At 36.2% G+C, this 72089-nt stretch overlaps 1 protein-coding gene across 4 annotated transcripts; it reads left to right on the top strand.

The window, feature by feature from the left end:
* The first annotated feature begins 22378 nt into the window (after positions 1-22378).
* Positions 22379-61767, top strand: ITGB1 (integrin subunit beta 1). Of its 4 annotated transcripts, none has more exons than XM_045820150.1 (17): positions 22379-22542; positions 31329-31395; positions 35188-35273; positions 39879-40101; positions 41862-42032; positions 42793-43031; positions 45681-45836; positions 47428-47523; positions 47824-47913; positions 48680-48820; positions 48975-49174; positions 51065-51303; positions 51541-51763; positions 52401-52633; positions 54272-54438; positions 55356-55435; positions 60536-61767. In XM_045820150.1, exons 2-16 carry the CDS (start codon positions 31329-31331, stop codon positions 55428-55430), a joined length of 2406 nt encoding a protein of 801 aa, XP_045676106.1. In that variant the 5' UTR covers positions 22379-22542; the 3' UTR covers positions 55431-55435; positions 60536-61767. The 4 variants fall into 4 exon arrangements, with proteins under 4 accessions (XP_045676106.1, XP_045676109.1, XP_045676107.1 ...); XM_045820151.1 differs by lacking the exon at positions 22379-22542 and adding an exon at positions 22734-22754; XM_045820152.1 differs by lacking the exon at positions 22379-22542 and adding an exon at positions 29263-29316.
* The last annotated feature ends 10322 nt before the right edge of the window (positions 61768-72089 follow it).

Below are 72089 nucleotides of genomic sequence, written 5' to 3'. Positions count from 1 at the left end.
GTTCCTGCCAGCCTGTCTGGTCAGATATGGCAGGGAGACACTCTCTACAGTGGGTAAAACTGTGACTTGCTTGGGGATGGGCAACCCAAGCTGTAGAGGCAGCAAAATCCGTTGTCTGAGGATCCAAATAAGGTAAATCTATACTCTGCTGAGCTCTTTGGCCACAATGTGCCAACATGGTTCTGCAGATTAGTGAAGATGCTGGTTAGGAATACTACTTGGGCACTGCAGATATGAACTCTGTCTGCCAAGGTCTCTGTGTTGGTTGCTGCAAGCCCTTAGCCTCTTTTCTACCACGGTCAGATTCTCAGCAGTTGAGTTCTGAAGATTCCCCTGCTATCCCTGTGGGCTCCCACAAAGTGATCCATAATACTGCGGGGAGGTGGTGATTGTCTCCCTTGGGTTTTTTCCCCTCACTGGAGAAACTGTGGACTCAGGAGAAATCTTTCTATGTGGTGTCACGTTGGCCTGGAGGAGAAGCAATGTGATAAATGTGTGGAAACTTCTCTTACCCTTCTAATGCAGGCGGTCTTGGTTACTGTGGTGGTGTGCATGTGAATGGGGGGAGGAGGTATTGCTTCACTTTCTGGGATATTCTCAGTGGTGTCTAATTCTTGAATATTTTTTAGTTGTGAAGGGGAAAAAAGTAAGGAACAACCTATGTCACTGTTTTGGTGATGTCCCTCTCCATTTAATATTTTTTATAAATGTGTAATTGTAACAAATTTAAAAGCATCTAAATTGCCTTCTTAATTACTTTTATTAATATTTATTTACTCTGATTATGGTTGAATTATAGCATTTATTTAGCATATCCATCAATTAAAAAATAAGAGAAAAGATTAAGTGCAGTAAACAAATCTACTCAAGGCATAAATTTAGAGCAAGAGTAGAGGAAAATTCTGAAATATGAAGGAAATCTGTTGAAATGGTGGAACTGTGGAGTATGTTTTAGTTTGTACACACTTTACAATGTAGCATTTGTAATACATAATTTTAACTCTATTTTATAAAAACTTACAAACACATATGAAAGTACAGACAATATAATGAACCATGGTATGTCTATTACTTACATTCAGCAGTTATTAATGTTTTTCACATGCTTACTTTATCCTTTTTCTCTTGTAGTATTTTAAAGCAAATCCCTGAATTTCACAATTTTTAATGTCACCATTTTTATACCATACCACCCTTACATATTTCTCAAAAAATAAGAATGTTTTCTTAAATAATCACAATACCAATATCATACCAAAAAAAGTAATGCTTTCTTAATATGATGTAGGTATCTGTCCATATAAAAAGCTCCTCCAATTCTCTCATAAATGTCTTTTTATATATGATTTATTCAAGCCAGAATCCAAATAAGTTCCACTCATTGCAAGTGATAGTTATATCTCTTAAATTCCTTCTTCTCTTCAGATTTTCTTTTCAAAACTTTTGCTTGTAAAAATCATTTCAGTGGGCCTGCAGAGTAACCCACATTCTGGATTTTTCTGGTGCCTTGTTGTGGCATTGTTTAAATTATTCCTCTATCCCCTGTATCTTTTATTAACTTAAAGTAAGATCTAAATGCTTGATTATATTCTGCTTTAAAATTTGCATAAATATTTTACAGGTGGTGTTTTGTACTTCACAATGCATCATGTCAAGAAGTGCATGTCTAGTTGAAAGACTTTCAGTGATGCTAAGATAGATTGTAAGTTCAGATGGGAGCAGTCCAATCCTCTCCATCAAACTTTACCCTAAAGGTTTATAGAATAATCAATTATTTCAACAGATTTCTAAATAATAATTTTCTACTTTTATCATTTCTTCTACAATTCTTCTATAAAGAAGAGTTTTCCTTAATCAAATACATCTAGTTAGATACTTTGCCAAAAAATTTGTACAGAAAAGACAAGACATTTTTTCCCCCTCTAATTACTAGTTTCAAGAATAAGAAATTTAGAGCCCTGGCCACCTCCAATGATTACCAAAAAGGATTTTTTAATTAAAAATACAGTTTGTTCACCTTTTAAAAATAGTTATTTTTCCCTTCTTAAAATTGATGAACTCATACAATTTCTATAAATCTGGGATAGCAATACTTATATCTGACAAAATAGACTTCAAAACAAAAGTCATAAAAAGAGACACAGAAGGACACTTCATAATATTCAAGGGAAGAATCCATCAAGAAGACATAAACATTGTAAATATATATGCCTCGGACATAGGAGCACCCAAATATATAAGGAAATTCTTGGAGAACTTCAAGAAAGATATAGACAGCAACACAATTGTAGTAGGGGATTTTAACACCCCATTGTAAAAATGGATAGATCTTCCAAATAAAATATCAACAAGGATATTGTGGTACTGAATGACTCATTAGATCCAATGGACTTAACTGATATACATAGGACCTTTCATTCCAAACAAGCAAAATATACATTCTTTTCGAATGCATGTGGAGCATTTTCAAAGATAGATCACATGATAGGTCACAAAGCAAGCCTCAACAAATTTAAGAAAATCAAAATCATATCAAGCATTTTCTCAGACAACAAGGGACTGAAACTAGGAATCAACCTTAAAGAAAATACTCAAATTCATGGAGATTGAATAGCATGCCATTAAACAACAAGTGTGGTTAATAATGAGATCAAGGAAAAAATTAAAAAGTTTCTGGAAACAAATGAAAATTAACTCATAACAATCCAAAACCTATGGGACACAGCAAAGACAGCCATGAGAGGAAAGGTCATAGCAATACAGGCATATCTAAAAAATATAGAAACATTTCAAGTAATTTTGAATATTTTTGATAAAATAAAAATTCAAATAATTCAAATAATTTCAAGTAAGTGGAATTTAATGAACAAAACAAAAAAAGCAAGCAAAATATAACCAGAGACATTGCAATTAAGATTAAATTGACAGTAACCAGAGGGGAGGGGGAAGGGAGATAATGGGCGAAAGAAGGGAAAGGATTATCAAAGAACTTGTATAAAGGACTCATGGACAAAGCCAAAGGAGGGTAGGATTGAGGGTGGGGTGGAGAAAAGTGGTGGTGGGAAAATGGAGACAACTGTATTTGAACAACAATAAAAAAGATAAAAAATTTTTTAAATTCAATGTGTTTGAATCAATTGCAGTCATCTTTCCTGTTAATGTTCAAATTGTCCCTCTTGGACAGTTTTTTCAAGATTGATCCTCTGTCTTTTTGATATAATCCAGTTAATTTTTTTTTAAGATTTTATTTATTTATTTTTAGAGAGGGAAGGGAGGGAGGGAGAGAGAGAGAGAGAGAGAGAGAAACATCAATGTGTGGTTGCTGGGGGTCATGGCCTGCAACCCAGGAATGTATCCTGACTGAGAATAGAACCTGTGACACTTTGGTTCGCAGCCCACGCTCAATCCACTGAGCTACGCTAGCCAGGGCAAATCCAGTTAATTTTTGATAGTTTCCTTAGTTTCTGGCATATACACACACACAATCATAATTCAATTTTTTACATTTTCTATTTCAGGTTTGGGATCAATAATTTTTCAAGCACATAACTGGGGGAGATTTCTAGTAGCATGCATAAAACCTGGGGTGAACACTGGGGTGCTTATTGCCTCTAGGTTTTTATTATTTTTAAGTTTTTTACTGTGTAGAAGTAGGAACTACGTATTTTTTTAAAATTGTGGTAAAATACACATAACATTTACCATCTCAGCTATTTTTTTAATCGTCACCTGAGGATATTTTTTTTATTGATTTTAGAAAAAGAGGAAGAGAGAGAGAGACAGAAAGACAGAGAGATTGAACCAGTTGTCTCGCACACATGCCCCAATGAGAGATGGAACCTGCAGCCTAGTTGTGTGCCTTAACTGGCGATTGAACCCACAGCTTTTTGATGCATGGGATGACACTCTAACCAACTGAATTACCCAGCCAGGGTACCATCTTAGCCATTTTTAAGTGTACAGTTCAGTAGTATTAACTATATTCACATCGTTGTACCACCAATCTGTACAACACTCTTCACAAAGCAAAACTGAAATTCTATGCCCATTTATTGTCAGAAGTCCCCACTTTCCCAGCCCCCTAGCTTCTGGGAACCACACTTCCACTTTCTGTCTATGAATTTGACCATTCTATGTACCCCACATAAGTAAAATCATATAATACTTGTCTTTTTTGTGACAGCCTTATTTCACTTAGTAAAATGTCCTCAGGTTCATCCATATTGTAACATGTCAGGATTTTATTTTTATTTTATTTTTTAAAAGAGTTTATTTATTTATTTTTAGAGAGGGTAGGGAGGGAGAAAGAGAGAGAGAGAGAGAAACATCAATGTGTGGTTGCTGGGGGCCATGGCCTGCAACCCAGGCATGTGCCCTGACTGGGAATCGAACCTGTGATGCTTTGGTTCGCAGCCTGCGCTCAATCCACTGAGCTACACCAGCCAGGGCAGGATTTTACTTTTAAGATGAAGTAATATTCCCACTGTATGTATATATCATATTTTCTTTATCCAATCATCCACCAGTGGACACTTGGATTTTTCCACCATTTGGTTTTTGTAAATAATACTACTATGTGTATGGTTATACAAATATCTTTTGGAGACCCAATTTTCAATATACCTAGAAGTAGAAATATGTATGCTATTGTAATTCTATTATCAATATTTTTGAGGAACCACCATAGTTTTTCCATGTAAATGATTGTACCATTTTTACAATTCTATAAATAGCCACGGTTTCCAATTTTTATACATCTTCTTCAATACTTGTGGGTATAAGGTGGTACCCCACTGTGAGTTTGATTTGCATTTCCCTAATGATTAGTGAGGTTGAGCATTTTTTCACATGCTTGGTGGCTATTTGTATATATTTTGTTGAAAAAATTTGTTTTCGAGTCCTTGTCTATTTTCTAAAATTGAGCTGTTCTTTTGTTGCTGAATTGTTGAATTGGTTTTTTTTTTAAAGACTTTATTTATTTATTTTTAGGGAGGGAAGGGAGGGAGAGAGAGAGAGAGAGAGAGAGAGAGAGAGAGAGAGAGAGAGAGAGAGAGAGAGAGAGAGAGAGAGAGAAACATCAATGTGCGGTTGCTGGGGGTTATGGCCTGCAACCCAGGAATGTACCCTGGCTGGGAATCAAACCTGGGACACTTTGGTTCCCAGCCCGCACTCAATCCACTGAGCTACACCACCCAGGGCTGAATTGTTTTTTATATAATCTGGATATTACCTCCTTATCAGTATATGATTTACAAATATTTTCTTCTATTTCAGTTTGCTTTTCCACTCTGTTGATTATGTCCTTTCAAGCACTCAAACTTAAATTTTGATGAAGTCCAATTTGTTTGTATTTACTTTTGTTGCCTGTGATTTTTTGTCACATCCTTAAAATCCTTGCATCTCCAATACTGTGAAAATTATACCCTATGTTTTGTTCCAAAGGTTTTATAGTTTGGGGTATTATGATTATTAGGGCCTTGATCCATTTTGAGTTAATTTTTTATGTCGTGTAAGGTAAAGATTCAACTTTATTCTTTTGCTTGTAAATAATCCAGTTTCCCAATACTATACGTTAACGAGATTGTGCTTTTGCTATTGAATAGTCTTGCCACCCCTGTCAAAAATTGTTTGACCATATATGTAAGGATTTATGGGCTCTCTAATTGATTTCATTGTTCTATATGTCTGTTTTAATGATCATAGCTTTGTAATACATTTTAAAATCACAAAGAGTGAGATCTCTAATTTTATTTTTCTTGTTTCAAGTTTGTTTTTTTTCTATTCATTGTCTTTTGAGATTCAATATAAATTTTAGGGTGAACTTTTCTATACCTGCAAAAAATGATGTTGAGATTTGGATATGGATTGCATTAATCAGTAGAAAAGTTTGGGTAATATTTTAAGTCTTAACAATATAAGTCTTTCAATATAAAGTTTTAAAATTCATGAACATGTGATTGTTTTCCATTCATTTTTGTGTTCTTTAATTTCTTTTGGCAATGTTTTGTACTTTTCAGTGTGCAAGTCTTTCACCTCCTTGGTTAAATTTATTCCTAAATATTTTATTCTTTATGACACTATTACAAATAAAATTGAGTTTCTTAATTTCCTTTTTGAATTGTTCATTAGTAGTGTATAGAAACACAACAAATTTATGTGTATCCTTTTGTGTCCTACAAATGGCTGAATATGTTTATTAGTCCTAACAGTGTGTGTGTGCATGTGCATGCGAAATCTAGGTTTTTCTACAAAAAAGATTGTGTCCTCTACAACAGACATAATTTTATGTTATCCTTTCCAATTTGAATGCCTTTGCTTGATTAATTGCTCTAAGACTTGCAGTACTATGTTGAATAGAAGTGGTAAAAATGGGCATCCTTTTCTTATTTGTGATCTTTGAGGAAATGCGATCATTTTTTTCTATTGAGTGTGATGTTAGTTGTGGGTTTTTAACATATGGTCTTTATCATTTTGAGGTAGTTTCATTCTCTACCTAGTTTAACTGAATGCTTTATCATAAATTAAGTGGAATATTTTAAGAGCAAGATTAAGAGTAAAAGCTGCACTGACAATTGCTTTCTAAAATGTTTTATTTTTATTTTTTAAATTACAGTGACATTCAGTATTATTTTATATCAGCTCCAGAAATACAGTGGTTAGACAATTATATAATATATGAAGTGATCCCCTTGATAATTCTATTACCCTGACACCATATGTACTGTTACAATATTATTGACTATAATCCCTATATTATATTATACATCCCTATCCTATGACTATTTTGTAACTACATTTTTTACTTCTTAATCCTTTTATCTTTTTCACCCCCCCACCCCTCCTATCTGGCCACCTTCAGTTTGTTCTCTGTATCTATGAGTCTGTTTCTGTTTTGTTTGTTTGTTTATTTTGATTTTTAAAAATTTTATTTATTTATTTTTAGACAGGGAAGGGAGGGAGAAAGAGAGAGAGAGAGAAACATCAATGTGCAGTTGCTGGGGGCCATGGCCTGCAACCCAGGCATGTGCCCTGACTGGGAATTGAAACTGTGATGCTTTGGTTCGCAGCCCACGCTCAATATTTTGATCTTTAGATTCCACCTACAAGTGAAATCATGGGGTATTTGTCTGTCTCTGACTAACTTATTTCACTTAGCATAATGCCCTTTAGGTCTATGCATGTTTTCAAAAATGGTAACTTATGATTCCATTCCCTTTTATAACCAATTAATATTCCATTCTCTATATGTGCTCTTCTTTATTGAATTATTTGTTGATGGACACTTGGGTTACTTTCATATCTTGGCTATTGTAAATAATGCTGCAATGAATATAGGCATAGTTGTATTATTTTTAATTAGTGTTTTGGATTTATTTAGGTATATGTCCAGAAGCAGAATTGCTGTGTCATAAGGTAGTTCCACTTTTAATTGTTTAATGGCTGCAATGATTTGCAATCCCATCGACAATGCACAAGGGCTTCCTTTCTTCCACATTATTGCCACACTTGTTTGTTGATTTGCTTAAGAAATACATTCTGACAGATTTGAGGAGATATCTCCTTGTGGTTTTAATATGCATTACTCTGACAATTAGTGATGTTGAGCATCTTTTCATATGTCTATTGGCCATCTGTATGTCCTCTTCAAACAAATGTCCATTCAGGTCCTCTGCTTATTGTTAATTAGATTGTGTATTTGGTGGTAAGTTATACTAGTTCTTATAAATTTTGGATATTAAGCCCACATTGGAATATATCACTGATGAATATCTTCTCTTATAGTCATTTTTTTCCTTTTGTTGATGGTTTTCTTCTCTGTACAAAAACTTTTTAGTTTAATATAGTCCCATTTGTTTATTTTTTCTTTGGTTACCCTTGCATGCTGAAATATATCAAAACAAAAATAAGGAAGAAAAAGGGCAGACAGCATATTGTCTATGTTTCTTTTCTATGATTTTTTATTTTTTTGTGACTTACATTTAATTCTTTAATCCATGTCATCTTTATTCTTGTGTATGGTATAAGTTAGTGGTCTAGTTTCATTTTTATACCTTTATCTGTACAATTTTTCTAACACCATTCATTGAATAAACTATCTTTACACCGTGTATGTTCTTGCCTCCTTTGTCATATATTAACTAACTATATAAGAATGAGGGTTTTTTTAGCTTTGTATTCTGTTCCATTGATCTATGTGTCTGTTTTTATGTCAGTATCATGCTATTTTGATTACTATAGCCTTGTAGTATGATTTGATATCAGGTAGTGTGATACTTCCAACTTTGTTCTCATTTCTCAAGATTCATGTGGATATTTGGGGTCTTTTGAGTGTCCATATAAATTTTAGGATTCTTTCTTCTAGTTCTATGAAAAATGTCATTGGCATTGATACAGATTGCATTGAATCTATAGATTGCTTTGGGTAGTATAGACATTTTAACACAGTTAATACTTCCTATATTTTCATTTATTTGTATCTTCTTCAATTTCTTTTTTCAGTGTCATAATTTTCCAAGTTCAGGTCTCTCAGTTACCTGCTTAAATTTATAACCATGTAACAAATTTCTGAATATTTCTTTTGTATTTTGCTACTTTACTGAGTTCATTTACCAGTTCTAGTAGTTTATTGGTGGAATCTTTAGGGTTCCAGATGGCATTACTATACCAGATGGCATTATTTGCAGATGGCATGATACTATAATAGATGACATTATTTGCAGATGGCATGATACTATACATAGAGAACCCCCTATGGTATAGTATCATGCCATCTGCAAATAATGACAGTTTTATTTCTCCCTTTCCATTCTGGATTCCTTTTATTTCTTCATGTAGTGTGATTGTTAAAACTTCCAAAACTATCTTGAACAAAAGTGGTAAAAGTGGTCCTAGCTGGTGTGGCTCAGTAGATTGAGTGCCGGCCTGTGAACCAAAGGTTCATTGGTTCAATCCTCAGTCAGGGCACATGCCTAGGTTATAGGCCAGGTCCCCAGGAGGGGGTGCTCAAGAGGCAACCGTACATTGATGTTTCTCTCCCTTTCTGTCTCCCTTCCCCTCTCCTCAAAAAATAGAATAAAAATAAAATCTTTTTAAAAACAATAAAAGTGGTGAAAGTGGACAACCTTGTTTCTCATCTTACAGAAAACACTGTTAGCTTTTCTCTGTTGAGTATGATGTTATCATATGTGGCCTTTATTATGATGAGGTATGTTCCCTTTCTTGCCACTTTGCTGAGAGTTTTTATTGTAAATGGACAGTGGATTTTGGCTAATGTTTTTCTGCATCTATTGATTGTATGATATTTACCCTTCATTGTGTTTATGTGATGGAACATGTTAAATAATTTGTGGATATTGAACCAATCTTGCATCTCATAATAAATCCCATTTGATCATGGTATATGATTTTTTTAATGTACTGCTAAATTCAGTTTGTGAATATCTTGTTGAGGATTTTTGCATCCATGTTAATCAGAAATATTGGCATATAATTTATTTTTTGTAAAGCCATGAAGCTCCTTCTTTCTTTCTGCTGCATAGTATTTCATTGTATAAATGTATCACAGTTTTTTGATTCACTCATTTACTGATGACCACTTAGGCTGTTTTCAGCACTTGTCATTGTAAATAATGCTGCCATGAACATTGGGGTGCATGGGTTCTTTTGATTGGTGATTCAAGATTCTTAGGTTATATTCCCAGCAGTGGGATTGCTGGGTCAAAAGGCAGATCTATTTTCAGTTTTTTGAGGAAATTCCATACTGTTTTCCACAGTGGCTGCACCAGTCTGTATTTCAATCAACAGTGCGCTCAGGATACCTTTTCTTGGTATCCTCACCAGCACTTGTTATTTGTTGATAAATTAATGATGGCCATTGTGAGAGGCATGGAGTGATATCTCATTGTGGTTTTAATTAGCATCTCTCTGATAGCTAATGATGTTGGGCATCATTTCATATATCTCTGGGCTCTCTGTATGTCCTTGTTGGAGAGTGTCAATTCAGATACTTTGCTCATTTTTTACTTGGATTGTTTGCCTTTCTGGTGTTGAGTCATACATTTGACAAGGGGTTGATAATCAAAATATATAAACACCTTATACTTACTACTTCTTTTGAAGTTCTCAGTTCATTCATTCTCCCCCTAAGTTCCTTATAATCAATGTTTTAAATTCTATGTCTGGTAGATAGCTTGCTTCCATTTCATTTAGCTCTTTTTTCTGGAGATTTCTCCTGTTGTTTCATTTGGGACATGTTTTTTTTATATCTCTATTTTGGCTGCTTCTCTGTTTCTACATATTAGATCTGCTACTTCTCCCAGTCTTAGAAGGATGACCTTATGTAGTAAGTGTCCAGTGGGGCCCAGTGGCACCATCTCCTTGATTTCCTTAGCTGTGTCCTCCAAGAGTGGTCCATGTGTTATTTATTTGTGCCCTCCTATAGTAACTGATTGCTTGATTGCTGTTGGCACATCAGTGGGTGGCAGTGACCCTCAGGTTGAATTGTTGTGAGGATTGGCCACAACCACAACATACGAGCTGCTCTGTGGGGTCTGATCCCACAGAGTGGGATTTGCTCATGCAGGTTCTGGTGCTAGCCAAGACCTTCCTTGGATATGCTGCTTGTGGAACTAACTGGGTGGTACTCTGTTGTGGTCTGAAGCTCGTCACCAGGTGTACTGGTTCAGGGACCTCTTGAAGTGGACTCTGGTGCAGGATCTTATCAGACAATGCCTGTGTCCAACCGAGGGCTTCCTGTTACGAGTTATATAGTAATCTACGGCCAGTAGCTGATATTGCTGGGTGCCGGGGTCCAGCCTCAGCGGGGTCTCAGGGTCCCCGAAGGATGCACGGCTAAGGCGAAGAGACTGAATCAAGACACTGGGTGGGGTGCTGGAGGTCAGCCAGGCTTTTTGAGCCTGACTGACTCACAGAAAAAAATCCATCTTTATTTTTATAGGGTAGGTTATACAACATTCAATGCATAGTGTGATTATTAAAACAGAAATGGTTACCACAGAAATAATTTCTAAAAACACAGAAGGTTTTACAGATTAATCATGTTAAACAAAGAAATAACCAAAAAGTACAGGAAGTCCCACAGATCAACCATATTAAACAAAGGTTATTTTGACCAAGAGGGTCATTAATCAGTTAGCCAACAAAGCTATACAGGCACAAACTTTCAGGTGCCAATTAATAACTGGGTATCTATTAAAATTCTAGGAATTGGTCTAAATTAAAAGGGTGCAAGGGGTGATTTGTAGTTATATAAAAATCAACTACTAGCTGTTGAGATTAAATTTATCTCAATTACATAACTGGATTTTTGCGTAGGTTTTTTGATTTATACTTCTTGGGGGGCATATTTTGTGTTCGTTTCCATGTATTGAGATTATTATTCTCAACTAAAACTCCTTGTTTCTATACACTCCTGTCCAGGGTATGGGAGGGATAGTGGCTCTAATGAATCTTAAGCTCTCAGGTGGTGACTCCCTAAGAAACATTCCTAGCAACAGCTTCCTTCAGCATTCTGGCAGTTGGTCTGCCCATAGTTTAATTTTGTCCTTAACTCCCCAGGTGAGGGAAACAGGCAACATTAGGGTTGCTAGGGGTCTCTATTCTGTGGTCAACAAGTCATTTCATGCAGAATCAGAGGTATCGTGCAGAGTTTTTTGTTATAAAGCACAGGTGTCCAAAAACCTCACCACCTGATGCTAATAGGGACAGGTGTACAGAAAGAGACAGACAGGAGATCCGACCACAATCGCCTCTGCTGTGCAGATGCGTCTCACCTGACCCTACTGTATCAAAGGTCAGCTGTTGGTCGGCTCCCGACAGCTGGGCTTGTGTTTTGGGGGTGGGGGTGGGGAACAATCTGGGTACTGATACTAGCTGCTACCATTATTGAACCTGGTGCAGGTCATTAAATGATCCATGGCTCCCCAAACCAGCCACTATCTGCCAGCTGCCCATAAAGCTCAGAAGCTGAAAGAGTCTTGGGCAGTATGCAAGTTGGATGAGGAAGGGTTTCAGGGAGTCACAAAGATGGAGCAAACAGTGTTTACTAGGTTAATACAGATTCACATTTGGCACTAGTGCTGGGGCTGAGGCCACTCAGCAACAGTGTCAGGGTACACTGAGGTCAGATGCTCCCTACTTGGGGCCTGCAGAACTTTGTTGGGGGTGTCTCAGGGAGTCAACATGGTAATGCTAATTCACATTTGGTCATGGGAGGAGGTAGACTCAGTACAGGGACAATGGCAGCTATCCTTCTAGTCCTCACCTTGAAGCCACACAACTTAGTATCTCCCTGTGTCTCTGCTACCCCTGAACTTGATGGAATTCCTTGAAAATTGTTTTTCTTTTAAGACAGACTAAAATGTATGCCCATGCCGATTGTTACTGACAGAGCCTTGAACCATGCACAAGTTGGGTAGTATGGGATCTCAGGGAGATATCAGAGTGGAGCTAGTGGAGTTCATCAGGCTAGGACAGATTCAAATTTGCCCATGGGGATGGAGGACTCAACATTGCGACAATGGTGGCCATTCTTCCAGCCTTCACCCTGAAGCCACACAATTTAGTTTCTCTCTGTATGTCTCTGGCACCCCCTTGAGCTTGACTGAAATTCCTGGAGAGTTTCCTAAGAAAGACTGCAATGCAGGCCTGGGCTTTTTGGTAGTGAGAGAGCCTTAGGTTGTGCATGAGTTGGATACAGTGGGGGTCTCAGGTAGTTGTCAGGGTGGAGCTAGTGGAGCTCACCTGGCTAATGTAGATTCGGATTGGGCCCTTTTGGGATAAGCCTCAACCCATGAAAGTTGCCATGTATTGCCATGTGGGAGAACAGCTCAACACAGGAACAATGGTGGCCATCCTTCTAGACCTTGCCCTGAAGCTATATGACTCAGTTTTTCCCTGTATGTTTCTGGTGTCCTTGAGCTACTGTCTGTCCCTGAACCAGAGCCCAAGGTGAGTGTCTTAAAACAAGTGTTTGTATGCTGGCCCTTTAAGAGGATGCCTTGGCTTTCAGCAGCCTTAAGTCTCATCTGGATGGATGGAATCCCCCTAATTTTCATAGCCAGGTGTTATATGGGCAGCTCTTCCCAACATTGTTATTGCTCACTGGGGAGCTTGGCACGGGGCTGAGACCCTTTACTTTTAAGGCAGGACCTGTGAACTGAGATTTCTCTCTGGATTCTCAACCATATACATGGATGTGCGACTAGCTTGCTTCATATCTCCAACCCTCTTACCAGTCTCAACATGGCTTCTTCTTTATATCCTTAGTTACAGATCTTCTGTTTATCTAGTCTTCAGATGGTTATCCAGACTGATTGTTCTATAATTTAGTTGTAAGCTTGATGTAGTCATGGGAGGAGGTGAATGCAGTATCCATCTACTCAACCATCTTGACCAGATCCCTCCTCTAAGATCTTATTTTAGTGTTACTTTGTAATCTTCACAAGGTATTGAAATAACCATAATAACTGTTATAAAATAAATAGTGAATAAGTAATTATTAATTCATTCAATAACTATTTCTCTGCTCTTTACATGTGCCAGGCACCTCTAGGTGCTGAGCTAGGCAAACAAGCAGCTTCTCTCATGGAATTTGCCCTTTAGTGGGGGAAGATAGTAAGTAATCAAAGGAAAAATATAGAGAAAAATATCAGACAGTGACTGGTGTCATGCAGTGAATTAAAATATGGCAATGTGATACAGACTGTCTGAGGGAATACTATAGGTTGGGAGTAGGGAAGACTTCCTAAAGAGTTGATAATTAAACTGAGATCTGATTGACAAGAAGGAGGCAGACATGTGAAAATATCAGGCAAAGGGAATGACAAGGACAAAACCCCCAAGTTAGGAACATATTTGATAAAGTAATGGAATATAGAGAAGGTCAATGTCACTGAAATATAGTGGGCCAGGGGAAGATGGTTTAAGATGAGGTCAAAGAAAAGGGGTGGTTATTTTACTTTAAGTGTTGAGAGCAATATAATCATATATATGTGTCAACATAAGAAACATCCAAACCTGTAAGACTCTTTCTGAGTTGATTTGAGCCAACCTAACAATTGCTAGGAAGCAAAACCTCCATAGATTGAGAAAATGCTCCACAAACTGGCAGTTTGCACCTTAATTTACATATTATAATCAAAAGAGAAGATGTAAGTGGGTTACATGAAATCCACTAGTGATAGATTAGGAAAGCAGGAGAAAGCAAAGTGGGGAAACTTCTGGGATTGGGTAAAAAGTAAAATAATAGATACATACTTCTTTTACATAGGTGGGTACTAGAGAGTCAACAATCCACAGTTAACTCAAAAACAGTGAGAGAATTTGTGGTCTTCACTTTGGTGCTCTGGTGCGGTATCTGTGCTTGGAGGGGTCCAGAAAAAGGAAATTACTTTGACATTCCAAAGGTATGTTATCATAGATGGAAAAAGACAATATACAGGCTCAATTAAGGTAAAAATTGACTTTTGTCAGGGAAGATTTGAGCTTAGAACATGACTACCTGCCATGAACTGCTTTTGGTTAATGTTTTAATTTCAGACCACCCTTTGTGGTTACTTTACATCTCTGAGTTTTTAAGGCTGCCATGTAGGCCTCCCTTGAGCTTGTCAGGTTTAGTATGTGGCTCTTTTTTTGTCCATATATGTAAAGCATGTTGGATATACAGACACATACGACATGATCACTATCCTTAAGAAACTTAAACTGACCAACTTTGGAATGATCGGACTCAATAATCACAGCCATGCCTATATGCTTGTTCACACTGATAATGTAACAATTATAACAACATGTCATTCTTTCCTTTTGATATATAGATAGAGGATAGATACATCAATTAAGAGGTAGGAGTAACACAGATGGAGGTTAAAATGTCACCTTATTATTATTGAAAATGCTGGTATTGGAGAATATGACTTTATATTTGCAGACAGATTGATTTCTTATTCTTGAATATCAGACTTGTCTATCTAGTCACAGTGGAAGTGAAAAGGGCAGACAATGTCTCTGTAAAATTTCAAACGGGTCAGAGGCAATAAAGTGCAATAAGTAAACATCTGGACTCTGGAGCCAGACTGCTTAGGTTCAAATCTTGGTTCTGTTAGTGTAACCTCTGATCTCAGTTTCCTTACCTATAAAGTGTTGATCATGGTAATAGTATTTCATACAATAGTACTTAACCATAATGTGTTCTGTATCTTGTTCTCCACACACACATAATACACAAAGTCTGTCCAGAAGGTATCCACCCATATAATCTGAAAAATAGAGACATTTATTGAAGAAGATACAAGATACAAGAAACATTGTACATAGCACAATGATGCCTCAGTCCCCTTCAAAGTACATACCTTGGGCTATCACACAGTTCTCCCAATTGCCATCAGCTGCCCCATTATATATTTCCTGAATCTCATCAACAATCTGAAATCTCTTCCCTTTCAAAGGTGATTTTAGTTTTGGGAAAATCCAGAACTCACAGGGCACTAAATCTGGGCTCTAGGGAAGCTGAGTCACCTGGGTGATTTGATGTTTCACCAAGTAACTCTGAATGAGATGTGATGCATGAGCAAGCATGTTGTTGTATGAAGCTGCCAATCACCAGTTGTCCATAGCTGTGGACTTCTGAATCATCTGAATAGTTTCCACAGAGGAAGTTCAAACTTAATACATTTGATTCAGATTCATTGCTCTATACTCAGTCATTTTGAATGTGACAGCCACACAGCACACATGCTCACTCAATGTATCTACTGCTCCCACTGACTAGTACAGTGAAATCACTATTATTCACACATGTGCATTTCAGTTCATCCTTCTTGGCGGTCAGGTTTTATTGATGTCTCACAAATGGTTCTCACTTTATTAACAATGGCTGGACCTTGTATAAAAAAAGGTTTTTCTATGTCATTGCATTTAGGTCTAACACATTCTTTTCTTTTTTTTTTAATGCACTGAAGGCATATACTAGCTTTATGAAGGGCCCATGCCACAATGTCAACATTAAAACAGAGAAAGTCCCATCAGTTTAATAACTCACTTTAAAAAACAAGTTGGTTATTCTATTCAATGGATGTATTTATTTCATCAATTTTGCTTTTTCCTGAATATCATCTGGTTGGGATCATACAGTATGTAACCTTTTTGACTGGCGTCTTTCACTTAGTAATATACATTTAAGTTTTTTCCACTCCTTTTCATGGCTTGATAGCTTATTTCTATTTAGTACTAAATAATATTCCACTGTCTGGATGTATCAGAGTTTATCCATTCACCTGCTGAAGGAAATTTTGGGCATTTCTAGGTTTTGGCAATTATGTAAAAAGCTACTATGAACATCTGTGTGCAGGTTTTTGTATGGACATATGTTTCCTTTGAGTAGATACAAGGAGAGTAATTACTAGATCATATAGTAAAAGTATCTTTAGTTTTATAAGCAACTGCCAAACTGTTTACCAAAGTGGCTGGACCATTTTTCATTCCCACCAACAGTTAATGAGAGTTTCTATTGCTCCACATCCTCACCATGATTTGTTGTTGTGAGTGTTCTGGATTTTGGCCATTCTTAAGGTATGTAGTGATATCTCACTGTTGTTTTAATTTGAAATCCCCTAATAACATATGATGTGGAGCATCTTTTCATATGCTTATTTGCCTTCTGTATATACTCTTTGGTGAAGTATCTGTGAAGGTCTTTGGTCCATTTTTTAATCAGGTTGTTTGTTTTCTCATTGTTAAGTTTTAAGAGTTCTTCGTGCATTTTGAATAATAGTCCTTTATCAGCTATATCTTGCAAGTATTTCCTCCCTACTGGGGAAGTTAGAATTGAAGTGCCTCATTTGTCATTAGGCAATGTTCTGACTGTAAGAGAAAACAGTTTAGTTGATATTTTATGCATGTTTTAAATAGGGAATTCTTGTGATCATAGAGTAAAAAGCCTATGACATTAGCCAAGAACAATGCAGAAATCCTAAATTAGCAGAGCTACAGGCCTTGTTCTTCTGAATGCTACATGGAAAATATTCTTAGGAAATACCATTAAAATATATTCACAATTGCTCTCAATCTAATTAAAATTTTACAACAGTTTTTAAACACGGTGATTTTTAGATGTGATTTGAAGGCATTTATGGTCTGGTATGTAAATTTGAAATTTGAAATAAAAAGCTCTAGTTTCCTTCTGAAGTTTATTTTACCTCAAAAAGCAAACACAAATAGCACACTCTTCAATTTTGTGGTTTGATCACAAAACATTTACTTTTTCTGTTCTACCTCCTACAGTTAAATAACACTGCAGTGAAAATTTCGTTATAACAAAATATTTGGAAGTTTATCTGATGTTTAAAAATTGTTTTGGATAAAACTAATTAATACATACCTCGAAATTCCAGAACAACAATAACAAGAATTTGTGTAGGCTCTTGGTCTATAAATAAATGTGTATGGTGATGGAAGGCATTTTGACTTGGGGTGGTGGGCACACAATGGAATACACAGATTATGTATCATAGAATTGTACACTTGAAACTTATGTAACTTTATTAACTATTATCAGCCCAATAAATTTAATTAAAAAATGAAATAGTGATTCTTAATGTTTTGGGGCTAAGATCCCATTAAAACCAGAAATAGCTGCCAAAACGCAGATCTATATGTATAAATGAAACTTTGCCTACAATTTTAGGGTATCTATGGACTCATAGTTTCCCATGCATAGGTTCATATCAAAAACTCTATCTTAGCCCTGGCTGGCGTAGCTCAGTAGATTGAGCGCAGGTTGCAAACCAGGCATCGCAGATTCGATTCCCAGTCAGGGCACATGCCTAGGTTGCAGGCCATGGCCCCCAGCAACCGCACAATGATGTTTCTTTCTCTCTCTCTCTCTCTCTGTCCCCCCCTTCTCTCTCCCTTCCCTCTCTAAAAAAAATAAACAAAATTTAAAAAAACAAAAACTCTATCTTAGATGATATGTTATAAGGATTAATTTGAAGGAGGATGGTCTTACTTACCAACCATACCTCTTAACCACCGTAGCTTTCCCATTCCTTGATGAATTTGTCCTAAAATCAATCTTCTCTTAACTCAAACTGCTACATTTTCTCAACATACTCAGAAGTAGTTAAATGAGTAAAGAAATAATGTTGTTTTATAGTCACTAGCCATAACCCATTGGTAGCACCATCATTTCCTGTACTGAATGACCCTGGTTTCTAAAAATAATTCCAGTGCTATTCAACTGCTTATATTTGGCATATTCTTCATTCTTATTTGGGAAGGCACATTCCCTTCTCCAGCTGAAGAAACTCAGTGTCTGAAGAGAACTGCCTAAAAACATTTTTCTTCTGGGCTCTAAAGAATGTGCAGCATCTGAATGCTGGCAGGGAGTCCTCACACTCCCACGGACTGGACAGGAGACAAAGAAGCCACTATATATGGAGAATAGAAAGCAGAACCAGTTCAGGAAGCCTTACTCATATGACCCACATTCAAAGTCATAATCCAGCAACTACTAACCATCTAGAAAAGGAAAAGACTTAATAGCTAGCCTAAGCTATAAGGGATACATGGCAAATCAGTCCAGACTATTCGACACTTTCCACTTTACTTTAAAAAAGCGAAGGTATAATGTACTGTCCGAAGCCTCAGGACAGGGTAGTCAAATTCCCTGAGACATCCCACACATACAGAGCTGGTGGTTGCCCTGTAGCAAACTGAATTTTTCATGGGTCCTCTGGCGATTATAAAAGAGTATTGAGAAGTGTTCACTAAATCGGAGCTCCTAAGCCAAAAACTGAAAGTTGCAAAATAAACAAACTTCCAGTTTCTCTGTATTATGATTATTTGCATGTTATTTGTATATTTGGAGACAGAAGAAGGAGGAACTGGAAGGACTGATCATTTCACCCTTTCACGTTCTTCAAAAATGTCAATGATTTCCAGGGCTGCTTTTTTTTTTTCCCCCCTACCAAGGCATACAGATTCACATTTAATAGATGGATTTTAGTTTCTTAAAAAAAAAAAAAAAGGAATGGGGTTATTTATGATCTAGAGGCATTTCCATATCAGTGGAAGACATTACCAGAGACTTCTATTCCTTTCATCCCCATCCACTCACTGTTTCTTTTCTTTTCTTTTTTTTTTTTTTAATGTTTAAAAGAACTGTGTTCTAAGTAGCTGGAGGTGGCAGTTGAGAAAAATACTTCTGGTCACTCTGTAGAAACAGTTCTTAGAAAAGTAGCTAAAAACTTATGTAGCCATTGTCAATCAGTTTGCTCTGGAAGCCACAACATATATTTACAATGGTATATAAAACCAAGTCTTATTAGTCAGCCAGGCTATTTTCAAGGATTTTCCCTAATTAAATCTCTTAGTAAGGAATTTTTATCATATAGGAACTGTCTAATTCAGCACACCAATCCTTACACAGTTTTTTTCCTTATCAATGTTGGAATTGGTCTTTAACTGTAAACCTGGAACTTGATTTGCAGCGTACCTATGCAACCCCGTTGAATTTCTAAAACTACTCTTCTTATTCCTCATTGTCTGTGGCTTCTTATTTATAGGATGAACATATAATCTATCATCAAACATCAGGATATACTTTTGAGAATGAAAAGAAGTGCTATTAATAATTATTCTTGGACAATAGGCAAAACTGGGGCTATCTTGGGGATAGTGTGACACAAAGTCAGCCTGTTTATTTAAAAATGATCTGGTATGGATTGTATAGGTCAATGGCCAACACCAAGAAAAAACTGGTCTTGGGAATACACTTCTATTCTCACAATGCAGGCAGGCATTCATCTTTTGTTCTAATGCCATGGGGTCTTACCGCTGGTGATTATTGCGCTTAAAATGATTTATAAATCCATACATACTAAAATATTTACCCATACAAGTTTATACTGGTTAGGGTTGTTTCCATTCTCAAAACCTGAAAAGCCTTCAAGTTATCATGGGATGATACGTGGCTAATTGAATGGAGTAATATTTCAAAGGCTAAGTGCCAAGAAAGGTAAAACCATAAGAGGAAGACAGCTATCCACTCATGAAGCCAACACTGACTCACTTTCACTCCCAATCCTGTATCCTATAGTCTTGAGAGTAAATACAACCTGCTAGATTCTAAAGGTCAGTGATCAAACTGTGACCCCGCTGTTCAAAAGAAAAAATCAGGTTTCTAGAGAAGATTTTAGCTGTTTTGTACCTGAGTAAATATTAGTAGCTACTTTCATTTATGTAAGCATATCCTTTAACTAAAAAATGAACTAGGAATTAAATACTTATTGAAATGAAACCGGGCATCCAACAAAGTCTTTGCTGGTGAGCAACTTTGAAACTTTATCTTGGAAAATGGTAAGTGAAGAAAGATATTGAAGAGCACATAATGGTATGGTGCCTAATCTAATGGAAAAGCCAACTTTTAAATATCTGACATAATGACTTATGAAATGGCAGAAGAAACTTTATAATAATTGGGACACAGTGTAGGTAAAATATGATTTGTCTTAAATCAAGGTACTAACAAATATTCTATTATAATCTAACAATGAGACTTGCACTTTTCATTCTTACTAGGATTTCTTCTTTAGCCTCGTAAGTCTGACTAATCCTTTCTTAGACTGTTCATAAATCTTATAGTTAGCTGTCTGTCAACTAATATTTCTATGAAATCACAAGTAGAGTCATATTCCTGACCAATCACTGCTTTTCTTAGAGAATATATTTCTGTAATTTGTCTTTTCCCAAAAGGTCATGACTTCTGTACATAAATTGCTAATTACACTTCAGTTTAGCCAAATGTTCTGGCCTGGTCCCTGAAGAGCAAAAGGACCCATTTATTCATTTATCAGATATTGGCTGAGACCATATTATGTGTCCTGGAATGGAGTTAGACTCTGGGATTACAAAGATGATAAAACTGTCCTTGAACTAATTTTGTTTAGGGTTGTGAAAATGTAAACTTCATAATGTTCTTCTGACTGACTCCTTGAATCACATACAGGGAAGAAAATTCTGGGAAATGTAGTGCAAATCAACAATGGATCACTTGTGCTTTATTTTTTGAACTGGTTTCCTATGTTGACACCAGGTCATCCTGATTAATTTTGAACAGGGGTATAGTCAATACCTTTAGATTCAAGAATGCTGAAGTCTCGTGGCGACTTTATCTTTGGGATATTAATACAGATAAGTAACATTTACTTAGCCTCTTAAGCTTAGTCATCCATGAAGAAAGTGGCAAAAATCATGCTCATTTCTTAGAGGTCTTGAGAGATTATCTAACGGACAGATTTAGCTAGTAATGAGCAATGTGCAAATATCCCACAGGTGGGATTACTTTATTTTCTCGTACCGAAGAGTGGCAGCCAAAGGAGCATTCCAGCTTCTAAGCTCCAGCAGGTGAGCCACTACTCAGTGTCACAGATTTCATAGTGTGAGCTCTGGTCCCAGAGGGTGTTGCAGCTCACACTTTCAGCTTGTCCGTAGCATTTTCGGAATTACTGGGTTTCAGTATGACATTGGTTGGTATAGGTTTCACTCCTCTTATCAAAATGTGCCCAGCATTCTCATAATGAATGTTACCCTTCTCTTTTAAATGTTCCATCTCCACCTAATTTTTTAAAAATGAGGATAAATGGAAACTGTATACTTAAGGATGAAATTTTTCCTTCTCATTCGTTTCCCCTAAGTGGACCGCCAGGTTAGCCAGGGCAGCCCCCACGCTCAGTATTCTCTAAAACCTTCCTTCTTTCCATCTTACTTGTACCGATCTCCTTCCTAAGTCTTCACCTTTCTCAGACACAAGTAAAGAGAACTATCATTCCGGAGCCACAATATTGGTTTTAGCTAATTCCCTTCCAAAAGGAAAACGTTTGGGGGCCCATGGAGCACTGCAGGGTAGGGAACTATCTCGATGTGCCCAGGACTGAAGGGAGTCACTCAACAGCCTTGGGCAAAAGAGAGGGTTGGTTAGACAGAACAGTGGCTCCGGGGAGGCAGAACCTAATACCGGTGGGAAAGCAGAGTCTGGTCTCCTCTCCTGAGAGGGCAGTAAGGCTGTCCGGAGCTTCGGTGCACATCCAATACCTCTGCCCCTAGAGAAGAGGAAACTGAGGCACCGCGCTGGTCTCCGCAGAGTCCCAGCCCCACCCCAGAGCCCGGGCCGCTCCCGACCAGGCCAGCTCCTTTGTCCTGGCCTCCGGCTTCCCGCCCATTCTCCTCCCGCCCCAGCCTGCCAGAGGCGCGGCTGACTCTGCCTGGGAGGAATGCGTTTCCGGACGCAGTAGGCAGCCGCAGTGGCCGGAGGAGCGGGCGGAGCGTGCGGAGGAGGTAGGGCCTCGGGGGTCGATTCTTACTGCGAGGCGGTGCTGGGTTGGCGAGTCCCGGCCTTCCGCCCCTGAGAAGGCGGAGCCGCCGCCCGCCGCGCCCGAGACAGAGAGGTCGCGGGAGAGTCCGAGCTGGAACGGCGGAGCTGTAGGCCTGAGCTTACCGCGCGAAGTGGGACGGTGTCCAGAGAAGGTAGGGGCTTGGGGGGAGGGGGACCGGCTGCCTCGGGCTCCGGTGCGCCGCAGCTTCGCAGGGACCTTAGTGCGGGGCTGAGGTTCGAGTGATTGCGCGGGCGAGAGCGGAAGTGCGGGCTGCCAGCGTCCTCCGGGAGGAGCCTCCCCGCCGCCCCCGCCTAGTCGGCGCCTGCTGTGAGAGGGGCAGAACTCGCTCTGCCGCGGCTGGAGGTGATGGGAAGATTGCCGGCCTGGGCGCTGTTACTTCGGGGTTTGGGGGTTGCTAGTGAAGTACCCGGGCTCCAGCGAACCAGGGTCTCCGGGCCGAGCCCGTTCTTCTGGCCCACTGGGCGTGGGCAAGTGAGGAATAGAGTGGAGGCCGCTTCGGTTGCTGGGACTCTGCCGCGTCTTAGCTCTCGTGTGCGGCCGCCAGCTCTTCCTTAGCTTAACGTTGAGCTCGGTGATTAACTTCCCCAATATGGGAATTGTTCCTCCAAAGTGCCGAGTTGTGACACCCCTCCGCTTTGAACTGGGAGGTGTGGGCCGGATCCGACTGCGTTGGGCGCCGGGAGAGTGCACAGCGTGGGCGCACGGCTTTCAGTGTCCAGATATGTGTGCGAAAGCCTCTTTGCAGCTACGGGTGCTATCGCGGCCAGTGGCCAGCGCTGGGCGCCCCTCTAGGTCTCCTGGAGATATAATGCCCGACATGGCCCGGATCCCCTTCACTACGTGTGCCTTCTTAGGTTTCATAGTGTACAACCGGCGTTTTAAAACAGTATCATTTAATGCGTAAGCAGTTATTGTTGTATGAAATTTTTGTCTTTAAGCCCAAACTTAGTACTACTAGTTGGTGTGGTGACTGGTTAAATGACACTCCTTTGGCTGTTGTTTCCTCATCTCTAAATGGGAAGAAGAATACCTACACTAAAAGTAGCAATTATTATAATGATATAGTAAACACATACAACACGTCTTAGCTCTGTGCACCTTGTATGTAGTGTGTTATTTAATCCCGGGGCCTGTCTAATGAGGTAGGCGCTGTTTATCCCGATTTTACAAATGAAGGAACTGAGGCACGGGGAGCATAAGTAATTTGTTTGTGGTCATCCAGCTAGTAAGCTGAGAAACCATGGGGTCTAGCTCCAGAGCCCATGTTTGAATCACAGGTTACCTTCAATAACTACAGTGTAGTTATGAAAATCAAATGTAAAATACTTGGAGTCGATGCTCGAAAGTTTACTCCTTTTTATTCCTTCTTGGTATATCAAAAAGATTTTTAAAACTCTTAGAATGTAATAGATAAAAATCACTGGTAAGTTTTCTTTGAGTCTGCATTCCACATATTTAGGTGCATAGAATTGCTGAGTTGTTTTTGACTGTTTTGATGACAGAGAAGTACATGCTAAGTGAATTTTGATTAGGCATCTTTCTTAAACCACATAACCATTATTATTGTTGTTGTTGTTATTATTTTGTACAATTGACCACTTTTAGGAATGATTAAGGAATTTTAGTAGGAAGTTACTTAGTCTGCATTTGTGGAATAGAGGGGACAAAACACATCTAAGAGTCCTACTATAATGTTCATTTTTTCAAATAATTTTGGTTCATCAATATTAAATGAGTGACTGAAGATGATGAATTGTTAAACAGAAAACATGAAACATCAGCATTTTGGTTACAGGTATTTGAGGAGAAAGCCATTTTCCTTATCCTAAAATTCAGTATAAAATGGAAGATGTTATTAGAATGCTAGTTGAAAAGATGGGATGTGGTTAATACTTCCGTAAATACAAAGCAATAAACTCTTAAGTCATATATGTTGTGTTCACAGACCTAAGGTTTTAAGTTTTAATGTTGATTTTTTAATGTTCTTTTAAATAAAAGAATATTAAGTTCTATATTAAGATTGTTTTTTATTCTCCCTCAGCTGTCTTCACATGAAAAATATGGAATCAACAATAATGAAAATCACAATTTTAATCAGTAGTTTTCAAGTACAATCAGTAATTTTAACAAGTTTTCTTCTCAACTTTTTGGTCACTAATTAAAATCTGCCCCAATTTGCCATCACTGAATGGATATGTAGATCTATATCAGTGTCAATAAATTCCTAACTGTAGGAGTGACTATGGGGATGGACATCTCATCACTGTATAAAATTAAAATTAATCAAAAGTTTAAACATGGCTGGTTTTCATGGAATGCTTGCCATTTAATATCTTTATTGTTTGGCTTCTCGCCAAATAAATTGTGGGTCACAGCATGGGGGAGTAGTATAATAATCTACCAGGAGAAAAGTTTTCTTTAATATTTAGTCTTAACTCCACTGCTAGAGTGATGAGATGAAACATCTAACTGCTAAAAATGTCAGCACTTTGAGATCTGAGAATTTAAATTTCTGAATGTGAAACAAGCTGAACTTATCTGAGAGGATTAACATGATGGACTGTTGGAAAATTAAAATGTGTCAGGGTATGGGTAAAATCCTATAGCATTGTTATGTGCAAATGTGTAAATATGTCTTGTATTAGTAGGTCAAGTCTGACTTTAGTTACGTATTGTGGAATTTTTGTTTGTCTTTGGTGGCGTTGTAGAGGTAGGAGATAAGGAGGATGTGTCGAAAGGGATAAAGGTAGGGAAGAGTACATTAGTCTAAAGGGTCCTGAAATACCAGTATCTATAGATGTAGAAAAGGGAAAAGAATATTACAGTATGTACCTCAGTTAAAGGAGGTGCAGTCCATAAAACCCAGAACATTAGCAACCTTAAAATATTTCAGTGAGTAAGTGAAAACAAAGGGATACCTCTTTTTCAGGAGCTGTGTACAAAAGGAGTCGCACTATACTTGGTAAATTTGTCATCTTTTTAAAGATGGCTAATTCTGAGACTTTTACATAGTTTAGTTTTATTAAGAAAACACAGTGTGGGTTTTTAGAAGTCAACTACCTTTAAAAGGTACTTTTTGTTTGTGGCGATAAGAGATAAGGTTAACTATATTTAGCAATATGACAAAGCATGGGTTTATCATCTCATCATGAATTATCTGTTTATGAGTAAAATGAAACTGCTTCTAATAACCATACACACATTTATTTATTTCTTACTGTAGAACCGATGCCATTATACAGTTTCCAAAGTGTAGATCCCTGAGCCCCAGAGGTGTGTAAAATGACTCACTGGAATGTAGGAAGACAATTTTTGTTATGATTTATCATATCTTACTATATTGCTATAGACATGCATGTATTTTAATTAATAAGTTAATATGCATATATATTGGGTGTATATATGCTCAAAATTTTTTAAATAATAAAGGTGAGGGATCAAAAAGCTTCGGAGACCATTGGTATGTATAGGAGTTGATTTAGTTGGAGGTACAAGATCTACTGTATTTAGGAGAGAGATTTGATAAAACTTGGTGTCTGAGTTAAGAGAGGTGAGAAAAATCCAAGTGACACAGGTTTCTGGTTTGATGGTGCCATACACCAGGGTAGGCAATATGACCACAAGGGGGTGGTGCTGGTTGACTGAGGGAAGGGAAAATGATGAATGTATAGTGCTGAGGGTTTTTGTTTTTTTTTTTTCTTTAAAGGTGAGTGTGGGGCATACGTAGGTAGAGTTGTCTACAGTGCAGAATGGGTGCTCAAAAAAAAAAAAAAAAGAAAAAGATGTCTGGTTGGGATATGCAGATTTGGGAATTCTTAGTCTGTAAGTGATAGATGAAGCAATAGGCTGCAGATGAAAATACCAAAGAAGAGTGTAGAGTGAAAAAGCAAGGAGAACCTGGGAACACTGATCAGTCAAGGTCTGAGTAGATGCAAAGGAGTGTAAAGCATTTCCCTTTCCCAGTTTCTAATTCCTTTGTTTGACAGTATAGTGAGTGACTTGGGTATTTGTGGGTTTTGCCTTTGCTTTGTATGTATGAGGTAAAGACAGACTTAAGTAGTCTTTTGAGACAATTAGAGAAGCAGTTTGATGCAGTAAAGGTTTCTTGATTGGGAGGTGGGAAACCTGGCTTTCAATGCAACCTTCTAAGGCTTTTGCTTTCTGCTTCTACACCAGAAAGTACTGGTCTCCGCCCTTCCCTCATTCTGTGAGTTGAAGGGTGGCTGCTGCTTGGCCTGAACACTGCAGAGTGCAGCTCTTCTCTTCTCCAAGGAACAACCATGTTCGTGTATCGTTACCAGAGAGTGGGGAAAACCTGCCAATGCTGACCAGTCAAATCTATTACTGTTAGTCCTTTGTGAGGATGTAACTCTGTTGTACAGTATGTTTTAATCTATCTGTATATTGAATGCCAGTTACCTGAAAAATGCTGTGCTTGAGTGGGTGTAGAGGAAGAAATGGACATCCACCTTGCTGTTGAATATATTGTGGAGTTGGGACAGGTTGTATCCAATCTAGGGAAACAGCAAGTATCAAAGAATACTTTACACAATATACCATACAAGTATTATTCTCTAATAGACTTTGAGAAAACGATCAGCACTGAAGTAAGTGCTTTTGGAAGGCTTTGTAGAGGAGCTTGCAAAGGTATAAGCAAAGGTATGGATGGCAGGTGGGTCACATATTCAAAAGACAGCTTAGTTAAAAGGCAGAATCCAGTCTGATTTAGGAAATATTGTTTGACTATTTTTAACATTGAAGACCTGGATTCTTGCCCTCCAGCTCTAGTCTGGTGAGGTCCACAGACATAAACACAATTAGTTACAACAGAAATTTTATAATAGAATTAAAAACAACACTTTATTATGGAGCATCCATCACTAAAGGTTTGTCATTTACTGTGCTGGGCACTACAAAGAAGTTGTTTTGGGACCACAAAGAAAGGAGAAGTTAATTCTGCTTATTGTGGTTGATGAAGAGCCAATGAAGGCCAAAACAAGCAAACAAAGCCAGAGGTAGAAGAAAAATTAGTATTTAATTTTATTGTAGGGAATGTAGTTTCAATGGAATGATGAGGAAAGTATTTGCACAAAGTTGTTGAGAATGTACTAATTGAAGTGTGCATATCACATGTCAGTGTCTATGTTTATCCAATGCATGTGTAAATAATTTAGCTTTCATACTCTATGCAGTTAGGAATAGCAATTTATTACCTCTCTAATATTTTATGGTTTATGTATGATTTATTTCAAATTATGATTTTAGTGCTTCTTAAAAGGGGTGGTGGTGGGTCATCTATGATTGAAGGAGGAGGTTGTAGTTTGAGAAAGTGCATTTAATGTTATGTTGTATTAGGAAAACATAACAAAAAACACAATAGCATATGGCTTTGTGCTTATTAAAGAAGCATGGGGTTTAAAAGATTGAGAACCATTTGTTAAATAGTCACTGCGGTTCTTATGTTTAGAATCCTATGTATGACCAGTGAACGAGTTGGAAACTAAGAAAATTCAGTAATCAGGTAAACTGTGATACGTGTATCACTATACAGATATTTGTGGTTAAACGATTTTGCATTCATGGTCATATTTTACCCTTACAACAATTCTGAGGTAGATATTATTCCCAGCTTAGTGCTGAGTAAAATGAGAAAGTGATTTCTCCCTGTGTTTTGTTAGATTTTAAAACATTTGTTATACATTTAAATGGTAGCCAGTGCTGCTTGTTCTACTCCCCTGCAGAGCAGAGAGAGATGACAAACGATATAGTCAACACTTACTAAAGTTTTGATCAAGTAAGAATTTTGGAGGGATCTACCTAAAGGGTGGATAAAATTACAATTACACAATTTGGGAACATAACTTACAATTCCTCTTAACTGAAATTATGTGGAAGAAATCTTGCTTTCAAGTGCTCCCTGATCTCACTAATCAGGATGGATATTTATTTATTTATTTGTTTATTTAAATTTTTTTTTTTGCTAGCTCCATTCACAGGTATTTTTGTAGACATGACTCAGAGTAAAATTTTCCAACTGAAATGATTACTAACCTTTTCTTTTCCCCTCAAGGAAAAGGCAGCATTTATAGACATAGCAAGTGTGAAGAAGGAATAGCTCACTAGACTGGTTTGAAGAGTATCAATTGCTTGGAAGTGTCACTTTTGAGTGGAAAGAGGAGCTAGGAAGAATTAACCTTCAGACAACTTTTCATGCTCATTTGGGATCAGCCTTTAATAAAATGGCTCATAGCTTTGTTTCAAGTGTTTATTTTTCTACTTGTATTTCTGCAGTCTGTCGTTCCTGCAGTCTTAGAGTTTATATTGTGCCCCCTCGCCAATTTTTTTGAAATGTAATGTTTTTTGGATTTTTTCTTAGATAAGATTCCTTTTGCTGGGACTGGTTGCAGTTATTCTAGTGGTGTGTTTATTAGGTCACCATCGATAGTATCGAAATGTATCTAATTGTTTTCTCAACCTTAAAAGGTGTCTCAAGGTAGTCTAGAAGTCCTTGAAATAGCCTGAGATGTCTCCCTATGAAATGCATGTAAGTCCATATATGGCCTCTGTGCAGAAACGGCCCTTGAGCTCCCTTAGTCACAGTCTTAATGTTCCAGGTCCTTTTCGTCACAGCTCTGGAATTGATAACATTATTTGGGTGTCTTAGGATTATGGTCTGCATGGATTTATTACACATTACACCTTTTAGATCGGCCTTAAAAGGTGAACTGTTCAGCCTCTCACACGTCCATGACAACTTTTTTGATCTTTTCAGATGCAATCAGTGATATATAAAAAACTGTAAGCTCCTGGCATAACAGAACTTGGCTGGTCTGAGCACAGTTGCTCAGTGGTTGACTCTGCACATTGTTGTTATCGCTTTTCTCTGGAAGCCACCAGAGAAAAGGTGAGCACAGCCTTTCACACAGAGGAAATGAAGTATCCAGGTGCTCTGATACACTGGAAGCATTGTCTGGGAGCTGTGGGAATAGCATCTTCGAATGGAAGCTTTGAAGAGGGAGGTTTTTAAAAGACATACTTTAGCTAAATGAAGGATATTTACCAAGTGAATAATTCCACACAATTACCCTGCTATGATTGTTTTTAAAACCCATTGTCTGCTTATAATTCTTTGTGATCTGCAGATCTTCGTGGTTACTTTGTGTACTGTTATTTGCATACCTGTCATCTTCATGTGTACCTTGCATCCAAAATTACTCTACAAACGTTTTGATGTTACTTCATTTTATTATTGTTACAGCTCTAATAGGTTCATTAAGTTGATGTAGTTAGCCTTTCCTTATTTTTGAATAAATGATGTTTGTACTTGTACCTATTATAAATAATGGCAGTGGTGGGCAAATGTAGGTTTACAGTTGTGAGAACGTGAAACAGAGTTTACTCATGTATTATTATTTATTGATAATTTTATTATCTTCCATATGAACAATTGTAAACCTACTTTTGCCCACTCCTGAGTTCTGTACTAAATGTGTATGGGAGTGTGTATTTATCTTTTATATTTTTAATTATTTCCTCAGGATGAATTCCCCATAGCTAGATTACTAAGTCAGAAAGTAGAAACATTTTTTTAATGGTTTTGATATAGGTTAAATTATTTCCCCCCAAATTATACTAATTTACAGAGCCATATCTAGTTTTTCTCCACCTGCTGCAGTAAGTTTTTCTAGGTTAAAAAAATTTTTTTTGGCCCCTGGCTGGCGTAGCTCAGTGGATTGAGCGTGGGCTGCGAACCAAGTATCACAGGTTCAATTCCCAGTCAGGGTACATGCCTAGGCTGCAGGCCATGGCCCCCAGCAACCACACATTGATGTTTCTCTCTCTCTCTCTCTCTCTCTCTCCCTCTCTCCCTCTCCCCCCTCCCCTCTCTGAAAATAAATAAATAAAATCTTTAAAAAAAATTTTTTTGGTTGCTAATTTACTTATGTTGCTTTAATTTATATTTACTTGATAACTAGTAAAGCTCTCCTTTTTTGTTTCTATGTTTGTTTTCATTTTTTGGGAGGGGCAGATATTTATGCATAATATTCCACTGGCTGCTAGCCCAAGAGTAGTAAGTAGTTAAGGGGTAGGGTCAGGGACCTGTGGCTGTAGCCACCTTTGACCAACTCTGGAATGTTACAGAGTAATGTAGTGAAAACTTTGACAGAAGATAGTTGTGTATATCTTATGGTTTGGGGTATTCTACTTAATATAAAGAATATTACTTAATTTTTCTTTAAAGATTCTGAAAGACACTGAATCCTTTTTTAGAGCTTCCTATGTTCCCCACCCCCCTTTGGGTCTAGTTTGTAGATCTAGAAATTGTAGGAAATTAAACTGAATATGTTACTAATTCCATGCATAAGAGTTGATTTTCTTTAAAAAGATCAAAATTCTAAAAGATCATACTCACAAATTGAGTCAGGACCTTGTACAGGATATTGGTCTCAGGCTGAGGAAAAATAAACACTTGAAAAACTGTAAGGAAGGGGATAGCGTGGTCAGGATTTTGACAAGTTCACTCGAACATTCTGTACTGATGCAACGTGTTGGTCCCCCAGCAGCCAAAGGAGATAACAGATTTCATGGAACAAAGATTGTTACTAGCTTTTATGGTGTTAGGGAATACTTGACACTGTTATTCTTTTTTAAAGCATTGTAAATTAAATGTTAAAATACATTTGAGTTGGAAAGCCAAGAACAGGTTCTGGAGATCTGGTATGAAAGTTAGTTAATGTTGGTGAAAGATGTACCTGAGGAGAAAAGGCAGATGATAGGGGTGTAGAAAGGTTGAAGAAAAAGTGGTTTGAGGGGTACTGTGCTTGTAAAATCAACAGAAGATAAGGTGGGTGGGAATGTTTTAAGTATTTTGTTTTTATTTTTTTTTAATACAGTGTTATGCATTTCATGTTTCAGATGAATTTACAACTGATTTTCTGGATTGAACTGATCAGTTCAATTTGCTACGTGTTTGGCCAAGCAGGTAAGAAGAAAATATCCTGTTTGTCTTTTCATTTCATTTTCTTGTACTGTTTTTTGACCAGTTCTATTCCAGGAAAACCTACACCCGACCATGCTGATCCATCTGAAGTCCCTGCAAGTATCTCACTCAGAGTAAAGGGCAAGGTCCTTACAGTGGCCTGCAGGGCTCTTCCACAGTCACCTGGCCTCTGCCACCCAGAATAATGGTAGGAGGCTGGCCAGTGAAATGCTAAAATGATAGGATAAAGTACTACACAGAAAGAGCTTTCGAGAATGTAATAGAGTGAGCATTAAGAAAGCAAAGGCATATAATATATTTAGAAGAAAAGAAACTAAAAACTATACAGTTGTGGATTATGAATTATCCATTACAGTCTAAAAGAATGAAACCAGAAACAATTGACTTTCTAGAACGGGGGTGTCAAACTCATTTTCACAAGGGGCCACATTAAGCCTCACAATTGCCTTCAAAGGGCTGAATGTAATTTCAACTCCTTAACAGTTAAGGGGTAGTTACATTTATACAGTCCTAAAATTATTTCGGCCCTTTGAAGGCAACTACGAGGCTGATGTGGCCCCTGGTGAAAATGAGTTTCACGCCCTTGTTCTAGAAGATGTTCCTGCTCTTGCACAAAGTCGTATAAAGTATTTACATTGTTATAAGAGGAATGAAAAATCAAGCCAAAATATATTTAATCCTCTTATAAAACATCGTGCATCCACATCCGAAGTAATGGAATATCCAGTTCTATTCTCCAAATCTTAAAAAATAAACTGCATAGAACAATTACTTGATCTCAGGATAAGAAGGACTTACAATACAGAAAAATGAAGACAGAAACTATGAAGAAAATATTGATAAATTTCAACTGCATAAAACCAACAACATAAAAACCCCAAATACTTATATGTCAAAGTGTTACAGAACACAACAAGGGGGGCCTGAGGCGATATACTATTATTGAAAGAAGGCCCCGGGTCCGTTATGTCCGCCGCCAGAGGAAAGACGTCTCTCAATGCCAGAGATTCGTGAAAAGGAAAGGAAATGTTTATTTAATGCTATACAAACTTCAAGTAGTGACCTAATGTCTATCAAAAATCCCAAAGTCCCTTAAAACACCCACAAACACAGTCACAGTCCTTCCTTCCATCCCTTCCTCCCTTTGCCCAGTCCAGAGTACCATATCTCAGGAAAGGAAAATGAAGTCCATGGCTCAGACAGTCCTCTGGTTCTTAGTTAGTCCTCCATCTCGACTGGGAGACCTCCCTGGGTACCCGGCACCCTCGGCTGAGTCGCCGGGATCTCTGCTAAAACCAGGTGGTGGTTCTCCCTTCTAAAGCTGCGGGGGTCCCCACTCTGTCCAGGCCTCGTGGTTCTCCCTCTCAGGGCTGCGGGAAGGGGAGAGTCCCCACTCTGCCAAAGCCGCGTGGTTCTCTCTCCTAAAGCAGCACGGTTCTCCCCCTCAGGACTGTGCATGGCTCTCCTTCTCAAAGCAGCATGGTTCTCTCTCCTAATGGCCGCCAAGTCTGGGTTTTAAATCCCTGTGGCCAATCTTCCTCTGCAGCCTCATTTCCGACTCGTCCCACACTCGGCTTCACTTGCCAGAATTCATATCCTTCCAGCTTTACTGGGCTGCCATCATGAGTCTGGGCAGGTATGGCCCATGTCCTGGAGCCAATCTTCTCCGAGCTCCCATGCAGGCACTGTAGCTTGGGGGATCTGCCCCCAGTTATGTCTTGGTGGGGAAGTTACTTCCATTCCCCTGGCTCAGAGATGATCACAGCTATTTAACATACCTAAGCGAACAGCCAAAGGCTATAGATATGTTAAATGACCACGGCAGAGCTTAGCTGCAAGGCTGTTGCTATGCAAAACAGCTCTCAATGGCCCTGCTCCATTTGTCCCTTCCCCCAACCCACACCCTGGGTGGGGGGGTTTGGAGACATCTTAAAATCTCCTGGACACCTTAAGTTCTGGACCCCATTTCAAATGCCCATTTGGGGTCCCCCCTCTTGGCTGCACTCTGTAACAAAAGCACCATCAACGATAAGAAACTAACGGTTTAATTTCATTATCATGTGTAGAGACCCAGTAAAAACAGATGAGCATAATAGAAAAATTTGCAAAAGACAAAACAGAAAATTTATAAAAGATATGATCAGTAAAAATGTGAAAAAAACGAAATCTTAAATAACTTACAATTGAGTTGATATTCTAATTTATACTTGTTAAATGAGTGAAAAAAATTTATATTAAAAAATTACTTAGCACTCTTGAAAGTGTGATGAAATGCTAAATAGGGTACAGTAGAAGGAAATACACAATTATTAAAAGCCATATTTTTGAAGAATTTATAATGAAACACTTAGGGTAAAGTACAAGAAGTAGCAGCACAATTTACAATAGCCAAGTGTTGGAAGCAACCTAAATGGTCCATCAGTAAATGAGTGGATCAAAAACTGTGGTACATTTACACAATGGAATTCTATGCAGCAAAAAGATAGAAGGAGCTTTCGCAACAGCGCAGACAGAACTGGAGAACATTATGCTAAGTAAAATAAGCTAGGGGTTGAAAGACAAATACCATATGATCTCTCCTATAAGCGCAATCTAATCAATAAAATAAGCAAAATATAAACAAAGACATTAAAATAAAGAACAAACTGATGGTATAACTGGGAGGGGGATAAATAGGGGAAAGGTCATCAAGGAACATGTAAAGAGGACACGTGGACAAAGACAAGGAGATAGGATTGAGGGTGGGAGGTGGGGGAGGTTATGGGAGAAAATGGAGACAACTGTACTTGAAAAACAATTAAAAAGTCACTATAATTAATAAATAAAAATAAATGACAGGAAGGAAGACTTCTCTGGGACCTAACTTATTCTGAATCTTTAGGAAGTAATTTTTGGAAACATCAGTTGTCTCATTCACTATTCCCTTAAAATTGTATCTCTTTGTTTAATTATTGTGGATTTTTAAAAATCATTTGTGGTAGAAAATGATTTTAAAGTGATAATTTATGTTTTAAAAAAGTAGTATACAAAATGTATACCCCCAATTTCATTTAAATAATGTCTGTATATTTTTGCTTCCTTGCTAATATTTTGATCTGTGTAAAAAAGGACTTAAATACATAAATTGTTAATAGTAGTTATTTCTTATGGGCAGATTACAGGTGGTTTTTAGTTTTTTATGTTTTTATATATTCGTCAACTTTTCTATAATGAGCATAATCAGAAAAAACATGATGGACACAGTCCATATCGGTGCTTTCCACATTAGATGCATGCTGATGCTTAGGTATATTCCAATAAGACATACTTTGAACACAGAGTCTAAAAAAATCATGGGGTTATGGATTGGTTGAATATGGACTTTTATTTAACATAAAACTGAAGGGAAAATTGCTCAAGATGCTTATAGGCTATGGTTGTGGTAGTATGAGTTACATGAAAAGAAATAATACTTTGCCCAGTTGTAAAACTGACAGAAAACTGACAATTATGACCATCCATCATGATGGATCCTGAAATTATGCCTTTGATGAAAAGGATAAATGTGTATATAGATTAATGGTACCTGGTCTTCGCTGTAGTAAAAAAGAAAGTATAGCTCTCTGTCAGGGGGATCTATAGCCACCTCTCTTAAGGCCCTTTTGTGAGGCAGGTTTGATTGTAGTATTCACATTTATTATTCATAATATTGCATTTTCATCGTGATCCTGATTTTCTATTATTTTCTGTTTCGAAATGTTGAGTAAAGTGGTCTGATCTTTTCTCTCCTGACAGATGAAAATAGATGTCTAAAAGCAAATGCCAAATCGTGTGGAGAGTGTATACAAGCAGGGCCGAATTGTGGATGGTGTACAAATTCAGTAAGTAAGATTGCGTAGGTCCTTTCCATTTACTCTGTAGTCATTTAGTGTTACATAAAACTGAATCCTGGGGAAGAGTTAGAAATGAATTTCCACTTAAATCATTATTTATTGCATAAGTGTCATCGCTGTTACAGTATTGTGTCATGGTCTGGAGTTGTGCTGTTGAATAGTAGCCTCGGCACATGTGGCTTGAGCAACTGCAAGTGTGGGTGGTCCAAATGGAGACTTGCTGTAAGCCTGAGATAAATACCAAAGCTCAAAGGCTTAATGATTTAAAAAATTATTAATAATTTGAAATGCTAATATTATATGTTACTAAAATTAATTTTATGTTTTTTTAAATGTAATTACTAGACAAATAAAAAATATATACCCACACACAAATATATACATACATAGCTCACCTTTGTGAAATATTTCTATTTTACAGGTTTCCACTAAACTCTGGCCATTTAATTTCCACTGTCTTAAATTTTCCCCTTCTTTGATGGGAGACATACAAATTAACCTTCCTAATTATATTTGAGTTAAACTAATAGGAAATTTATTTGCATCCTAATAAAAACGCATTGAAGCTAGGGTTTAAATTTTATTTACTTTTGTTGTCTCTATACTTTGCTTAATATGGTACCTTCCACAAAGGTTACTGAATGTTGAATGAATGAACGAGTTAGAACAGGAGGTGAAGGAAAGTCATTTTGAAGATACATAATTTATCCACAGTGTGAATAATACCAGAAAGTTAAAAGCTTTTTATTTGTTTTTACTCAGGCATTTGGCATCCCCCTCCCAACACACACACATTTAAAGTACCTGTTTGACATAACTGGTTAAATATGGTTTGATCATATGAAAGACAAAATGAGAGGTTTTTCTATTGTTATTTTAAAATTTTTGTGGTAATTTCTGTTCTCCTAAAAGTGGTATTCTGAATTTGTATGGAACCATAAAAGGCCCTATATAGCAACAGTGATCCTGAGAAAGAAGAACAAAGTTGGAGGAATCATGCTACCTAATATCAAATTATACTATAGGGCCATAGTATTCAAAATAGCATGGTACCAACATAAAAACAGACACATTGATCAAAGAAACAGAATAGAGAGCCCAGAAATTAACCCACACTTTCATAGCCAATTAATATTCAACAGAGGAAGCAAGCATATAAATGGGCTAAAGATAGTTTATTTGATAAATGGTTTTTGGAAAATTGGACAGATGTAAGCAGAAAAATGAAACTAGACCATCTTCTTGTACCACACAGAGGAATAAATTCAAAATGGATTAAAGACTTAAATATTAAACCCAAAACCATAAAAACCGTAAAATAAAACACAGGCAGTAAAATCTTAGACATTTCTGGTAGCAGTATCTTATGTGATATATCTCTCCAGACAAGGGAAACAAAAGAAAGAATAAACAAATGGGACTCTGTTAAACTAAAATGTTTTGACATAGTAAAGGAAGTCATTAATAAAAAAACAAACCACTGGTACATCTGATAAGGGGTTAATATCCAAAATTTATAAAGTCCTTGTAAAACCCAGCACCAAAAAAACAAAATGGGCAAAGGACACTTCTCTAAGGAGGACATACAGAGGGCTAATAGACATATGTAAAGATGCTCAATATCACCAATCATCAGAGAAATGCAAATTAAAATCATCATGAGATGCCATCTCATACCTGTGAGAATAGCTATCATCAATAAATCAACAAGCAATAAATGCTGGTGAGGATGTAAAGCAAGGGGAATCCTAGTACACTGTTGGGACTGATGCAGCCACTGTGCAATGTGCAGTATGGAGATACCTAAAAAAGTTAAAACTGCCTTTTGACTCAGCAATCCCACTTCTGGGAAAATATCCAAAGAAACCCAAAACACTAATTCAAAAGAGCATAAGCATGCCTATGTTCATTGCAGTGTTATTTACAATCACCAAGATATGGAAGCAGCCCAAGTATCCATCAGCAGATGAGTGGATAAAACAACTATGGGACATTTACACAATGGAATACTACTCGGCCATAAAAAAGAAGAAAATTTTACTCTGCAACAGTGTAGATGGACCTAGAGAACATTGTACTAAGTGAAATAAGCCAGTCAGAGAAAGACAAATACCATATGAGTTCACTCATGTGGAATCTAATGAACAAACTGAACTTACAAGCAAAATGGGGACAGACTCATAGAGAGATGACAGCTAGTGGGGGCAGAGGTTAGGGAGTGGAGGGATTGAGCAAAAAGGAAAAAGAACTCATGGACGTGGACAACAGTTTGTAATATGTGGGATGAAGAGGGTATATGAGCAATAAATGGTAATGGAAAAATTACAATAAAGATTAAATAAAAAAATAAAAATGTTATTCTGGAATTAAATTGGAGACAACTATCTAAATAGCTTAGCCTTTTGATCTTTGTGGCATAATTCCTAAATTATTAAAGGTTAATTTTGAATATGAGGTTTGTCCAAAAAAAGTCCAGCCATTGTTAATACCAGAACAGTTTGCGCAACATTGTTTTAACCTGGCAGTCAAGAGGGGTGGTGGCCTGGAATGCACAAATATGAACAGTGATGACTTCACTGTACTAGTCAGTGGGGATGGTAGATGCCATTGAGTGAGCATTTGTACTGTGTGGCCATCACATTCAAAATGACTGAGTAGAACAACAGATCTTTGTCAAATTTTGTGTTAAGGTTGAACATTACTGCATGGAAACTATTGGGATGATTTAGAAGGCTGCAGCTGTGGACAACTAGCAGTTGTCAGCTTCATCACTGCAATGTGCCTGCTCATGCATCATGTCTCATGCCGAGTTTCTTGGCAAAACATCAAATTACCCAGGTGACTCAGACACCCCATAGCCTTAATTTGGCACCCTGTAACTTCTGGCTATTCCTAAAATTAAAATCACCTTTGAGAGGAAAGAGATTTTTTTTTAGACCTTCGATGAAGATCAAGAAAATATGGGGCAGCTGCAGTGACTAGGAGGACTCTGTGAGGTCCCAAGGTGCCTACTTTGAAGGGGACTGAGGTGTCATTGCCCTGTGTACAATGTTTCTTGTATCTTGTGTCTTTTTCAATATATGTCTCTTTTTTGTATTATTTGGCTAGATACCTTCTGGACAGACCTCATATTCAGTGAAATTTTACTTGCATGTTTTGATTTTAAAGTTTCTTGGATTGGCTAATACTTGGAAAGAAATAATGTTCTGGGTAGTTTGTTTTTGTGCTTTAGTATTTTAGGTTTGGTAATATATAAAGGCAATGCAGCTTTGAACCATCTGGTCCATGGTGTTTCTTTCCAGTTGTTTCTCTAATGACAGAAATTTAGGGTTATGTTTCCCTTTAAAAATAACTGATCAGAACCACTGTGATGATTTAAGTATTCTCACTTACTGTATACAGCACCATAAAATTCGTAGATAATGAAATACCATATAAAAGTGAACATGAATGACCCCAAGTGAAAGGCATTCCCTCATTTTCTCAATGTTGAGGTTAAAAAATTTTGGCCAACTAAATATAAAATTTTTAGGGATATATGTCAAATGTCTTATAATAATTCAGTTATATATATACATTTTAGAATGATATACATGTATATAATACATATATATTTGTGTGTGTGTATATATATATATATATATAGTCATTTTTTTTGCTCCCAGTCACATTTAATGAAAAACTTTTATTCAAAATCTTTATATATATCTTAAAAGCAGTATTTTTGTTTTTAATAAGGTATTTCTTTGGTCATCTGATAAAAATCTTAAATTCCGATCTAAGTTGTTTGAAGTGTAACCCATTTTGAAATCATGTCCCTACTGGAAATTTTACCCTAAGCCACAAGTACTACATACCATTTTTATTTTTTAAATTTACTACATACCTTTTTTATTTTTTAAATTCACCCTATGGAAATATATTCATTATCCTTGTAATGTAATCACGTACTGTATTGTTTTTAAAATAAATTTTAAAAGTCTTGTTTACAGTAATAGCCAATAGTTGAAATTTTTTTCAAACCCCCAGGAATACTAAATTTGTGCTAAATTTCTTGATCTTTCTAAAAGTAACATCATTAATTGAGATGCTTTTAGGATAATATCTTTTCTGTAAACATGAGTTGTACAAGATATTGTGATTGAGAATGCTACATAATATGAGGCTTTTAAGGATTTTTCTAAGGGAAATTTTAGGGAAAAATATCGATAATTGAGTGTGTTATACATCATTAGTGGCTGTTAACCATGCTGAATAAGTGATTTCACTGAAGAAATTTCTTTGATTAGATACTCTGAATTTGAAGGTAGGGCAGTTAAAATGTATATACTTAGATTAGTCCTAAGTATTATTAAAATAATAAATTAGTAGTAATGTATTAGTAAGAAAGGTATTACTTTCAAGAAAATCTTTTATTTATATATAAGAGCACTTATTATGTTTTGGATGAAGGAAACATTTTGTTTAAAAACCAGAAATTAAGTACATTAGATGTGTCACTTGACTTTTGCAATTTAATTGTATATTTACAATTAGGTAAAAGATGTGACCATTATGCTTTTTATTTACACCTATATTTTATATGTTGTTTAGACATTTTTACAAGAAGGAATGCCTACTTCTGCACGATGTGATGATTTAGAAGCCTTAAAAAAGAAGGGTTGTCATCCAGATGACATAGAAAATCCAAGAGGTTCCAAACATATAAAGAAAAATAAAAATGTGACCAACCGTAGCAAAGGAACAGTAGAGAAGCTCCAGCCAGAAGATATCACACAGATCCAACCACAGCAATTGGTTTTGCAATTACGATCAGGTACAGAGATCTTATTCTGTGAATACCTTTGTTTCTGCTTGAGCTTTCTGACAGCTTTATGCAAGTCTCACCAGTTTCTGCGAGGATTTATTTCAGTCATGCACTGGCTCTCAAGTAAAAATGTGGAATACATTAAATCTTAGACATTTTTTTCAGATTTGTAAGACATATGTACTTGAAATAAAAATATTGCCTAATGTTCAAGGTAAAGTCTGTTAAAGATTAAGAATATATTATATTTAATGGGTTTTAAAAATAAGTGTCCATCCTCTGGCATAATTACATAATATACAGACATATTTTAACTTATATTTCCCCTTGTATTTGTTTGGTATTGTGAAAATATTAAGGTTTTTGCAAGAATCTGTGGCAATCTCATAGCTAAAAAACACCAAAAAAGAAAACAAACCGTCTTCCTGCTCCTTCCATTTTCCATCCCTTTTCTCTCAAGAGTGTGGTGCACATTCTTTGTGTGTGACTTCCACTCCCATTCACTCTTCACCCTAGTGCAGGCTTCTGCTTAACACCTGTCCTGGCAAACCTCTGCCATCACCTGATCCACTGAGCCTAGTGGATCATTGTGGGAGATCCCTTTTTTGTGTGTGACTTTCTGTACCAAGTCATGCCTTTGAGCCTTTTGATAAGCTGTTTCTCTTGGCTTCTGTGGTATCAGATCCTAGTTTTTCTTCTGATCACTTTGACATTGCTGTCTAACCTTTTTAGTGTCTTTTTTTTTCTTTCTCTTTCTCTTTGCAGTCCACTTAATTGTTGACTTTCCTCTCGTGGCTTTAAAACCATTTGTATATTGTCACACAGAGTTTTCTCTTTTAACCTTCACATCCATTTAGTGACCTGCCTACTAGAAATCTATATAGAAATAATCTACAAGAATTTAATGATTTTTCACCCAAACCTTCTATTTCTCATATATTTCCTAAGTGAATTACACCTAACACCTCTTACACGTCTCTCCTCTTCTTTCTCATTGTTTCTATTCAGATCTTCATTGTTCTCTTAGATTTTTGCTATAGTTTCTTAACATGTCTCTTTGTCTCTATAAGTCATTTTTAAAACTTTTTACCAGGTTTTGTAAAGTAAAAACCAGAATTTGTTATTTGCATGTAGTAGGATCCTATTAAACAGAGAACATAGGCTACTTCTAATCAATAAAAAATATTTTCCAGGGGAAAGAAGAGAAACAGAGAACAGTCTTGACTTAGAACTTTAAAAAGTCAGTGTAGCCTATAAAAAGCCCTCCTCACACACCCTAGTCTCATTTATGTTGTACCATCTATTTGTTTTTCCTGTGTGTTAGTTCTAAGTCAACCATTTTTGACTGTTTTATCCACTGTGGATGTTGTCTTTTTCATCTTGCATCCCCAGTGCCTGGCATTTTGCGTATTTGTGAATGAAATTGAATACATGCCCACTGCATTACTTAAGGAATTCCTATAGGTTTTGTAAAAATTACCCATATTTTGTTGTATATAATGTACACTTTTTTGCCAAAAAAGATTTTTGAGGGAAAAATAAGGATGTGCATTATACATGGTATAACGGTCACATAACATGGGTATGATAATCCCATGTAGAGTGCGTATAAAAATGTGGGTGTGCATCATTCACGGCAGAGTACTGTAGAGCAAAAATACATTTCATTTTAAGGTGTTTACCTGGTAAATACAATTTATTTGTTTTATTTTTTCATTGCTTTTTATTGCTGACAAGCGAATTTCATTTTCTAATATCTGTTTAATTAGGGGAGCCACAGACATTTGCATTAAAGTTCAAGAGAGCTGAAGACTATCCCATTGATCTCTACTACTTAATGGACCTCTCCTACTCTATGAAAGATGACTTGGAGAATGTAAAAAGTCTTGGAACGGATCTGATGAATGAAATGAAGAGGATTACTTCAGACTTCAGGATAGGTTGGAATATTGAGAAAATTAATAATTTTCATTTGTATAAATCTTGGCAGTTTTATTCTTCACCATATACTTGTGAGATAAAGAGGTCAGGTTAGCTTTTTCTTTCAAAGAGGACTGATAAGTCTTGTCACATATCTAATAATCTTTCTGTGTCCTTGTTTCTCTGTTGTGTGTGCTACCATGTTACTTGATACAGATTACTATTGTCCCTTGTATCCACGGGGGATTAGTTCCAGACCCTCTGCAGATACCAAAATCCACAGATGCTCAAGTCCCTTATGTAGAATGATATTTGCATTTAGGCAACAGCAGGGTCTGCCTACACATCACTTTATTCATGTGGATTCATCATAGTCCTTGGTGCATGGTAAATTCAAATTTTGATTTTTGGAACGTTCTGAGATTTTTTAAAAGTACTTTTGATGCATTTTGTTGAATCTGAGGATGCAAAACCCATGGATGTGGAGGGCTTGATAGTCTACCAAATAGATAATGAAATCCTTGTGTTCATAGGATTTTATAAACATGTTGAGTATTCAGATTCTATTTTATTAGTAATTAATATGACTGCATTGGTCATTATAGCCCAATCCTACTTCAGACCTGTATTTTTCATGTTTTAATGATCTCCTTTCCAGACCTTATTGTTTCTCATTAAGGGATAAGGTTGACTCACATGTGGTAAGATTCTTGATTTGTTTTTAATGCAAGTTTATTCATTCATCCATCCACCTGTCTCTGTGCCCTTTTTCCTGCACAGGGTTTGGCTCATTTGTGGAGAAGACTGTGATGCCATATATTAGTACAACACCTGCCAAGCTCAGGAACCCTTGCACAGGTGATCAGAACTGTACCAGCCCATTTAGCTACAAAAATGTGCTCAGTCTTACTGATAAAGGTGAAGTATTTAATGAACTTGTTGGTAAACAACGCATATCTGGAAATTTGGATTCTCCAGAAGGTGGCTTTGATGCAATCATGCAAGTTGCAGTTTGTGGGGTGAGTACATTCATTTTCTACAAAGGAATATTATTTGTATGAATTTTACGTGTGATTCTACTCTCTGTTAGTAGAAAAAAATTACCTTTGTTACCATATTGTACTCAGTTGCCCGAGAGTTACAGAATTTAGTCCCTTAAATTCCCTCCAACTACAAGTGCTTTAAAAAGCATATGTAATCATTTTGTCTCTATTTGAACCAGGCACTTAGTTCATTTATACAGGGTTTTAAAAATCCAGAATGCTTACTATTTGAAACAGTGGGACACTTCACCAGTACTTTAGCTGTTGTTTAAGGCTTTTAGAGAGGCCTAGATGTCCTGATGTGTTGGCTTTGTGTGGAGGTGGAACTGAGGTCATCTTAGGTATTGCAGGAACATTAACAGTGCCCAGATAGAGAGTGGCTTCAGATGGCATTTCCTTTGGTCACTTTTCTTCTGCTCATCATCTTTAAGTATGCTTTTCCCTGTGTTTTGGTAATTCAGGAAGAAAGAACTTTTTAAAGTCCTAATTTATAAGCTGAGAACATGTACTTTAAGAAGACATACAATATTTGTAATTGTAATTTTAAGATTTCCAGTAGTAGCAAGCTCATGTCCACTGGACTAGTGGTTAGAGTTTTATGATCCACTTACCAGCTGTAGATTTTGGGATGACCTTGTAATGCTGTAGCTGAAACTAGGAAACATTGTGAGATAAAGTTTGTCTTTTTTAATTATAGTTTACATTCAGTATTGTTCTGTATTAGTTTCAGGTGTACAACATAGTGACAGTCATGCACTTTACAGAGTGGTCCCCTGATATTTCAGGTATCCACATGGCTCTACACAGTTATTATGACATTATTAATTATATTCCCTGTGCTGTAATTTACATCTCTGTGACTATTCTGTAACTAATCATTTGTACATCTTAATCCTTTCACCTTTTCCCCCATTTCCTCAATTCCCCTCTCGCAATTACCAGTGTGCTCTCTGTATCTCTGAGTCTGTTTTTATTTTGATGGTTTGTATATTTTGTTCATTAGATTCCACATGTAAGTGAAATCATATGGCACTTGCCCTTTCTCTGTCTGACTTATTTCACTTAGCATAATACCTTCTGGGTCCATTCATACTGTTGCAAATGGTCAGATTTCATTCTTTTTAATGGCCAACTAAGTATTTCATTGTATGTGTGTACCACAGCTTTTTTTCCACTTGTCTATTTATGGGCACTTGGGTAAAGTTTAAGTACCTGCTACTATATCATTTTCCTTCTTTTTTTCGTTGTAGTACCCCTATTTCTTAAAAATTCCTCCTTGATTTCAGATGTTTTGAAATGGTTACTTTTCAGCCAATTTTTGCTAAGGTGCTAACTGATATCCAAGATAATAATATTGTATAACACTTTAGTAGTTAAGAGAACAGTCTTTATACTATTAGAATGTGGTTTTAAATTTTCCTATCACCACTGATCTTAGGCAATTCACTTTGCCATTCTAGAGGGCTGTTTCCTTCTCCTTAGGAAGTGATAATAATAGCTATATGTCATGGGGCTATTATGAAGTTTAAATTTAGTAATCCTTATAAAGTGCCACTAAGCACTAAGCAGATATTTAACTACTATATTTTTGCTACTTTTAACTTCTCTCTGGGTAGTTTCAATTTGAGGATAGTCTGCTTTTAAAGAGGAAGAAAGATTAATATTCTAGGTAGTGCCTCCCGACACCCTTTTTCTTTCCAGCCATTCGTTTGTGATCCTGTTAGTGGTCACTGTCAGGAGAGCATTCTGGGCTGCCTGTAACTGTGCCTCTACCTGTGGGATTGAAACAGTCTATAGCACCCATGGCCACTGCTGTCTTTCTGCCTGTTGGGCTGATTGAAATTAACTGTTCACCTACTTCTCTAGATCCACTGAGTTGCTAGCATTAATAACTTTAATTTCTGCTTCAAGAAATTTACAGTCTTGTGAGGATATAAACAGATGTATTGAGTAAATCTAGACAAATATAATTACAAAATTACCAAGAGAGAAGAGGTTTTTATTGCTATATTAAATTCTTTGTTGAATAAGGTAGAGAATAAAATAAATGAAAAAATAAGCATTACTAATGTGTTAGAATGGTGGAATTAAGCAGGGCAAGTCTTTGGAGAAGATCATTTGTTCTGTAATTAAAGAAGAAGGGCCTACTATGGAGGGTTGATAAGGGAATTCTTGCTGTAGAAGACAGCCAGAGCAAGGATGGAAGGGGACAGACAGCAGCAGGACAGTAAAGTAAAGGAAGGGGCTGCGACATTTTTATTTAATGCAAAGTTCCTACTGTGTGCTGGGCACTGTGTGAGCTGCTGCAGATATGAAGGTGAGCAGCACAAGATGTGGTCCCTGCCACACATGGAGTAAGTTAACTTACTTTCTATTGGGGAGACAGACATTGATTTTTAAAGATAAAGTTACTAAAAAGAAGCTAAGAGAAATGGACAGTCAGGCAAGATGCAGTTTACAGTGGGGTGGAGGAGCTTTATTCAGTGGGCTCTATGTGTTTATCAGCAAGAATAGAATTAGCATTGTGAAAAGAGAAGATACAAAATAAGGCTATAAAAGTATTGTGGTAGTCTATATGAATTATTGTGAGTAGTATTTTAAAATTATAATCCTTTTCTTTTTAAGTCATTGATTGGCTGGAGGAATGTTACACGGCTGCTGGTGTTTTCTACAGACGCTGGGTTTCACTTTGCTGGAGATGGGAAACTTGGTGGCATTGTTTTACCAAATGATGGTCGATGTCACCTGGAAAATAATGTATACACAATGAGCCATTATTATGTAAGTGCTTAATTCCTTACACATTGAATGGGTTTTTGTTGAATTTTAGTGTTTAATACTGAGTATTGTAGCTGACAGGCTTGTGGGTTTTTCAGGGTTTGAGGTTTTGTTATTTTGGTAAGTTCGGGTCCTGACCTAATGTGCAGGAAAGCTAGTATTGCTGTTTCTAAAGATGTGGCTTTGTGCTTGCTTCCTTCCACTTAGACAAAGGGACTCAGTAGGATAAAAGGAGCTGCTTAGACAGTTGTTCCATGCCTTGACCATAGCTGCCTCTCTTTTCACTTGCATGAATCATTTGTTAGCAAGTTTGATATTCTTTCTAAACAAGTAATTTGTGTAGTTGTACAAATAAGCACCCTTTTTGTACTAAAAATAAAGACTGGCAAATTATTTAGGTTCTGGAAGAAACTTAAACCTTGGTGAATCCTGGTCTTTTTCTTAAGTGATAGGTAATACAACCTTTAATTACTGCCAATACTTTAATTTCATCGTTCTGACATTTAATATACAAAGAGAACCTTCCTTTATAAAACCTTTTTACTATGGAAATTTTGTATACGTATAAAGTGAGAAGAGGATTAGAAACCCACAGGTAATACCACCCATTTCAGCAATTATTTGTGTTATTTCAGTCAGCCTTGTGTAAGTAATCCACTTATATATGCAAATTATTATGATTTTCTTAAAAAACTGCAAAAGATATTGATTGGATGTAGTTACATGACGTGGACACCGGCCTGCAGTGTCCGAAGCATTATGGATGAGACAAAATAAATTCACATGGACGACTGAATCCTATGGAGGAAAAGGGATGGCATAACTTCTCTCTCAAGGGGAAAGCACCCTACCCTTGCCTTGAGAAGTTTTTATTGGATTCAATTTGCATAGGAATACAAGGTTAATTATTATCAGGCAGTAAGGATCAAACAATAGGTAACATACAAAGAACTGTGAGGGCCTATTTTTAGTCAGAGTCAGATAGTTAAATGGCCAGAAAACTTTGAGGAGTAAACTCACTTCCTGCTTGGACCCCTATCATTTAATTGAGAACATTCTAAACAAAGCAGGTTTCACAGGATTTTACATATTCTTTCTTAGGCCTGATCACCTGGGGAACCCACCCTTTCCAGCACAGGCTACACCCATCACCAGCATTGTTTCAGGCTTAAGGCATTGTTTCAGGCTTAAGTCAGGCAGGGGAAGTAAGGCAACCAAGAGATTAGGAGACTTCTTGCAGACAGAATGAGGACTCAGGCTATGTCAAAGCCAAGGGGCAAGGGTCCATCACCCCTTTTCTGTAGCCCCCAGGTCCTTCCCTGGGGGCTCCCATGATCATGCCTATCTTAGGTCGTCCCTCCCTTGAGGAATCTTACCCATCATTGGCTAACCAATCAAGCATTGGGTGCCAGGCAGGATGAAGTAAAAGTAGCAGAGGCAGCACCCCTGTCAGGGAGATAAGCTTTGTCTCCTCAGTGGCTTATGGTCCAAAGGTCTCTCACTCAGCCTTAGCCATGGGGGGTTACAGCTCCTGAAACCAGGCAGGGAAGTTCCCAACAATTACATACTAAAATTTTATTACTTATTTTTTTAGGATTATCCTTCTATTGCTCACCTTGTCCAGAAACTAAGTGAAAATAACATTCAGACAATTTTTGCAGTTACTGAAGAATTTCAGCCTGTTTACAAGGTAACTATATATGTACAAGATACAAAGAACAAAATTTCTAGACCCCTTTTCTTTAGTCATTAGAAGCAAAATCATATATCTCAGTTTAAGTGCGGAAAAATATCAGGCAGACTGGATTTTACAAAAGTATTTTATATTTTTAATACATATTATAAAACTAGGTGTTTTTTTCAGTTCTGACTTTTTAAATTATTTAGAAAATGTATAGGGGACTGGTATTTAAAAATAAGTAGTAGGTACTCAGGTGCTTATGGTCGAATGAATGTATTAGTATTTTATGTGTTTATCTTTTAATTGCAGGAACTGAAAAATTTGATCCCTAAGTCAGCAGTAGGAACATTATCTGCAAATTCTAGCAATGTAATTCAGTTGATCATTGATGCATACAATGTGAGTACACTTTAAATAAGATCTATTTGGACAATACCCTGTTGTGAATACTCTGCTCAAAGAAAGTAAAACTCCCTTCATGACACATTTCAGGGGTTCCCAAAATGTTTTAGGATGACCCTAATCCAAAAAAAGAGATTTTTAAAATTTTCAATATTCCGGTTGTTCCATGTCTATCCCATAGTTGTTTCCCATTGTAACAGCATAAATTCCCATCCTACAGAGATACCTTTTATGCTGCAGCTTTTTATATTTGTCCTAAGCAGTCTGAGATTCTTAAAAGCACTGGTTGGAACCTTTTTACTTGTTTTTGTTTTTGTTTTTGTTTTTATTTTTGCCAGGGCTGACATAGTTTCTTAGCCAATTGGTCCCAGGTCAAGCTGAGGTCATAGGGCCATATTGCCAATGGGGTAAGATGATATGGGTTCCTAGTTCTTAGGACTCTTCAAAATTAATATCAAGCTTCAATGCCATATGATTATCATTATTTTAACTCAGTAATTAAAACAATACTCTTTTCAATCATGTACATTATTTTGAAGAATTGATCTTGAATTTATGGGGGTGACACTGGTTGATTCTAATTAATTAGTGTCTGCTTATCTAGGTTCTGTGTTTTCTAGGCACTCAGGATTTGGTTTCAATTATTTTATTTAAATGATATTGTTCTCTTAACAATTTATTGTACTCATTGGTTTTATACATTCAACTTATTTTTAGTAGCATTTTTTTTGCCTTTCCTGTGTATAATTAGTCTTTGCTTTAGTCCCTTTCCTCAGAAGTAATTTTAGAAAACAGCAAATTGCCAGAAGGAGTAACAATAAATTATAAATCTTACTGCAAGAATGGGGTGAATGGAACAGGGGAAAATGGAAGAAAATGCTCTAATATTTCCATTGGAGATGAGGTAGGTTATATAAACATTTTCTGAAGAAAAAAATTGTTTATATAAGTAGTCTAGTTTGTAATGTGAGAATAAAAGAAATGAGTAGCTTTTTGAAATATTTTTAGTAGATTTAAATTGTTCAGTTCACTTAAAATTTAATCTTTTTTTCTTTAAGGTTCAATTTGAAATTAGCATAACTTCAAATAAATGTCCAAATAAGAATTCTGAAACCATTAAAATTAAGCCTCTGGGCTTCACTGAAGAAGTTGAGATTATTCTTCAGTTCATCTGTGAGTGTGAGTGCCAAAGTGAAGGCATCCCTGGCAGTCCAAAGTGTCACGAAGGGAATGGAACGTTTGAGTGTGGTGCGTGCAGGTATGCTGGAGGTTGTTGGAGAAGGACACAGGGAAGCGTTGATAGGTTTGAAAAGTTATAAGGCAGGCTATGTTTGGGACATCCAGTGAAAAATCTCTATATGGAACAAATGTATTGTTCCAACCAGTATGATCTAGTGTGTGATATTTACAGAAAGTCCTTCCTTGCCTTTTTTTCTTAAGACTGCTCTTTAAGTAAAGCTTTTATTTTCATTTAAGATGTGTATTTAACAAACTATCAAGGTAGCATTTGGGTTTTTTTCTCTCATATAATAGCAATCTGAATTTTCTAGAGCTAAGTATGCTTATAGTAATATGTTTATTAAAGCTTTCTTGGAAAAATATATCAAACTTATAATGGTGATTTTATCTGGGAAATGAAATTAGGAAGCAATAAAGGATGTTCACTGTATATTACATATACTTCTACATTGTTAAAATAATTTTTTAAATGAATACATTTTGTAAAATTAAGAAAACAGTATTTCAGAACTTAGAATCAAATTAACTTTAATCAAATTATTTTAAAGTGCAATGCTACACTGTGGTTATGTACTTTTTAATTAAAGATTACAATTGATGCCTTGGCTGATGTGGCTCAGTGGATTGATTGCCGCCCTGTGAACCAAGAGGTTGCTGGTCGATTCCCAGTCAGGGCACATGCCTGCCTCGGTTGCAGGCCAGGTCCCCAGTGAGGGGTGCATGAGAGGTGGCCACACATTGATGTTTATCTCCCTCTCTTTCTCCCTCCCTTCTCCACTGTCTAAAACTAAAATAACTTAAAAATTTTTTTAATTACAATTAAAAATACTCTTTATACAGCTTTCTCCTTAAAATTATAATAGGAGGGGAGTGTATTTTAATTTAATGTTAGTCCCAAAGGAATAGCCTCTTAAGGGTTTTAATCATGAGAAGAAGAAATGTCTGTATTTCACTATCAGTTATTAACTGTCTGTTCTAAAGAGCAGTTAAGATGTTTATTTTTCATGTTCTTATCCTGAGTCATATAGATGCATTTTTAGTAAAATATCATTTAACTAAACAGGTTATCTTGAATATGTTTTGTCTGCCTTCTCTTTATATATTTAGCAGACATTACAGAATCAGTGTATTCAGTGTCTATAAGCATCAGGTGTTTTAAAAAGATACAGGGTGTCTGAAAAGTCTGGACCCATAGGATACATTTTTTCCCCCAAAGATTTCATTTATTTATTTTTAGAGAAAGGGGAAGTAGGGGAGAGAAACAGCGATGTGAGACTCACATCAGTCAGTTACCTCTCACAGGAACCGAACATGCAGCTCAGACATGTGCCCTGACTGGAAATCAAACCAGCAACTTTTCGGTTTGTGGGAGGACACCCAACCCAGTGAGCCACACCAGTCAGGGTGGGATACATTTGTTTTTAAACAGTATGTTACTTCTGTTTTCAAGTGATAATGCTTAGTGTTTTTCTTCGGCTTCCATGCACGTTTGGGGTATGTTTGTTGTGCCTTTTTAGATTAACAGTTGGACCATTGCATTAAATTTATAGATATTTCACCTATAATAGCAAATGTAATAGGGTATCATTTGTAAACATACTCTTTAAAAATAAATTTATACTGTTTGTAGATGTTTTATTTACTGTTTATTGCTAGATTACAGTTTCATCTTAATTAAAAGGTTACTCTCCTTAAGAAAGATTTTTTTCCTAGATCCTTGCATCTATTCTGTATGAACTGGAATGGCTGGTCTTGTGTGCATATATACACTTTTGTGTACAGGAACACTCTGTGTAATGTACTTGTAGTTTAAAGACATTGTTCATAGTCTTATCTCTTCTCTCATTCTTTGCAGAAGCATAACTAGTTATTGTTATTTTATGGGATTGAAGTATTGGACTCTCTTTAGGTGCAATGAGGGGCGCGTTGGCAGACACTGTGAATGCAGCACAGATGAAGTGAACAGTGAAGACATGGATGCATACTGCAGGAAAGAAAACAGCTCCGAGATCTGCAGCAACAATGGGGAGTGTGTCTGTGGGCAGTGTGTTTGTAGGAAGAGGGATAATACAAATGAAATTTATTCTGGCAAATTCTGCGAGTGTGATAATTTCAACTGTGATAGATCCAACGGCTTAATTTGTGGAGGTGAGAAAGTGGTCAGAAAATGGTTATAAAATGATGATTGCTGGTTCTATTTCACATATTTCATTTAATACAATAAAAATATTTGGAGTTTGCTTTGTGACAGAGGATGGCATTGAGGGTCCATTCATCTTTTAGATATACTTTCTTCCCCACTATTGCTTATTTTTACTTTTAAGTTAATGCTTTGGTTTTTATGTGTTTAACCATTGTTATAAGAAAGGATATTTTTAATTATAGGAAATGGTGTTTGCAAGTGCCGTGTGTGTGAGTGCAACCCCAACTACACAGGAAGTGCATGTGACTGCTCTCTAGACACGACATCATGCATGGCCACAAACGGACAGATCTGCAATGGCCGGGGCATATGTGAGTGTGGTGCCTGCAAGTGCACGGATCCCAAGTTTCAAGGGCCAACTTGTGAGATGTGTCAGACCTGCCTCGGTGTGTGTGCTGAACATAAGTAAGTTCAAAATAGTTGATATTTACTATCTGTTGCCCTACATATTATCACTAAATCCACAAGAGTACCTACAGTAATTACCACTGTAAAGAGTACCACTGTAAATTATATGCAACACAGAAGCCCAATCTTTAAATCTTAAAATATTCTTTCTCAGTACCTCATGGTATTGAAACATGTGATATGAGAGTGGTACTGTTACTTTGATCTGAATTTGTTATATAATTAAATCTGTATAGTAACCTTTGTTAAATTAGCATTACCAATTGCTGAATTACTACCTTTTGACTAAGCACAATCGAAGGTTTTGCCTCTTGAAGAACTGTTATTATATCAGCAACACATTGTTTAAATTATTTTGGTTTTATGTTACATATTTAATATATGATAGGGCTAGTTTTATTTTACTAGTCTTATTTCTATTTCAGGATTTTAGTTTGAACTGTAATAATTTCACTTGGGAAACTAGCATCTTTATATTTAGTTTCTCATTGATAAATATTGTATACTTCTCCATTTATTCAAATATTTCATTGCTCTTGGTTTAATTTGGTCAAATTTTGAGTCTAGTCTACAAAGTAACCTTTAAGCAATTTTAAATAATAAATTTTAAATGTAATAATTTGTGTTTTAACAGAGAATGTGTTCAGTGCAGAGCCTTCAATAAAGGAGAAAAGAAAGATATATGCGCACAGGAATGTTCCCATTTTAACATTACCAAAGTTGAAAGTCGAGACAAATTACCCCAACCAGGCCAGGTCGATCCCCTGTCCCACTGCAAGGAGAAAGATGTTGATGATTGCTGGTTCTATTTCACATATTCAGTGAATGGGAACAATGAGGCCATTGTACATGTTGTAGAGACTCCAGGTATAAATCTGATGGTTTCAAAATGCCTTTCATTTTCTTTTATGTCTTCTTTTTGCTCTTTAGGGCTACCGGCAGTTTCTCTGATATCCAGGAATGGCTTCCAGCTTGATTATTGTAGTTTCAAGTTGGGACAGTTTTTAGTCTCAAAGTTTAAAACAGTATTTAAGGAATGGTATAAGAAATGAGGAAGAGAAAGCAAGTGTGAAGTTTTATGAGTGGAGAGTTTGAAGATTAAGTGCAGGGGTCCACACAAAGTAGTTGACACAATGCCTGACAGTTAGTAAGAATTATATCATTATTGATGATACTGATAATATTTAACTTGGAGCTTGGTCTATGTGCTTTTTTTATATTTGGGGTTTTTTTGTGTGGGAATGTAGGTTTTCATTTCTCTTGGATAAATATTAAGAATGGATTTGGTAATGGAAAAAAATACAATGAAGATTAAATCAAGAAAAAAAAAAGAAAAAAAAAGAATGGATTTGGGGCCATATGGGATGCATATGTTTACAGGGAAGAGCCAAACTGGTTTCTAAAGTCTCAATATTGTTTTGCCGATTCAGATTTGTGTTTTGTAATAGTGCTTCCCCGGTCTTTTCTTCCTTGACATTTCATTTTGTTAGCAAGATATTTTAAAGACCAGAAGCTTTCATTTTAATTGAACTACAGTTTACCAAGTTTTTCTTTTACATATCTTGCTTTGGTTATCTTATCTGAGAGCTCTTTGTCTAACTGAAGTTCATAAAGATTTTTCTGCTGTGTTTTCTTCCAGAAGTTTTATAGTTTTGGTTTTTCACTTAGGTCTTTACCCCATATGAGTTAATCTTAGCATATGGAATGAGGTTCAGTTTTTTTGCATATGAATGTCCAGTAGTTCTAGCATCATTTGTATAAAAAAACTGACCTTTCTTAACCTTTGTTGAAATAAGATAACATGTGTGGGCCTATTTCTGAGTCTATATTCTATTCCGTTAATTTCTGCAACTATCTTAGCTGATACTATACTGTTTCAATTACTGCCATTTTATACTATTTTTGAAGTCTGATAATGTGAGTAGTTCAACTTTGTTCTTTTCCAAAAGTGTTTTTCAAGCACTTCCCAAATTTTCTGCTTTCCTTGTAAATTTTAGAGTTAATTTGCTGATAACTCTAAAAATTCTGCCAGGATTTTGATTTGGGATTGCATTGATCAAATTAGAGGAGAATTGATATTTTAAAATACTGTGTTTTCTAATTCATGAACATAGAATGATTTCTTTCAGCAATGTTTAGTAATTTTTAGCATGCAGATGTTACACATATTTTGTTGGATTTATACATAACTATTTCATGACTCTTGAAGCTATTGCAGAGGATACTATTCTAAAATTCAATTCCCAATATGTAAAAATAAATTTTTGTATAGTACAAAGAAATACATAATGATTTTTTATTTATTAATCATGTAATCTGTGGCCTTGTAAACTCATTTGTTAGTTCTAATGTCTTTTATAGATTCTTTGGGATAGTTTATATTCACTTGTCTTTTTATAAGAGACTGTCCAGTTCTTTGTAGTCTTAGCTGTACTCTACACACATTAATCCCTTGTGTGCTAAGTTGGTTTTTTTTGTTGTTGTTGTTGTTTTCATACTTTACAGAGTGCCCCACTGGTCCAGATATCATTCCAATTGTAGCTGGTGTGGTGGCTGGAATTGTTCTGATTGGCCTTGCATTGCTGCTGATTTGGAAGCTTTTAATGATAATTCATGACCGAAGGGAATTTGCCAAATTCGAAAAGGAAAAAATGAATGCCAAATGGGACACGGTAAGTTGCAAAACACATAAGAAGTAAAGTGGGTCATAAAGTAAATGTAATATTTCTGAGACTTGTTTATTAACTCTAAAACTGATTATTAATGTCCTCATTAAGTGTTACATTTAGTAAAAAACAAAACATCTTAAATATATTCATTAAAATGCTATAAGAATGTAACTTCTTGTTACTCTGGTCAGTATTTTTATTTCTTTAATAATTTTGATCTTAAATCAGCTCTTCTGCCTTTTCATCTCATGTAAAGTGGAATCCTATTCAATGGAAAGATTCTCCCTCCCTCTCTCTCTCTCCCTCTCTCTCTCTCTAACAAAGAACCTTAAGTGGAAAGCACCCAGACTCAAAAGGCTACATACTGTATGATTTCATTTATATGACAATCTGGAAAAAGGCAGAACCAGAGGGACAGCAATCAGATCTGTGGTTTTCAGGGGCTGGAGTGGGGGTAAAGGTCATGAGGCATCTTTTTGGGATGACCTTGATTATGAATGTGGTAATAAATTTGAGAATTCATGGACCTGTACTTAAAAAGGATATATAAGGATATATAAAGCAAATAACCTTGCTTTATATAAAAAATTGTTTTTAAATGTTAGTGGCTGAAAGTTTGTGCTAGTGTTCAGGGCTTTAAAATTGGGAGTTGGAGGTGGAGTGGCCAGATGTTGGCCCTCATGTAGTCATCTTGTAATACAGGAAGGCTGTAATAATTTTTAGCATTTTTAAATTACAAATGAATTTTAGTCATTTGCACTTTAGTACAGTTTGCTTGTTTTCTTTTTAAATAATGAATTTTAGAATTATAAAAATAGTAAAATGAGTGAAATAGTAAAAATTCTTTTTTATAGTGTTTAAACACTATACATGTCCATTTTTCCTGATGAAATCATTAGAAACTATTTCTTTTACTTTAGCAAGAAAATCCGATTTACAGGAGTCCTATTAATAATTTCAAGAATCCAAACTATGGACGTAAAGCTGGTCTCTAAGTGCCGTTCGTATTTTCTTTCATTTTCTATCTTTGCATGTGAACTGTCATCCTTTTTGACTGCACTGTGTGTCCTTTGTCACTTGCTGTTTTTTTTTTAAATCTGGCTTTATTTATATGATTATATTATAGCCTTTTTCGTGTGTTAATTTAGAGTTAGTGTTTAGAAGGGCTTTAAAATAATGGCGTAGAAGCAGCAGCTATGTTGTAGTGAAAGAGAATGTGCTTTGTGGTCTGACAGACTGGGGTGAAATCTGAGCTCTCCCACTAAGCAGAATAGCATTGAGCCACTCAGTTTCCAGATTTTTCATATTTTTAACAACAAGTCACTCAGAATGTCTAATGTGTGGCAGTTTTTGACTGACGTGATAGCAGCATGTCAGTCATAATCCTCACTCTAAACCAGTGCTTTAGATGGTATTATACTTATATGAAAAATTTTTGTGTGTAAGTTTTAAGGTGAAAGAGTGAAAAATTAATGTGAATCTAAATTACAAAATAGGACAAAGTAAATGTAACCTGACATAACATTTGTTGATTCCAGATTTATTTTGAGATTCCTTTTTCTTGATTGCAATTTGAAATTCTATTAAAAACCAGAAGACCTTTTATTTGTATATATACATATATTTCTTGTTAAACATTGAATGAGTCTAATACTCAAATGTAATATTGAACTTTTTAAAAAAAAACTAACCAAGACTTTAAAAAGAAAAATTTATAGTTTTAAATAAAAACTTTAGTTGAAAATTTCATAGTTGTAATAAGGCTTGCTTATCCTTTTCTGTAAGCTAGGACAAGTTATTTTGGTGGGCCTATGTTTTACCTAGAGGATAAATTTATCATTGTCTTCCCAGTAGTAGACAGGATTTTTCCTTATATCTGAATTTTTATGAAATGCTTCTAGAATATTTTAGTATAAGCCCCTAAAACTCTGTGATAAAAAGATTGTGATTAGAATAATTTCTCTTTCCTGGTTATATAGAATTCTTCTTTCCTTTCCCAACTACTGACTTCACACATGAGAAAACTGAGGCACAAGAAGGATTAGGTAACTTGGTCCAAGTTTACATCTCATCAGTGGAAGAGCTGAGATTCAAACCCAGACAGTTGGGCTCCATTTCTGTGTTATCCACTACCTTGAACTGGTAGCAATCACATATTCTTCAGGAGACTGTTACCCGATTAGGAAGAGATAGATCAGTCTTTATAGAGAATTATAGTTTTTGACATTTATTGACTTAGAATAACACTGCTGTATTGGACAAACATTGTACAAGGGAAATCACTTTATTGCATAGAAACCAAAACTGTAGTTTTGCTTATAAAATAATAACAACTAAAATCTTAATATAAGAATGTTAGTATTTTTAGATATATAGGAAATATTAATAATATTAGAATCCATTACTGGTCTCATTTTTCTTTTATATCTAAGCAGATTTTGAGGCTTGAAATAGCAAAGTTAAATTTCATGGCAGAAAAAATATAGTCAGATTCATACATAGGTAGGTTGTTCCATTTTCATATTAGTCTGAGACTTGCCACATTCTTTTTCTCACATGGTACTTTCCAGAAAGTCATTTTTTGAAGGAAATTGATTTGCTTGGATTTTCTTTCTTCAGTTCTTTCTCCCTGCCTTCCTTCCTCAGAACTTCCCTCACTCTCTTTCTTTTTGTGGTATGTCAAAGCAGTCAAATGTTGACAATTTCATAGGATTATTTCTCATAGAAGAAAAAACTCTGTATGTCCAAAAGGTAAAATCTTTTACCTTTACTGTGCATTGACTTATACTTTGAAGGAAATTATTAATAATACTGAAACTCAGTGTTTGTATTGCTAACTTAATTTTTGGCTGAAATGTTACTTTTTCAGCCAAAACAAGCATTTTGGATAATTAAAGAAGCAAATGTAAAAATGTCTATTCATTAGTGAAATCCAGACAAACTAGTAGCCACAGATAATTATGAGTTGGTTTGTCAAGAAAAATTAAACTATAAATAAAAAATAGGATTTAATGAATGAATATCAAGAAATTAAAATAAATCATGGCTTATAAAGCACTTTTCTGATATGGGACCAAAATTTGCCAGTCAATTTATATATATGTTTAAGTTTTGTCATCTTTTATTTATTTTCTTTTTAGACAGAGGGGGATGGAAGGAGCAAGAGAGGGAGAGAAACATTGTTGCATGGTTGCTTCTCGTGCACCCCTTACTGGGGACCTGGCCTGCAACCCAGGCATATTCCCTGACTGGGAATCGAACCAGCGACTTTGGTTCTCAGCTGCGCTCAGTCCACTAGGCTATACCAGCCAGGGCCAATCAATTATATTATTAATATATTTTGGATAATGAGCAACCACTGTAATTATTTCAACTCATAAGACTGTCATGTAGCAACATTAGAAAAATCAGATTATCAACTTTATAATTGTTCGAGTGGATTAAAAAATTCTTCAGTCTATTCTCTACTGTTACGTAAAAGCAAATGGATTTCTAATCTCCCACAATCATGCATTGTATATCTAATGTATTTTGAAGAGGTAATTCTTTAGCTATCTGTTAGCCATTCCAGAGTGAGCACAAAGATGAAATTTTACTGAGTACATTTCACAATATACAAAGCCTATTCTCTTGATTTAAATAGGCTTTGCTTTTTGTTGGGAATAGAGGTGGGTTGCATTCTGAATGAAAACTAATCTGAATTATTTTTGTTTATCTCCATTTAAAATGATGCTTAATGCAGATAGTTTCATTTCACCTCTAACCTTGCATGTTGAATTTTTGTTTGAATGGACTTTAAAATATAAATATAAATGTTTGTGTATATGAAAAGGGAAACTTTCCTCCAAAGGTAAGTTCTGCCATATAAATTGTGCTTTGGGCTTGTCCATAACAAGTGTTTTTTTCTTCTTTTGTTTTCTGGGTTTGTTTGTTGGTTGGTGTTTTTTTTTTTTTTCTACCTCCTTTATAATTCTTAAGTATTAAATGTTAGATTTACCTAAAGCATTATTTTAAATAAATTTAAGTAAGTGATCATTTATTTTTCCAGCATATGTAAAAGAACGGGCAGTACCATAGATGGAAATAACAAGTGTAACTTATTTGTACTCTATAACTTAAGAATGTAGTTGCTAGGATCCAGTTTACTGTCTGTATTGTGAAATGTCTGCTGTAATGTGTTTGCGATAATATATTGGCTTCAGTTGGGATTAGAGCTCAGAATTTGGTACATTATATGATTTTTATCATCCATATTATTTGTCTCTGAGGGATCCTTAGTTCCTCCATGTTTTGGGGAAAAAAAAAGACCAATAAAGCTGTATTTTGTGCTATGGGGGAACATGGGATTGGGGCTAAGGCATGTCATCATTTTTTAATTGGTATTCAGACTAACTGCTGAAATCATAGTGGTTTATTTGGTGTCTCTTAGGACCCAGCCCTTACGTGCTATATGTCCCCTCATTGATTTCCTGTCTACAGGATAAAATTCCATTTGTTTAGCATGGCATAGAGGACCTTGCTTGATTTGGCACTGTCGTCTTTCTTGTCTCTTCTCCATTCCCCACTGCTCAAAACATACACTCCCACATGCACCCTTAAAAACTTCTGAGTCAGAGATATTTCTGCATGTATGTGCTATTCCTTTTCCTACACCTTGAATTTTGATTTGTATATTTTTCTATTTACCTTTCAATATTTTTATCTGTACTCAGTTTCACTATAACAATATTTACAATCTCAAAGTCAATTCCTTTTTTCTTAAACTGTTTTTTTATTATGTACATAATTCTACTTTGTATTGTACTATATTAAAGTGACTTATTTTCATGTTTGTTATCCAACAGACTGTATCTTTCTGGAGTGCAGAAATTGTAGCATTGAAAGCCAGATCCAAATATACTCTGTAGTGAAGTGTGAATAAAATTTAACAGCAAAAATTACTGTTTATATGCTTTCTATAAATATTTTTTAAAATTAACTGCACATAGTAATATAGTAAGATATAACTAAACATTTTAAAATCATAATTTTTGTTTAAAACCTCAGTGTTTTAAGTTTTTATTTAATATTTGATTTGTACTCACTGTAATTTTCTCTGATAGAGAATTATTGGGCTGTATTTCTCACTTGGCTTTCAAGCCTACTTTCAGTCTACAAGAACAGGAGGAAACAGAATGCTATAGCAGATATCGGAATGTATCAATTAGCATGAGACTTTTTTCAGAAAGTAGTAGTATGGGGTTGTGTGTTATTTTCCCCTTTTTAATTAAAAATTTTTTTTTACCTGAGCTGCCTATCTTCGATTTTTCCTTTTTTTTCTTTTTCTTATTTTTAAAAAATATTTTTCTTAGTTATTTTCTTGCCTAAAATATCACTCAATGTACTTTTGGATCTTGAAAGAACTCCTGTGTTTAGGCTTGAGTCATTTGATTTTGCTACTGTTTGTTAAAATACAGTATCACAATAAAAACATTTACCAATACCATATTGAAGAATAATAATTATTTTATGAAGAGTGGTAATTATGTTTGTTAACATTATAAGCAGATTTAGTTATGTAGTTACTTAGTGGAGGCTCAGTGCCCTCAGTGACACTGAAAACCTTACTCCAGAGCTCTCTGAATTAGCAACTTTTGTGGAAGTACTTCAGAACATCTCCCTCCCTCAAAGAAATGAAAGCCAAGGGTTCCCTCTAATTAACAGGCATCTTCTGTGCACAGTAAAGGCTTAAGAATTAGGCAGTTGATGGCAAAAGAGTTAATTCTTTCTTTAAGACAGGCATTCAAAGCTAGTTAAAAGAGAGAAAGCAGAGCAGAACACTGCCATTGAGGATATTCTTGAATGAACTCTGCAGTGGCAGAAGGACTCAGGAATGAATAATGCCAGATTATAGGGCAGCTTTAGACCTGTTGAGTAACACTTCCCTTTTTCATATTAGTGTAAACTTTTATTAATCCTTTTTTGAAAAATGGGGTGTGATATCTGGACCGATAAAATAGAAGCAACTTCCAAAAATGTCCATAGCTTTTCATACTGTTTTATAAAATAATATTACATGATTTTAGTAGAGTAACTGATAATTTTTCTTCTTTTTTTTTAGGGTGAAAATCCTATTTATAAGAGTGCTGTGACAACTGTTGTCAATCCGAAGTATGAGGGAAAATGAGCACTACCTGTACAAATTATACAACACTGAATGCAAAGTAGTGAATTTTATAGTCACAGAATAAGGTAGCTTTAGGGCAGTGTCACCATGGGTTATACTCATGTGCGGGTTTTGAAAATGTACAATATGTATAATCTTAAATTTTTTCTGTTATTTTGAAAATAATGTTATAATCAATGCCAGGGACTGACACAAGACTTGAGACAGGATGCTTATTCTTGTCAGCTAAAGTCACATTGTGCCTTTTTATCCTTTTCCTCCTGGACTATTGGAATCAAGTGCTTATTGGATTAAATGATATTTCGAGGATGATTGAAAGGGCAATAGTTAAAGTAGTGAGAATGATGAGCATTTCTCAGTATGAAGTATTCAAACAGATTTTTAGCTTTATAGATATGTCACTTTTCAGTTATAAGAAAGTCCAAGGTAAATGTCTTGCTAGCTAGCTTAGAATTGTTTTAAATTTATTTTGCTACTCGACTATTCGATATGACTGATGATATATCAGAAAGCTGAGTGTGTTAGGAGTTAGTTGTGTAAAATAGTTTTGAAATACTTGATCTATAGAAGCCATGGGAAAATGTCAGAGTTAGGAAAGGGAAACAGCTTTAAAAACCTGTGTGCCATTTTAAGAGTTACTTAATCTTGCAACTTTTATGCCTTCTCTTTATAAATTCAAGCCTTGGATAAACGTATTGGGAAATTTTAGGCAAAAGTCATTAATTTAGCATTATTTACATAAAGGTCTTAATTCACATAGTATATTCTAAATTGGGACCTTTGGGTGAGTTTATTTTATTTTGTTTTGTTTAAAGCCTGGTGCTTTTCATCACCATTTCTAATCATTTAATGTATCTGCAGTTTGGGGGTAAGACTTCTTTAATCAGTACTTTTTCTTTGATGTTTTAGCTGTAAATTTGCCTAATGAATATGTGAAGTTATACTGTGGCTTATGCAATTACTATCACTATGCCAGCCTTACTGTCAGTCAGTGCTATGTAACAGACCACTGTGTAATTACTCCTCACAGTTAGAGTTGCCGATTTTGTTTCATAACAGTCATATTCTTATTTTAAGTGCCTTTTAATTTTAATAGTTCACTTTTTACAATGCTGTTTACTGAATTTATTTATTAAATAAAAAGGCCCAAAATAACTTAAGTTGGATATTTTCACTCTATATTGGTGTATTTTGTTGGTATGTTTGCATGAACATATTATAGCTTAAAGAGATTGGTATAAAATACTACTGGTGAGTGGGTATTTCACTTAAGAAGCTAAAAACATAGTTCTTTAAAAAATTAAATAAAAAAGATGTACTACAGACATAAGTAATACAGTAAAGTAGATTTTCAGACTATCTTTGAATTCTCTAAATATTGGTTAAATCTTTATCTTTTCCTCCTCCCCCATCTGCACTACACTAGGAGATAGGTTTCATCCCTACGTTAAGCAAAATTATCTCTTTTTTTTTTTTCCTGGTTTTTCCTTTTTGTAAAAAGTATTTTCAATTTTTTCCATTATAATTGACATATAATAGTACATTACTTTTAGGTGCACAACCACGTGATTAGATACTTATATAACTTACAAAGTGATCACCTCAAGAAATGTAGTACCCATCTGACACCATATATACTTTTTATAATATTATTGACTGTACTTCCTTTGCTATACTTTACATCCCTGTGAGTATTCTGTAACTACTAGTTTGTATTCCTTTAATCCCTTTACCTTTTCAACCAACTTCTCTATACCCTCTCCCAAAAATGCTCTCAGTATCTATGAGTCTGAGTCTGTTTCTAATGTGCTTGTTCATTTTGTGCATGTGTGTGTGTTTTGTTCTTTAAATTCCACATATAAGTGATATCATCTACCATTTGTCCTTCTTTGTCTCACTTATTTCACTCAACACATGATGCTCTAGGTCCATGCATGTTGCTGCAGATTGCATAATTTCATTCTTTTTTATGGCTAAATCATATGCCATTGTATATATGCATCATTTTTTTTCTTTAGCGATTCATCTGTTGATGGACTCTTAGGTTGCTTTCATATCTTGGCAATCGTAAATAATGCTGGAGTAAACATACGGGTATATATGTCTTTTTAGTCTTTTAGGTTTCTTCAGATAAATACCCAGATATGAAATTGCTGGGTCCTTCTGTTTCTTGTTATACCCTTTGTTTTAAAGTCTGTTTTGTCTGGTGTAAGTATTGCTACCCCACAGTTTTTTATTACCATTTTTATGAAGTATTTTTTTTAATCCCTTTACTTCCATTCTGTGGGTGTCTTTCAATAGGCTGTGAGTTTCTAATAGTGACACAGGTAACAGTCTTATTCATTCAACCACCATTTATCTATTGATTGGAGCATTTAATTTTTTGCCTTTAAAGTAATTGATGGATATGTATTTATTACCTTTCTATTATTCATATTATTCATCTTGTAAAACTGGTTTGGTGGTGATGAACTCCATTAGTTTTTTTGTGTCTGGGAAGCTCTTTATTTCACTTTCACTTTTAAATGTCTTGGTAATAGGTGCTTGATTTTCATTTTTTGTAATATTTCATGCCAGTTTCTTTTGGCCTGAAAAGTTTCTGTTGAGAAATTAGCTAACAGTCTTATTGGAACTCGCTTGTAGGTAACTTTCTCTTCCTCCTTTTAAGATTCTCTCTTTGAAATCATCCCAAATAACCAATGAACACTAGCTGAGAGAAGCCTTATAACCACAGACAGACAGAAGAAACCATTTCACCACAACAACACTGGTAGTGTGGAAGAGCCACAAGAGGGCTGCCTGAGCTCCCACAGGCAGCAGCTGAAGTTTCAGAGGGATATTTCAATAGTCAGTGGGTTCATCCTGAGACGGGTGGGGTCTAAATCACAAGCTGGGCTCCCCAGCCTACACAACAGAGTGAAAAACGAACCCAGATGACGTCTAGCTATGAGAAACAGCAGGGTTTCTGTCTGCTAGGGAGAGACAACTGGACATGCAAAAAGCCTCCTAAAGGGCCAATGCAAAAAATTTCATCTGCAGAATAGAAGAGACATTTGAGGAGACTCTGGTGGCTCTGAGGAGAGAACTAAAGGAACAGCTACCAGGATTGCTGTGCTGAGTTGTTCCCCACAGTGCAGAAGCCATGTTTCTTAGACAGACTCCACCTCTGCACGTGGCATCAGCCTGAACGGAAGCAATAGCCCTACCCACAGGAATTACATGCTCTACCCAGTGGAGCTTATGCCAGGTTGCTGATTACAGATAGATTACATCAACAGCTGATTGGTTTAGCAATTAAAGAGGAAAATACAAATAAGGAGGTGAAATAGGAAGACAAAAGAATGGATCCCAAATGAAAGAACAAGAACATTCTTTAGAAGACATAGATGAAATAGAGACAAGCAATTTACCAAATAGAGACTTTAGAGTAACGATTATAAGGATACTCAACAGTATGAAAAAAGTCATAGCACACAAAAGGTCCAGTCGGAAATAAAGATTGCAATATCTGAAATAAATAGTACACTGGAAGGAATAAACACTAGATTAGATGAAGCACAGGACCAAATCAGTGATTTGGCAGACAAGGTAGAGAGAAAAAGACCCAGGCAGAGCAGCAAAAAGAAAAAAGAATTTTAAAAACTAAGTTTAAGAAACATGGACAACATGAAGCATAACAATATGCCCATGATGGAAACATCAGAAGGAGAATAGCAAGGAAGTGATCTAGAACCTATTTGAAGAAATAATGACTGAAAACTTACCTAATCTGGTGAAGGAAAAAGAAACACAAGTCCAGGAAGCTCAGAAGAGTCCCCAACAAGTTGAACCCAATGAGGACTACGTGGGCACACATAATTAAAATGACAATGCTTATAATTCCTCTTCCAGCCAAGATGGAGGTGTAGGTAGATACACTTTGCCTCCTCACACAACCAAAAGGATAACAACAAATTAAAAAAAAAACAAAAACAAAAAAACAGAACTGCCAGAAAATTGAAAGGTAAGGAGGTCCAACAACCAAGGATTAAAGAAGAAACATTCATCCAGACTGGTAGGAGGGGCGGAGAGGACTCCAAGCAAGACACGGCTGGAGGACCAGGTGGGTGAGGCAGCGGCTGGTAGAGCAGGAGGTACCACATTTGTGTGAGGATAAACTGGGAGGAACAACTAGGGAGTGAGACAGGCCGTGAAACCCAGCGTTTCAGCACAGGGAAATAGTCTCAAAACCTCTGACTGTAAAAACCTGTGGAGGATGTGGCAGCATGAGAAATTCACGGCCTCATAGGAGAGTTCGTTAGAGAGATCCACACAGTCCTAGAAGGCACACAAGACCACCCATCTGGAAATCATCAGAAGAAACGATTTGCCTGTGGGTAGTGAGGAAAGTGACTGAAAGCTGGCAGAGCAGAGCAAGTGGCATTTTTCCCTGTCTGAACCCTTCTCCACATACAGCACCACAGCCCAGGGTCATGGGTTGCCCCACCCTGATGAGTACCTAAGGCTCCACCCCTTACAACATAACTGGTGTGCTAAGATAAAGAAATATGGCCCAAATGAAAGAACAGAACAAAGCTCCAAAAACAGAACTAAGCAATGAAGAAATAGTCAACTTACCAGAAGCACAGCTCAAAATACTGGTAATCAGGATACTTAAAGAAATGGTTGAATATGGTTGCACAATAGGGAAAAATGTGAAGCTATGCTAAGTGAAATAAAGAAAATACAAAGGGAACCAACAGTGATGGGAAGGAAACCAGGACTCAAAATTAATGATTTGGAGGAGACGGAAAAAGTAAACGTTCAACCAGAACAGAATAAAAAACAATAATTCAAAACAATGAGTAGAGGCTTAAGAACCTCCGGAACAACTCGAAACATTCCAGCATCTGAATCAAAGGTATGCCAGAAGGAGAAGAGAAAGAAAAAGAAATTGAAAACTTATTAGAACAAATAATAATGAAGACCTTCCCCAATCTGACAAAGGAAATAGACTTCTAGGAAGTCCAGGAAGCTCAGAGAGTCCCAAAGAAGTTGGACCCAAGGAAGCACACACCAAGGCACATCATAATTACATTACCACGATTAAAGATAAGGAGAGAATCATAAAAGCAGCAAGAGAAAAGGAGACAGTTACCTACAAAGGAGTTCCCATAGGACTGTCAGCTGATTTCTGAAAAACATTGCAGGCAAAAAGGGGCTGGAAAGAAGTATTCAAAGTCATGAAAGGCAAGGACCTATATCCAAGAGTACTCTATCCAGCAAAGCTTTTATTTAGAATGGAAGGGCAGATAAAAGTGCTTCCCAGATAAGGTCAAGTTAAAGGATTTCATCATCCCCAAGCACTTAAATATATGAAATGTTAAAGAGACTTACCTAATAAAAAGATCAAAAATAAGAAGAGTAAAATGACAACAAACTTACAACTGTCAACAACAAAACCCGAAACAAACAAAATCTAACTAAACAAACAACTAGAAAAGGAACAGATCCACAGAAATTGAGATCGCATGGTGGGTTATCTGAGAGGAGGAGTGGGGAAAGCAGGAGAAAATGTACAGGGAATTAAAAGCATAAATGTTAGATACAAAATAGACAAGAGGAGGGTGAGAATAGTATGGGAAATGTAGAAGCCAAGAACTTATATGTATGACCCATGGACATGAACTAAGGGGTGTGAAATCCTGGCGGGAGGCGCAGTGCAGGGCAGAGGGGAATAAAAGAAAGGAAAAAGTAGGACAACTGTAATAGCATAATCAAGAAAATATATTTTAAAATTAAAACGAAAGTAAAATGACAAAGCTTAAAGAAACAATTGTAAACTGCAAGAGAAAAGCAGGTAGATATATAAAAGGGAGCACCAATTAGACTGTCTTCTGATTAATCAACAGAAGCATTTCAGGCCAGAAGGGAGTGGTGGGAAATATTCAAGATGATGAAAAGTGAGGACCTGCAAGCAAAAGTACTTAACCCAAGAAGACAATCATTTAAAATTAAAGGAGAAATGAGGAGTTTCCCAGATAAGAAAAAACTAAAAGAGTTTCTCAACACCAAAACAGTACTGCAACAAATATTCGAAAGGCCTTGTTCGAAAAAGAGAAGAAAAAGAGAAAAGGGGGGAAAAACCCACAGTAATTTAGTCTAACAATAAAATAGCACTACATAGCTATCTATCAATAATCACTTTAAATGCTCTAATAGAGTAGATGAATGGATAAAAATACATATACAGGCTGCCTTCAGGAGACCCTTTTCAGATCAAAAGATACAAACTAAGATTAAAGGGATGCAAAAAGATGTATCACACAAATGGAAAAGAAAAAAACAGGTTGCAGTACTTACAGCTGATGAAATAGACTTTAAAACCAAAGCTATAGTAAGACACAAAGAAGGACACTACATAATGATAAAGGGAACAATCCAACAAGTGGCTATAACCCTAGTAAACATTTACTCACCCAACATAGGAGCACCTGTTACGTAAAGCACATCTTGATGGACATAAAGGGAGAAATCAACAGAAATACAGTCTTTGCTGGGGATTTTAATACCTCATTTTCCTCAATGGATAGGTCTTCCAGGGAGATAATCAGCAAAGAGATAGTGGCCTTAAATGACAAACTAGAGGAAATTGATTTAATTGATATCTTCACCCCAGAGCAGTGTACATACTTTCCAAGTGCACATGGAAGTTTTCTAGCATAGACAACATGATAGGATACAAAACAAGTCTCAGTTAATTTAAGAAGACTGAAATCATAGCAAGCATCTTCTCTGATCACAATGCTATATATAACTAGAAATCACAAGAAGAAACCTGAAAAACAGCTAAAAAACAAACAAAACACTTGATTAAACAATGAATGGGTCAACAATGAGATCAAGGACAAAATTGAAAGATACCTTGAAACAAATGAAACTGAGGACACAACAATCCAAAATATGGGGGACACCAGGAAAGTAACCCTGAGAGGGAAATTCATACCATTACAGGCCTATCTCAAAAACAAGAAAAAGCTCAAATACACAATCTGACTTCACTCTTACAGGAACTTGAAAAAGAACAAGAAACAAATCCCAAAGCGAGTAGAAGGAAAAAAATAAAGATCAGATATAAATGAAATAGAGTCTAAGAAATTAATACAAAGGATCATTGAATCCAAGAGCTTGTTCTTTGATAAGATAAACAAGATTAACAAAGCTTATAACTAGTCTCATTAAGAAAAGAAAAGAAAAGAAAAGAAAAGCCACAAAATCAGAAATGAAAGGAGTACTGACACCAAAGAAATACAAAGGATTATTAAGAAAATACTAATATCTACATGCCAACAAACTGGACAGCCTGAATGAAATGGATAAATTCCTAGAAACATACATTATTCCAAAACTAAATCAGGAAGAATCAGAGAATGTTAGTAGACAGATTACATCTAGTGAAATTGAAGCAGTAATAACCAAAAAAAAAAATAAATAAATAAAAAATAAATAAAAAACTCCCAACAAACAAAAGCCCTGGACTGGGTAGTGTCACAGGTGAATTTTACCAAACATTCTGAGAATAACTAACACATATTCTCAAACTATTTCATAAACTTCAAGAGGAGGCAAGATTCCCCAACTCATTTTACAAGCACAGTATTATCCTAATTCCAAAACCAGATAAAGACACTACAAAGAAAATTATAGACCAATAGCTCTGATAAACATAGATGCTAAAATCCTCAAGAAAATATTAGCAAGCCAAATACAGCAATACATCAAAAAGATCATACAGTATGATCAAATGGGATTTATTCTGGGAAGGAAAGGTTGGTACAACATTTGGAATTCAAGAAATGTGATTTACCACATAAAATAAAGCATAAAAACCACATGATCATGTCAATGGAGAAAAAGAATTTCTCCATATCAATGGAGAAAAAGAATTTGATAAAATTCAGCACCAATTTATGAAAAAGCTCAGGGAAGTGGGAACAGAGAGAACATACCTAAACATAATAAAGGCCAAATATGACAAACCCACTGCCAGCACCATAGTCAAGGAGCAAAAACTAAAAGTATTCTCTATTTTCACCTCTTTTTTGCAACATGGTACTGGAAGTCCTAGCCACAGCAATAAGACAAGAGGAAATAAAATGCTTCCAAATTGGAAAGGATGAAGGAAAACTGTCTTTATTTGCAGATGACATGATAATATATATAGATATTCCCAAAGATTCCACCAAGAAACTACCAGGACTGATACAACAAAAGTAGCAGGATATAAAATTAATATCCAGAAATCAGTTACATTTTTATATACCAAAAATGAACTAATAGAAAGGGAAATACTAAAATCCCTTTCACAATGGTTTCAAAAAGAATAAAATACCTAGGAATAAACCTGGTTAACCAAGGATATAAAACACCTGTATTCAGAAAATTATAAGATACTGAAGAAAGTGAAGAAGATACAAATAAGTAGAAACTCATGCTGTACTCATGGATAGGAAAAATTAACATTTTTAAAATGCCCATACCACCCAAATCAATCTATAGATTGAGTACAATTCACATCAAGATTCCAATAATGTATTTCACAGAACTAGATCAAATACTTCAAAAGTTTGTATGGAACCACATAAAGCCTTGCATAGCAATAGCGATCCTGAGAAACAGAGGAATATCAAACTATACTGTAAGGCCACAGTAATCCAAAATGCATGGTACTGGCATAAAAACAGATACATAGATCAATGGAACAGAATCGAGAGCCCAGAAATAAATCCACAACTTTATAGTCAATATTTGGTAGAGGAAGCAAGCACATACAATGGACTAAAGATAGTTTCTTTAATACATGGTGTTGGGAAAATTGGACAGATCCATTCAGAAAAGTGAAACTATACTATGTTCTTACACCTCACAGAAGAATTAATGCAAAATGGATCAAAGACTTACATGTTAGACCCCAAACTGTAAAAATTTTAGAAGAAAACATAGCAAAATCTCAGACATCATTCATAGTAGCTTTTTATTGGATATAAGTCCCCAGGCAAGGGAAACAAAAGAAAAAATAAACAAATGGGACTACATGAAACTGAAATATTATTGCACAGCAAAGGAATTCAACAAAATTAAAGGACAATACACAGAATGGGAGAACATACTGGCCAACACATCTGATAAGGGGTTAATATCCAAAAGGTATAAAGTCCTTACAAGACTCAGCACCAAAAACAAAACAAAACAAAACAAAAAAAAACCCCAATTTAAAAAATGGACATAGGACCTGAATAGATACTTCTCCAAAGAGGACATACAGATGGCCAGTAGACAAGAAAGTTGATCAATGCCACTAATTATCATAGAAATGCAAATTAAAACCACAATAAGGTACCATCTCACACCTGTAAGAATAGGTGTTATGAATAAGTCAACAAAGTGCAGGTGAGGATGTGTATAAAGGGGAACCCTTTTCCACTGTTGCTGGGTATCCAGAATGATGCAGCCACTGTGGAAAGTGTTATGGAGATACCTCAAAAAATTAAAAATGGATCTGTCTATTGACCCAGCAGTTCCACTTCTGAGAATATATCCAGAGCACCCAACATAAATTCAAAAGAACATAAGCACCACTATGTTCATTGCAGCATTATTTATAATCACCAAGATATGGAAGCAGCTCCAGTATCCATCAGTAAATGAGTGGATAAAACCACTATGGGACTTTTACAAAATAGGGTACTACTAGGCCATAAAAAAAGAAGAAGAAAATTCTACCCTTTGTGGTAGTATGGATGGACCTGGAGAACATTGTTAAGTGAAATAAGCCAGTCAGAGAAAAACAACATGATTTCACACATTTATGGAATCTAATGAACAAACTGAACAAGGGAAATGGGGAGAAAGTCATAGGCAGGGTGCAGGATAACAGCTATTTTAGAGGGCAGCTTAGGGAATGGAGGGACTGAGTAAACAGGAAAAAGGACTAAGGGACATGGATAACAATGTGGTGATTGCTAGGGGGAGATGGGCATAAGTGGACTAAATGGTAATTTTAAGGAATTCAGTAAAGATTAAATTTTAAAAAAGATTTGTTTTTCATCATTGGCATTTTCATTATGATATGTGTCTTGGTGTGGGATCTTTGGGTTCTTTTGTGGGAGTCTGCTTTCAGGACTTGTATGTCTGTTTCCATCACCAGGTTAGGGACATTTTCAATCATTATTTTTTCAAGTAAGTTTTCAATTTCTTGCTCTCTCTCTTGTCTTTCCAGCACCCTCATTATGCAAATGTTGGTATGCTTGTTGAAGTTGGGCCAAAGGCTCCTTTTATTGTCCTCTATTTTTGGATTCTTTGTTTGTTTGTTTTCTGTGCTGATCAGTTGCTTTCTGCTTCCTTTTCTTCCTAGTTGCTGATTTAATTTTCAGCTTCATCAGTTCTACTGTCAATTCCCTGTAATGTAGTCCTTATTTCTGACTGGTTCCTTTTTATGTTTTCTATCCCTTTGTTGAAGTTTTCACTAAGTTCTTTTACTCTTCCCCTTGTTCATTGAACAGCCTTATAACCAGTGTTTTGAACCCTTCATCTGCTATATTGCTTGTCTCCATCTGTTTAGTTCCTTTTTCTCCAGGGTTTTCTGTTCTTTCATTTGGGATATGTGTCTTCATCTACTCATCCTGGCTGCCTCCTTGTTTGTTTCCATGTGTTAGTTAGAACCACCATGTCTCCCAGTCTTGGTAGAATGGCTTTATGTATTGGGTTGGACAAAAAATTTAACTTCCTTCAAAACAATTTTGTTAGATTGTATTGTGACAGCTGTCATATCAGTGTGCACTTAAAAAAACAACATCAAAATGGGTGAATTTTGTGCAGCCATTTTAATATTGAAGATGGACAAAAATAAGCGGTATTTTCAGCATATTATGCTGTATTATTTCAAGAAAAGTAAAAATATAACTGAAATGCAAAAAATGATTTGTGTCGTGTGAGGAGAAGGTGCTGTGACTGATTGAACATGTCAAAAGTAGTTTGTGAAGTTTCTTGATATTATTGACATTTTGGCAAAATAATTCTTTGCTGTGGGGCCGTCTTACACATTGGAAGATGTTTAGCAGCATCCCTGGTCTCTACCCTCATAAGCCAATAGCAGGAGGTAGCCAACGTACTCAAAATATCTAAATCAATAAAGTTACTGGTGAAATTGTAAAATGTGTCTTTTATTTTACAGAAAAAAACCATACAGACTTTTTGGCCAAACCAATAGTAGGTTTTCTGTGGGGCCTAGTAGTGCAGCCTTTTAGGTCACCTGAGTTGGATGCTTCAGGTGCTCTTCCCTGACCCCAACCCCTTCCTGTGGGCTATGTGCACCCTCCTATTGTAGTTGAGCCTTGATTGTTGTTGGCAAGTCTATGGGAGGGATTTACCCCCAGGTTGCTCGGCTGCAAGGACTGGCCATGACAACCTACTGTGGAGGATCTGCTCTGAAGAGGCTGACCCCACAGAG

The sequence above is a fragment of the Phyllostomus hastatus genome, unplaced genomic scaffold, assembly GCF_019186645.2.
Source record: "Phyllostomus hastatus isolate PE091 unplaced genomic scaffold, TTU_PhHast_1.1 phas_scaffold_39, whole genome shotgun sequence".
Taxonomy (NCBI): Eukaryota; Metazoa; Chordata; class Mammalia; order Chiroptera; family Phyllostomidae; genus Phyllostomus; species Phyllostomus hastatus.
The sequence above is the reverse complement of the archived record's forward strand: the minus strand, read 5'-3'. Positions and strand labels throughout refer to the sequence as shown.

Excerpts from the sequence above, each read along its gene's own strand:
- ITGB1 (XM_045820150.1), top strand. The coding sequence starts at position 31,329 with ATGAATTTACAACTGATTTTCTGGATTGAACTGATCAGTTCAATTTGC. Across the intron at positions 48,821-48,974 it reads ATATTTCCATTGGAGATGAG|GTTCAATTTGAAATTAGCAT; the intron begins GTAGGTTATATA and ends TTTTTCTTTAAG. Across the intron at positions 52,634-54,271 it reads ACATGTTGTAGAGACTCCAG|AGTGCCCCACTGGTCCAGAT; the intron begins GTATAAATCTGA and ends CATACTTTACAG.